At 46.2% G+C, this 72,089-nt stretch overlaps 3 protein-coding genes across 3 annotated transcripts; 2 read left to right on the forward strand and 1 right to left on the reverse strand.

Annotated features, from left to right (window-relative positions):
• The first annotated feature begins 16,726 nt into the window (after positions 1–16,726).
• On the forward strand, positions 16,727–19,640 carry LOC125939678 (TNF receptor-associated factor 6-like). Its single transcript, XM_049669148.1, has 4 exons — positions 16,727–16,869; positions 18,038–18,196; positions 19,485–19,520; positions 19,605–19,640. Exons 1-4 carry the CDS (start codon positions 16,813–16,815, stop codon positions 19,638–19,640), a joined length of 288 nt encoding a protein of 95 aa, XP_049525105.1. The 5' UTR covers positions 16,727–16,812.
• A 532-nt stretch (positions 19,641–20,172) lies between these two features.
• Positions 20,173–23,719, forward strand: LOC119456125 (uncharacterized). The gene is made up of 3 exons (XM_049668644.1): positions 20,173–20,391; positions 22,210–22,488; positions 23,442–23,719. Exons 1-3 carry the CDS (start codon positions 20,359–20,361, stop codon positions 23,667–23,669), a joined length of 540 nt encoding a protein of 179 aa, XP_049524601.1. The 5' UTR covers positions 20,173–20,358; the 3' UTR covers positions 23,670–23,719.
• A 14,133-nt stretch (positions 23,720–37,852) lies between these two features.
• Positions 37,853–40,318, reverse strand: LOC125946147 (uncharacterized). Its single transcript, XM_049668645.1, has one exon. It carries the CDS (start codon positions 40,272–40,274, stop codon positions 38,283–38,285), a length of 1,992 nt encoding a protein of 663 aa, XP_049524602.1. The 5' UTR covers positions 40,275–40,318; the 3' UTR covers positions 37,853–38,282.
• Between the last annotated feature and the right edge of the window lie 31,771 nt (positions 40,319–72,089).

The following is a 72,089-nucleotide window of genomic DNA, read 5'->3' on the forward strand; positions in this document are numbered from 1 at the left end:
TACCACAGCAGGCGCATGCGTCTTCGTCCTTGGTGTACCTCGCTCTATAACTACACGTTCTAAGGCATCCTGATCTCGCTTCGAAAAGTAAGGAGCTTCCCTTTGAGTTATCATAAATTGCTTCTTTCCTGAATTCGTTTTTTCCTTTGAAGTAGTTAGTCATAGCAGGTTTCTTTTCCATTGCCGCCACCCATGACATTGTCTCAGCCTCTCTCACTTTGCGTTTGACGTTCATTTCTTGCCGTGTTGCTGACCCTACCGGTCGCATACTTGCTGGTAAGCTTCCTAGTTCTTTTTCTCCACTGGGAGTCAATGTTTTGCCTGTACAAATACCTGAACACCCCCCTCTTGCACCCCATCTACTTTCTTCCGTATTCCTCAGTCGTTCTTTAAACTCAATCTTACTCTGAGCCTCCTTTACTTCAAAATTTGTCCAGCCCATATCACCCTGCACAGCTTCATTAGTAGTCTTCCCGTGAGCGCCCAACGCGAGGCGTCCCACAGACCTGCGCGTGGCTGCACGGAGGCAAGTGCCATCTGGATGTGGTGTTGCAAGGAACCCGAGCTGGCCGCACTGCTTTATGAATGGTAGAAACGCTGGAAAAGGAGTTTGAGTTTTCGCGTAACAGAATCATGTTTTAACGCGATAGCGTTAAAGGCCTTGTGTAGCAGAAAATTCGGCGTCAGAGTCCCGAACCACCCCGACCACGTAGGCCCTCCGCGTGGCGCAGAGGTGCTGGGGAACTAATCGAATTCATCAAAGCAAAATCTGTCAGAAAAATCGTAAAGTACGGCGTAGCCACAACCTACAGACGCGATAGCGTCGGATTGTAATTTGAATATACGAGAAAACATAATTCTCTTACGCGGAAACTCAAACACAAGCGCCTTTTCCAGCATTTCGACCACTCATACATCGGCGCGCCGCACTTTGCTCCTTGCTAAAATACCATCCAGATAGCGCTCACCTCCTTGACAGCCTAAAGCCCCTGAATTACGGCCGCCGCATGCAGAGGCGAAGTTGGAGAAAAATGAAAGCTGCAGTTGGCGGGAAGCCTGATAAGCAGCCAGGGATCTTTGAATGCTATCGCGTTCCACTCTTAAAGGCGAAGCTTAAGCGTCCTCCAATATTTTTTTCGTATATTCAAATTAAAATCCGATGCTATCATCTCTGTAGGTTGTGTGTAAGTCGTACTTTAGGAATTTGCTGACGCATTTTACTTTCAGAAACTAAATTAGTTAAATAACGCCTCTGCGCCACGTGGAGGGCTTGCGTGGTCGGGGATGAGTGGTTCGGAATGATTTTCGCGGCCGCGGACGCCGGCGCCGACGCCGACACCGGATTTTCTGCGGCACGGGGCATTTAACGCTATCGCGTTAGAGATAACAGACAATGCCGCTGACCAGCGACTTTGTCTGTACTTTCTTAGATCCCGTTCCTTTGCGCTGTTTCTGGTCAACTACTGTTTCATCTGTCGCGTCGCGCCCCGCGTCAGCGACAGCCCGTCTCGTTGGTGGTTGTGCGCAACGAGCACCGATTTTGATTGGGGAATCGTTGGAACAGTTCGCGAGCACATATAGTTTGGCCCACAATACGTTTCGCACAATTCGTAGTAAACCTGTTTGAGGGCGCTGCTTTCAGATGCGAGTGCACACGTGTGTATTCACGTGGTACTCGAAATATTTCAGCTTTTTACCTGCCGGAAAAAACAGGCATGGAATTGACATCTTGTTGAAAATATACTTGCTAAATTTTACAGTGAATCTGTTAGCCTCTAGTTGGTCGGGGTTTTTCTCAGCGTCGTCCCCCCCCCCCCCCCCCCCCCCCCAAAAAAAAAAATCCTTTAGTGATAAGAAAAAAAAAAAAAAACTGAAAACAAGAACTTCAGGGATTGAAGCGAAAAGTGCATACAATAGACAGTTTTAGAATAGCATTTGTCGGCTTACGTACGCTAAACGTAAGCACCTTTGCAAGACGTTACGGTGTGCGTCCTTTCAATACTTTTAGTTTACCGTACGGGAACGCAAACGTAAGGCGGGCGTTATAAAATAGGGCGCCGTCTGATGCCTCGTGCCAAATGTATCCAAGCCAAGACATTTCATTAGCAACTATCCTGTTGTTGCTATGCGAACGCGTCTCGTTAGGCCTAATGGCTCCGGAATCGCCGAACGATCTCGGAAATTGGACGCGCTATGCGCTCATCACTCACGTTTCAGGTGAGGTTAGAGGAAGCGAAAGCTCATTTCAATAGTTACTGGCGATCAACGCGAGTGAGAGTGTAGCCATCACGATAATTTACGCTGAAGTGGGAGCCATGGGTGCCGCCATGTTGTACAACGCTATTTCTTAGCGTCCGTGAACATTACGAACGTTAAACTCGCCAAATGCCGTACGTTATCATAGCGCACGTAAACTACAGAAACCCAATAACGTTCAGAGCATGCGCAGTGATGGCTACTTCTTTACGTACGTAATGCGTTTACGTGTGGTTACAAACACTAAACTTCTTCTTTCTGGGGTTTTACGTGCCAAAACCAATTCTGATACAAACACTAAACTAAAACTGTCTATTCTTTGGTATCACGCATACAACATACATCACAGCATTAGTTTCAATAAGAGCAAGCACAAAAGAAGCATCCAAATCACACCATTGATGATAAGGCGCTCCGGATTACAATGCGAAGCACGTAGCGGTCCCCGCATATACGCTTGCCGGTAAAGATTACTAGAAAGTTGTATTGCGGAAAATGCTTGCGTTAGTGTTAGCGTGTTACGCACGCTAAATCTTTGCGGTACGCTGTTCGATAGAGTTTTAGTAAAGCGTAAGTCAACGATGGCGCCGCTAAGCGCAATAGGGTGCCTCGATGCCAGCGCCGCCGTTTATTATTTCTTGTAATTGACTACAATCATTGACATTTCGACAGCTAGGAGTGCAATTCAGGGCTTAGATAATTATAGTCATCAAGAAAAACATCACTGGTGAATGCTTAGCGTGACTCTGCCCAATATGCACTTGGTCGCATAAAATTATCCATCTTTACTAAAAGTTCAGTATGTGATAGTTCTGCATATTATGCTTACATTATCCTAATGGCCGCAGCTAGATATGTTCCGGCAGTGAATATACGAGCGTCGGGCGCTCTAGAATAATAAGGAGAACATGCATAGTTGACGTGCTTGTGCTATAGATTCATGCGTAATGTTAACGGTTCATGAGTATCTTGCGTATGACGCTGCTTGCAGGTGCTGGTACAATACCGTTGTGCAAGGTTAACACATTGCTTCTTTTCCCTCCATTAATCTCTATACACGGCGTACCTCGGAACGACATTAAGAGATATTCCCACCTGAACCCGTGCTCCGCTGTAGTTGACCTTTACCTATGCTCAAAGATCAACTTAGTGACGTGATCTACGCTCGATTAGGTCCGTAAACTGACAACGTCAGAATGTCACAAGGTGCACCTCAATGCGTGTGTTTGGGGGAGACTTCGAGAATGAAAAACACATGAGAGCAAATTATTTTGAGGGGCAAGACATATAAGTTCGTCCATTCGAGAACCTTTCGTAACGTATTCAGTAATACCCACGAAGTATTACACAAAATGCATGATTTGTATTCGGATAATTTTTCAAACTCAGTATTAGTACACCTCTGCTTTCTGTCTTTAGTTTCATTTGCATGCACTCATATATGAAAGGGGCACGTACATGAAGCAGGTCTCGATGAACCTTTTCCTTTCCCAGAACGGTCCCACTGAGGGTGGTGTGAAGGTCGGGCACTGAAGAAGGTGCGGCTGTCTTTATGGAGCCGGGTTTCGGCACCGCTTTCTCGGCAACGTCTTCATACCGGGTGAGTGGAAGCATTGATACTTCCGTTAGTGATGCTGGCGAAACCAGGTCTTCGTCTATCTGCTGTGAAGCGAGCCCCGTGGCCTTAGGCAAAGAAGAAGGCGCCGTCGACTCCGTGGTGGCCGGTAGAACGGTCACCGGTAAGAGGGCTATTACTGAAAGAAGAAAAGTTAGTTACAGGGCGTGGTGCTCATTGCGACCACTAAATGAATATATGACTTCTGGCAGGAGGTCGCAAGTTCAACACCTAGCATTGGTGGCCGCAATAACGGGGGGCGGTCCGATGCAAAGATCCTCAGTTGTTCACCTTCGGGTGAACGGTAAAGAATCCCGAGTGGACATAAGTAGTCCCAGGCCCTCGTAAACATTGCCAATAATTGAAATAAGAAGGAATTGCAGCTGGAGGTAGTTGGTGCATGATGCTTCTTTGACAAGCTTTGGCGCAATAGGAGGATACACAAAATAACAGATCGCAAAAAAAAGAAAGAAAAAACGAAACGACAGGGATAAGCAGAACCTTTCTATTATTTCATCTGAAGCTTTCCTAGTAAGTCTAATTTTAGACACAGGCCCTACGCTAATAATAAGACATCATAGACAGACATTAAATGAAGTGAAATTCGTTAATCTATACGCGTTCCATTAACACGCCGCGTAGCTTAGTGGCTTTGGCGTTCTTATCAGAAAGCGAAACGCAACGATACAGAAATATTTAATGCATTTGGATTGCGTGACTTGAGCCTTCTGGAATGTACTTTGTATATATCATGTTTTGCATTTGTGCAAGTTACTGCGCGTAATCTCATTTGAAGAGAATGAATAGAAACTCGTAAGTATAAATGAAGATTCCTACAAACCTCTAATCCCTTCTAAATAGGAGAAAAAGAAATTGTTTACTATTACACCTATTAGACAACCCTAGCTAGTCGCTGCATTACACGACGCGCGAGAGCGGAACGAAGACTTGACTACAGCCATGGTATCCGAGATCTGCAGCAGTGTACCGCATCCACTAGGGATCTCTGAGGACATGCTACAGCGCTTCATGTTCGCGTGACAACCGTTTGTGGCTTGAGGCAGCGCTGCGTTGGATAGCATATGGAGTCGCAAAACTGCTTCCGCATGACGTTGAGCACAGATGAATATCTGAAAAAATTGAAAGAGGCGAACGTGTGGCCAACTCCTGCTGAGCGACTTGCAGTAAAACGTGCCTTGGATCGCACTAGAAAGAAAAGAAAATTGGGCATAAGCAACAGACACACAGACACGACCAAACAGACGTTTAGGAAAGTGGAATTTGTACGTGTGTATGTGTCTGTTGCTTACGCAAAAATTTCGCACCCCTTCTACCATGGGCATCAAAGCATCAAATCACTCAAGGTATTTTACGTCATTAGTTGTTTTTTTTTGTGTGTGTGTATACCCGCCATCAGACCTAATTCGAACAAAGAAGACGCGTTGTGGCGGCTTAAAGGGGCACTAAAGAGAAAAATTATTTGAGCTGCATTAGTGAACTACCAAAAAAAAAATCAACTCTTACCGGGAGAAGAGGCTTTATAAGTCAGAAAAGTCGCAACAACAAAATACGCCATGGCGCCGCCGTCTTCACGTTTCCCACCACGTAGCCGTGACGTCATGGATTTCGATTGCATCTGCTTTGGCCTAGTTAACTTTTGATCGGCAAATATTTAGCACAATTTATTCTAAAAGAGCCAAATACTGAGCTTAGAAAGTTTCAATAGCGTTTACGTACGGAGCCACAACAGCCCAAATACAAGAAAGTACTTTGAAATCTGTGACGTCACACTGACGTATACCGGCAGTGTGGTTCTGGCACGGAATAAAATAAAAATTAATGTTTGATATTCATTTTTTTCTTGGAAAATTAACCTATCACCACGAAATGAACGGAAATATAGTTTTGAAACAGCACTCTATCAGCCTAACTCGAATACGCTTTAAGCATGTTCTTGCTTCTCCTTGGTGCCTGGTGTGTCCCCTTTGCTAAGCTTAATTCATCTCCCTTCCAAAGCCTCAATCTATAAGTCTATCAGTATAAAAGTTTAGACTGATTGAGTGCTGTTTATTTATTTAGTGTCCCTTTAAACACGACATGTGAGGAGAGAACATCAGATGCTGTGGAAGGGAGGTGAATTAAGCTTAGCAAAGGGGACACACCACACACCGCAGGAGAAGCAAGAATTTGCTTAAAGCATATTCGGGTTAGTTATGACAGCTATACTGTACGTCATAAATAAAATGGCTGCTGCAAAACATTATTTCGCCATCTTGTTAAGTTGCTCGCCGCACCCCACGAATGCACACCACTCATGCTATTCTCATCCAACCATCACAGCGCATTCAATGCGATGTGCCTTCCAGAATCGATGAATTCGATGCGCGAAATTGCGGCACGGTGTCGGTGCTATTGGCGCCCCCTTAAGAAGCTTTCTAGGGGGCATTTCAGGGCACCTTTAACTGCATGAGCGCATGTCATGTACCAGTTCGATATAAAACAACTCTTGTGGGTTAAGTTTTGCGTACACCTTAAGCAACGCCAAATGCTCAAGGAGTCCTCCACCGAGAATGTCCCTCGCCTGTGTTTCTATATAAGCCGTAAGTTCATCCAGTAAGTGAATTAATAAAAATAAATAAATAAATAAATAAATAAATAAATAAATAAATAAATAAATAAATAAATAAATAAATAAATAAATAAATAAATCTCAAACGTTGTAGCTCCTCCTTGCGTACAGGCTGAGCTTTCGCTATATTGGTGTGCGTTCACACGAATAATACGACTAGGCCTAAGACCACTGCGGGGTGGTAACGGTTCGCAGGCAGGCCTAACGACCGAGAATAATTGAAAGGCTTATCGAGTGATTTTGTGTCCTAATATAAAAGAAACGATAAGGGCGAACATAGACGGCAATTATCTAATCAAATCTTTTGTTCGATTCCGTCTGCTATTTATATAAATGAGTCATCTCACATTACTTAGAAGCCACCGGTATCGCGTTGGTTTAGAAAATGTAGCGCGGCGTTCGCGACGTGCGTACAATCTAATTGCGGTGAAACCACGATGCTATCGATGTGACGACTACATACGCTCACGAAGGGTCAAGCACAGCTCTGGCGTATTTCGAGACGAGAAATAACTCCATAACAGTGACAACTCCTTGGTGAATGCGATCATGTACAGGTAAAAAAAAATTATGCGGATCTAACACACACGTTGTAAGCCTTCGATAAGCAGTTAATTGTTTTAGAACTGCTCATTTTCGGCACCACGTTTAGCAGCATTGCGATTGCGCGCCTGACCGGCAAGACGCCAAGACGCGCCGACTTCAACCACGAGACCCACGTGACCACAGATTACACTGCATCCGGGTTATGCCCAGTTTTCATCACACCATCTCCGGAACTGGTCCAGTTGGTCGCGATGTCACATTTTGACAGCGCCTGCTAAGGCCTAGTTAATTGTATATCACTAAAAATTGACTACATTCTATTGCAAGAGACAAAAAATTGAATTTGGCAAGTTTCCTGAACATTTGCTTAGCCAGCGAGGCTCAAATACGAAAAAAAAGAAAAAAAAAACTTTGCAATCTGTGACGTAAGTCCGACGTACCGGCGCTGGTGTTCCGGCGCGAAAAAAAAAAAAATCAGGAACTTCGTTTTTATAGTTCCAGTAATCACTATATCATCGCAAGATTGACGAAATATAGTTATCAAATAATGCTTTATTGGCTTAAACTTATTTGGTGTTTCCCTTTAGGGTACCTTCAAAACAAAGTGTTGGCGAGGGGCCCTGCTTAAATATAGCGCTTCCATCGACGCATTTGATGAGTTCTCTCGCTGCACTGTGACTAGAAAGAAAATGATTACAACAGAAACCACAAACAAAGAAAATGATTAACCGCAACACGGGCACGAGGTATCTCGGGACGTTCGAGCGATGGCCAGGGTTATGATCCCCACCCCCAGGACATGAGTTCGTGAGCTTGCCGAACGCGTGTGGCGTGCCTGCGGCGTCGGTGACCACCAGACTCATGACGCCACGTAGGGGCTGGCGGGCTGTGCACCACTGGGGCCGTCCCCGAATACGTGCGTCAGTGCTTGAACGCGGCCTGCGTGGAAGCCGTCACAAAGAACGGCCAGCCACGACCGCACTAGCAACTGCTACGGAGTTCGAGCGCGAATACTTCCGAAGAGTGTGAGAACTCGCTCGCACAGCTTCCCTGACCTTGATGTATCAGTTTAAAGACTGACATGCATCTGTGAATGTTTTTTTTTTTTTTTAATGCGATAGCATTACAGGGGGCTGTCACCCACTTTGGAGGTATCACGTTCCTCTGACGAAAAATGCGGACCGATCCCGAAAGCAGTGCAGTCTATAAGGAAAGCAGAGAGCGCGAGAATGAAACAGGGACAAAATCGAAGACAGGATGGGCTCTCACAGACAGCTGAAGTTTATTGAGAACAAACTTTAGCTAAGGCACAACTCCTATGCAGCCTATCCCCCCCCCCCCCCCCAAATATATGTTTGTACTAAACTAAAACAGCCAAACAATATTTTACTAACAAATATATTATATATATATTCGTTAGTAAAAGATTGTATTGGCTGTTTAGTTTAGTACAAACCTACTTCAATTTTCTACATGCTCACAGTTAACTTCTAAGCACTTTTTGTACCGCTGCACCAGTTTCTTTAGTCCCTGTGCATAGAAGTTCACCGCCTGGGAATTGAACCAGTTGATATATATATATATATATATATATATATATATATATATATATATATATATATATATTAGAACCAAACGGCCCTTACTTTTTGAATAACCCTCGTATATCCCTAAGGGTATATGCGTACCAGAAATAACAAACTCGCAACGAGTTCAGCGCACACCTTCGCTCCTACCTCGAAAGCAGAGGTGAGCGTCGTATTTGCAGCTCTACCGTCGGATGTGCAAGCAAGCGCGCAGTCGCGTCCGGACGACGACGGGATCGTGTTCGGGCAATCCGACTCGCCTGAAACGGGGCAGGCGAAAGAGCCAGAGTTGAGGAGAGGCTGCCCGTCAGGCGTTTGGTCGATCCTTGGGGCTCTATCACTACGCAGCGAGATTCACGGAGCAATGCACTGAGGTACGTAGTTGCCAATTGTCCGCGCCCATTGATTTTCCTAATCTTGGTGTAACCGAGTGAATTAACGCGTTACTGCAAGAGAGGGAGCGATAAGTTTACCGGGAAAGAAAACAAAAACAACTTAACAATGATATATACCTTTCACAACCCATCGGGACCACCTCTATTTCGCGACGTGGACATAGCGAAGCACAACTACAGGTGAATAAACGCCTAAGCGACAGCGTTGTCTACTTGCTTGCCCCTTTGTTTCGCGGTGTTCAAATTAGATGTATCACAAAAACCTGTTTTGTGAGCCAGCGCACTGTCACTCCTTTATCCGCAGCTCATGTTGTGCCTTGAAGTTTGCTACGGCATTCCGCTATCGAACAACGGTTTGTGACTTAGATACGTGGCCACGATGGCGACATTGCGATGGATTCAGAATGCATCTTTACGTAGAGGTTTCAGTGCACGCTAACGAATAAAAGGTGGTTAGTATGGATCCGGTGCTCTTCAGTACACGGTGTCGTTCATAGCGCAACTTACTCCACTGGCCACGAGGCGTGTCGGAGCAAGAACTATCCCCACCTCACGCGGCAAGTTGTGTCAACACTGGCAGGGAGGGACCGGTCTGCCGGCGTAGTGCTAGCATCGAAACTACATGCCCGGTTTCGCTTAAGCAACAGAAATGGCGTGAGTTTTTCTTTGTGACTGCAAGCCAATCGCAAAATTATTCGCTTCCACCTACGACAAACGTTGTTCGCCGCTGGACACGTTTTCGGCGTGAAAGAGCGCGTCCTTTTTATGGCGATAGCAATTATACGGACACTCCAGCCGCATTTCTGCCGTCGCCGTCGCCGTGAAGTTCCGTATAAAGTCCACGGGCGATAAAATCGTCGCCGCGCGCCGTATGCTGTATGTGCGAATGAAAGCATGCGAGAGTGAGCCGGCGATCGCGGCTCAATCTCGCTCCCGCAGGGAAGGGAAGCGGGAAGACAGCGCACCGTCTTCCTGTCGCGCGCAACGCTCCGGAGGGAGGGCAGGCTGGGGGGGGGGGGGGGGGGGGGGCGTTCTACGCCGCGCGCGCTTACCCGGGCGGCTGTATCTTGAAAGCCACCTGCAGCGTTGGCAGAGTCCGCCCTGCGCTGTTTTCGCGGCTTACCCCCGTATTCAGACATGCATCTTAACTTGAAGCCCGTGCTTGACTTGATATAAATGACGCCTGTTGTGAACACCATGCACGCGTTGCTAATTTATTTAGTGTGCCTGTGTTTACAACTTTATACGACAGATAGAACTACTATCCTTACTTCGCATAGCTGTCCGCTAATTTGCTATCGCAATCGAAGCTTCGCCTTTCGGGCGAAACTGCGACTTTTTTTTTGTGCGCTGGAGTAGCGATATTTGAAGCGATAGGAACGCACACAAAGGGTTTCTTCAGAGGTCGCCACGCCGTTTATGCTTTGACGTTAACAGAGTTTGCGATCACTACTTGGCTCGGTGTTTCAGTAGCTCGCTCTATGGTGACCGTGCTTCGACGCTTTAGCTAGCTCTCAATTTTCACTTACTTAAGCGTGCTCAAAATGATTAGCCGCTTCTCGAGCTAATGCACAGAGTTAATGATGCCCATTATATTCATGCAACTGAAATGTCGATGCATTTCGCTGGACCACTTCTACTGCGGCCTCACTTTGAAGAAAGCGAAGTGGAAAACTAAGATTTAGGGGCGCGTTAAGGTAGACACAAATCCGAATTTTTATAATACGGGCAGCCTCCCGGTGGTCTTCTGGCCAATTGCTATTATGCATTGCAGGGCTAGCGCAAGTCGGTAGCAGGCATCAAGTTAACCAAAGGTAATTGAAAAATATGAATGGAATTAACTCGTCTCGAGTTGCAAATCCGAGCGAATCGGTCCGGTTAGCCAGACATCAGCCGCTCCATGTGAACTGCATGTCCCAGGCGCATACCTTCACCGGATGCTGAAGTAACATGAGCCTGCCTTGGTGTCCAGCGCTAGAGCAGACAGGCAGTGAAGGCTATGAATCATAGGCGGGGGAATAGAGCGAGGCATCAGTCTCAGATCCCAGGAGCAACGATCTCGAGAAGACATGTGGTTTACGTTAACCTTGATTTATCAATCAATATTGTCGCCCTAACGTGTCGACCAGGACATCTTAACCAAGCCTCTTTAGGCAGGCATGAGAATGATGCAAACGTCCGGCGATGCCATTAGGAATGTTAACTTACGAGCACCAAAAACTCAGTCGCCGATGATTTGAGAACTGTAGACTACACAAGGCCCACGTCGCGGAACGGAAAGCAAAAGCGTCGGCTCAGGTGTCTCAAAAATATTTATTAATGCGAAAGCGTTATATGCCCCACTACGCGAAACTCCGTCGGCGTGATCGTAAGATAGTACCAAACATGGACGACACCCCAGAGGGCAAAAACACATAAAAAGATTATCGCATTGTACGTCATATTCATCAGGGAGGTTCCTGTAAACAAAGTAAATCAGTGGCTTTGAAAAGCAAATTTGGTACCTTTCGGTTTGGGTGAGAATCGAACTCAGGCCTCCGGGGCTATCCGGGTTGGGAGACAAGCACGCTTCCCCGATTCGACGGCGGCTCTATGGTTCTGGCTTACTAAAGGTTTGCCTAGTGCGGGCGTCATTGGACACGTGGTGCTGCGCGACTATGCGGACGAGGTGGCGCCACGTCATCAGTGTATAAAATGAGCGGGTTCCTGACGTTCCGAAGTTTATAAACGGTATAATGCTTTCGAATTCCCACTCGTAAGCAGTCTTAAGTGTCTCTGCCAAATTTTTCGGTTATTGATCATGCCAATAGTATGCCATACCCCAAACAATTTCGAAGGCGCTAACTGCGCTGTCTTATAAGATGCCCATTCGACCCATTCCCGTTAAAATTCGCGGGTAATTCTGTTCTACATATTTAGGCTGCCGAGTAACAGTGACGCTTCTATTTCCGTTATCCTTTTTATTGCTTGTCACTCATCGTGTGAGACTTGGCACGCCGCACGAGCATGGCCCTCGAGATCTTCCCGCTTACTGATCTATAGGAGTGCGTGTTGGGGGGAGCAACAGTGAGTTCGTGTCGTATGCAGAGTGGTATCTCGCATTATCATCGCTGCACATATAGACACACGCACACGGAAAAAAAGAAAGAAAAAGAAGAGAAATGCGTGCGGGACATTATCGATGTGGAGGGCGGTTAACTCGCTTTTATCGTTTTGTTTTCGAGCGCCGTGCAATCCGGCCGTGTGGACGATAAACATTTATCACTCTCCCGAGAGACTGACAACCCATCGTTTGCGCAGCCGTAGTAATTTTGAATGCCACTGGTTGAAAAGCTCGTCCCGCACCCCTGACGACAGTCACTGGGTCCAAATACTGTGTTGAATTCGACGACGGGAACCTTGTTTCACACTGTCCGACGCAATGTGACGGATACCTAATCTGCTGGCATTGTGCTTCGTGGACACGGGAAGGTCGGTTTCACATTTTCATCTTATTTGCCAGCCATTTATGAAACTTTGCATCTAGTTATTGTGTGTGGAGTATGAAATAACAGTCGAATTAATCAAAGATGGAGGAGATATCATGCTTGAACAGCTTGCGATCTTTATACACAATGCCTCACGACTTCAAGTGTACGCGAGAGCTGGAAGAACGCCAACATTATACTAACCCATAAGAAGGGAGACGTTAAAGGATTGAAGAACTATAGACCTATTAGCTTGCTTTCAGTATTTTATAAAATATTCACCAAGATAATTTCCAATAGAATCAGGGCAACACTTGACTTCAGCCAACCAAGAGAACAGGCTGGCTTTAGGAAGAGATATTCTACGATGGATCATATCCACGCCAACCAAGAGAACAGGCTGGCTTTAGGAAGGGATATTCTACGATGGATCATATCCACGTCATCAATCAGGTAATCGAGAAATCTGCGGAGTACAATCAGCCTTTCTATATGACTTTCATAGATTATGAAAAGGCATTTGATTCAGTAGAGATACCAGCATTCATAGAGGCATTGCGTAATCAAGGAGTGCAGGAGGCATACCTGAATATATTGGCAAATCTCTACAAGGATTCCGCAGCTACTGTCGTTCTCCACACACAAAAAAAGTTGAAAGTTAGCTATCAAGAAAGGGGTCAGGCAAGGAGACGTAATCTCTCCAATGCTATCCACTGCATGCTTAGAAGTATTCAAGCTCTTAGACTGGGAATGCTTAGGAGTGAGGATCAACGGCGAATATGTCAGCAACCTTCAGTTTGCAGATGACATTGTCCTATTCAGCAACAGTGGAGACGATTTACAACAAATGACTGAGGACCTTAACCGAGGAAGTGTAAGAGTGGGGTTTAATATTAATGTGCAGAAGACAAAGATAATGTTCAATAGCCTGGCAAGGTAACAAGAATTCAGGATCTCCAGACAGCCTCTAGAGTCTGGGAAGGAATACGTTTATCTAGGTCAGTTACTCACAAGGGACCCTGATCACGAGAAAGAAATTTACAGAAGAATAAAATTGTATTGGAGTACATACGACAGGCATTGCCATGTCCTGACTGGGAGCTTACCACTGTCGTTGAAAAGAAAAGTGTACAATCATTGCATTCTACCGGTGCTAACATATGGGGCAGAAACTTGGAGGTTAACAAAGAAGCTCGAGAACAAGTTAAGGACCGCACAAAGAGCGATGGAACGAAAACTGTTAGGCCTAACGTTAAGAGACAGGAGGAGAGCGGTGTGGATCAGAGAGCAAACGGGGTCAGCCGATATTCTAGTTGACATTAAGAGGAAAAAATGGAGCTGGGCAGGCCATGTAATGCGTAAGATGGATAACCGGTGGACCATTAGAGTTACAAAATGGACACCAAGAGAAGGAAAGCGCAGTCGAGGACGGCAAAAAAACTAGGTGGGTTGGTGAAGTTAGGAAATTTGCTGGCGCAAGTTGGAATCAGCTAGCGCAAGACAGGGGTAATTGGAGGTCGCAGGGAGTGGCCTTCGTCCTGCATTGGACATAACTATAGGCTTGTGATGATGATGATGATTTTTTTGTTTTTTTTGTTTGTTTGTTTGTGTGTGTGTGTGTGTGTGTGTGTGTGTGTGTGTGTGTGTGTGTGTGTGTGTGTGTGTGTGTGTGTGTGTGTGTGTGTGTGTGTGTGTGTGTGTGTGTGTGTGTGTGTTTTAGGACTGGTTGTCTAGCCAAAGGCTGTCTCGGCTAGACAGGCGCCGCAGTAAAGGGTACTACATTAATTTTACACCGAATCTGTAAAGGTGAGTCCCCCTACGGTTTTTATTAGGGGGCGTTCACCTCGACGTAAATGCAACGCAAAGTGTGTCGGAACCCCGAATTCGCTTTGAAACGTAATAATATACGATTATAAAATAAATGTTATCTTGCGTGTATCTCATTGGAATAAAAATCAGCTGATATGAGCATTTTTTCTTTTTTTTTCTTTTTATTTACCAATACTCCGTAACTTTTGTTTCTCGTGTCGAGTTATACCGGTACCACTTTGGAAGGCAGCGACAGGTGCTTCTGCGGCTGCAGCGGTGTAAGGTGAAAGTCGATACCGTCGTGCTGGTATACATATGTGCAGTATTTTCTCTTTTTTGTTCACTACCTGGGATTCTTTACATGCACGGTACTGCCCTTTTTCCCACCACCACAATACGATCGCCGTGGTCGAGAACCGAATTCTTGGTCTCGTGCTTATCAACAGGATGCTATGGCCTCTAAGCCAGTGTGGCCGGTTCTGTTGGCTCAAAATTGCATGCTTATCTTAGAGCGCGAGAGGCACACATGTGTTTCGTTGCTATTTTATTAGCAAGAATACAAATAGTACTGCGTATGTTCGATGAGTTACGGGTGTTTCACACCAACTGTTTACATAGCGGTTCGCCTTTTGTCCTGATAGTGAATAGCCATAGCCGCAATCGACTGATAAATAAATAAATAAATAAATAAATAAATAAATAAATAAATAAATAAATAAATAAATAAATAAATAAATAAATAAATCACAGGCTTAATATTCATCAATGGTTTCGCAGTCGAAGTTTTATAAAACAGAACTACATCACTCCATTAGAGTGGGACGTGTGACAAGTGATGTGTTCTGTGACTGGTATTTATATAGGGTGCCCCAGATAACGTGAGATGAGCTGTACAACGAAAAAAAAAAAGAAAAGAAAAGAAAGAAGAAGAAGGTTAGAGAAACATTGTGTAAGGTAAGGTGTTAAGATGTAAGGCTTACGGTGTTCGGTTATCAAAAGGCTGATGACCGCACTCCATAGGTCTTCAATTGCATCTTGCAACGTGTTTTAACAGCGGAACTGTTTAAGCCGGGCGTAATGTGTCTGCTGAATCCAAAAATGTGGGCCTATCCTGGCGGTAGTGCAGAATAGGTCCAAGAGCAATGGCACATAACTCTGTGAACTAGCGAAGCTTAGCCTGGTCAAGTATAGCTAAGTATGGTTGGGACTACTTAAGCTTGTCATTCATCGATACCCAATCGATAGCCAATCAATAGCTAATCCGGAAAATTCTGGAAAATGCTGGGGATGACTTGGTAGTGCTTAGCCTAGCCCAAATACGTGGCCAATACCTAGCGATAGCCAAACGATAGCCAATGAATAGCTAATCGATAATCGATCAAAAATCACTAAATTGCGCAAAATGATGGGGACGACTTGGTAGTGCTTAGTCTAGTCCAAATACGTGGCCAATACCTGGCGATAGCCAATCAATAGCTAATCAATAATCGATCAATAATCAATAAATTTGGGAAAATGCTGGGGATGACTTGGTAGCGCTTAGCCTAGCCCATAAGCCAGGACTAGCTAGGTGCCCATCAGCTCCGCTGTCTCTTTAGCATTGCGCCTCCAGTGCAAGCTAGGCAAATATTTTGTTATATATTTGATTTGTTTTTTCGTTGAACAGCTTGGCTAGCGTTACCTGGGACACGCGGTAGAACAAAAGAATGGATAGTAAGCAGTGCTAGAGTAATGAGCACAAGGTACACTGATGGATCAGATAATAAATGGAGGGAGTCATAAAGATAAATATAATGTAAACAAAATCATATAGAAAACAATGCTGAGTGTGACAGATTATTGAAACACAATGCGAGAAGAAAGGACATAGATAACAGTTATAATTGGTAGCAGAGCAATGTACGCAAGTTACACCAAGTTTTTCCGACCCCCATCCACCACCCACCCCTCAGTGCAGCGTATCATAACAGAAACTCATTCTGTCAACATCTCTCCATTTTCTCCCGTTTTAGTTCTCTCTCGCGTTCTGAGTACACATAAGTAACGCACAAAAAAGGTGGTGGGGGTGGTGGCGTCATCAGCAATGCGAAACTATGCTGTATAACCACCACACATTGAACACTTCAAGTATATCACGACAATCGTTGCGAGATAAGAATGCCGGATGCATGAAAATGGCAATAATCGGGACGAAAGAGCGGTGGGGGCCTCAAATTAGCTCTTAGAACGAATCGCTAATTTCAGCCAGGTTTCAGCTCGACTACAACAACGCACGAAATTAATAGTGAAAAATATGACGTCAGAACTCCTTTAGCTTCAATGCTTTGGAGGACTCTGCAACGGCACTAAACGACTTAAGGCGTTAAGCATGGATATTTCTACTTGAAATCGACAATAAAAGCCGACGTATGTGACGTGTATAGGAAGTTGCCAAGCGGGAGGTTGCCACACCTGAGCTCGCAGCGTTGTTGAACTTTGAAGCTCGGCCAGCTGTTCGACACGAGTGAGCATGGACCGCTGTCCGAATGAAGGCTGCCGGAAGGAACTGTCGGAAACAGAAGTCAAGGTATGCCTCACATATGCCAGAGAGCGTTGTTTTTTTGCTGTTTCATTTTTTTTACCGCGCGATCTTGCAACGAGATATCATTGACTACTATGAAGCCCGATATGTTAGAGGTTTATTCCGTATAAGCAACGTTACGCAATGTCGACATTCCACGAGTCTGACGCCGCGTTGCCGTCCAACTGTTTATCTGTTCTAACTTCTTGCTGAAATATTTGCCCTTCTGCCACGAGATAATTCTCCTTCGTTAACCTTTTACTAAATGGCAAGCGAGAAGGAGTGGAATTGCGAAGACATTGCAGACAAGTTTTTTTTTTTATTGGTGCCACACCGCATGTCGTCTTTTTTTTTTTCTCTCTCTTAAGTGAAGGGTAGTCGTTCATAACATATATGCTGTAAAGAGCAAACCGCTGCAAACATTAAATATAGTCTACTTCGTCTTTTTATTACTATCATTATTACTAGTTCGCACACAACACATTATCCGTATAACAAATCTCCTTATATATATATATATATATATATATATATATATATATATATTGCAGCGAAAGATACTCAACTATCCTCACTACAACGAAAGTACACCTTCAAGCGCAGAATTGCTGTAATAAAGCGAAGTTTTTTTTGCCTTCCTCCATAGACGGCGCGCCTGCTTGATCAATTTCTTGCAGAGTAAAATAGGTCGATCTTGGATGCAGTTTAATAGTAAAATAAATGATGTAAGCAAAACTGAGCCCATCTCAGAGGCAGTGTATAGTCCGCGGCCGTGAGGCTCACGTGGTGGAGGTATCTGCGCACTGCAGTCTTCCCGGGTAGGCACATGATCGCTATGCTACGAAATGCTGTGCAGAAGGTGAACGCTTACATGCGCGTTACCGCGAAGCCAAGTGACACAGAACTTCTGCGACGGCAAAATAACGTGAAGAGTTGTTCGCCTGTATGTTTAGAGATAAAATAAAAGTGAGCGCGTCACGTGTTTTCTTCGCATAGCGTTTAACTGAAACGTTTCAAGAAAGGTTCGCTTAACGTTGATTCTAACGAGCGCGTTGAATGCGTCGCAATTTCTTTATTTACGTTAGCTTATTCGTGACAGTCGGCTCTGGTGTGCCAATGAGACTGAGTCGCCAATCAATGTTTCATTTTATATTTCTCTCTCGATCTCTCTCAGCCGCACCTGGAAAGATGCGCCTATCGAAAAACTCGCTGCAATCTGTGCGACGCAGATGTCGTTTTGAGCAGTTTCGTCGAGCACTGTACCACCGCTTGTCCCAAAAGAAGCGTCGTATGCAAGGTCTGCACAGCGGTGATCTTCGCAGGGGAAATGCAGGTATGGAAGCGATAGCAATGGCTTCCTTTTTTTGCAAGTTTTGCACAGAAGCAGATTTTGATCGTTTGTATAAACGGGTACTCAAGACCGTTTTTCCTTGTTTCCTCTTGTTCATCGCCACAGCATCTGGGCGCCCGTCCTTGTTTGTTAAGCCATTGTACGTGAGGGCAACCCCACTTAAGATGATTTGATATTTAAGAAAACATATTAGCCACACCACCTGTCGTTTTCTTTTTCTCAATTATTAAGTGAAGGGTAGTCGTTCATAACATATATGGTGTAAAGAGCGAACCGCTGCAAACATTAAATATATTCTCATCATCATCATCACATAGGCTGATGATGATGATGATTAGCGGCGTTTTAGAGAAGTTCGTGCCGGTAGGCAGCGTAGTTTACCCCTCTTTTGACGCGATAATTGTTCAACAATAGGCTGCAAATACTGTAAGCTAAAAGAGAAAGGAATATGCAGTGAGATAAGTTCCAAAACTCAAAGGAAACCAATGTCTCTGGATAGGTGTAAACGAGGTCTCTCATGAGTGCCGCATCATTAACAACACTGGGGAACACAAAACAACAGCTATAGAAACACAGAAACACTCCTTTCAAATTACCATTCCCCAACCGTAATCCTGCGATCAGTGAGGACGGAGGGGGCCGGGCTTCCACTGGAAAACGCTGGCTGCCTATCATGCGGCGAACTCTTTCTTATTCATCGTCAAAAATCTGAAGCTTTCGTGTTAAAGAAAGCTACTTGAGCAGAAGTTAAAATTACGATTTTTTGAGATGAAAATAAACAGAGCTGTTGTCGCCGTTTGCTGGCCACGGCTAGCCATTTTCACTTGGTTTGTAATGTAAGATTGAAAAAAAAAAAATTCTTGCACTAGGCGATTTATAAATAAAGCAGAATATATAGCAGCTGTTGTCCCTGAGGAACAATAGCACTTAGTCACTGTGAATGGTGGACAAAAAATTGGGTGGTGTGTTTATATTTCTATCGAGGGGTCCGAAGTTCTTATTGAAAGCATTCGAAATTAAAAAACAAACAAACAAGGGAAGTGAATATTTTTCACGTTATTACACATTACGGTTTTCTCGCTGTTTGTCTTCTTATTGTCATAATTAAATTGGAGAGCAACGTACTCATGTGATCTCACGAACTACACTTACTGCTTCGTGCCTCTAACGGCCGAATTTTTTTTAACACTGTGATCGGATGGATGCTGCATAACCAGTGCTTCGCTCTAGTCCTTGCAAAAGCTGAACGCTTGCTGCAACTTGTTTTCAGGAACATTCCAAGACTTGCCCCGATGCGGGCGATAAAGTGAGTCAATCTTTTTATTTTTGTTTTCTTAGTTCAGATAGCCAAATAAATATGAATCGCTGCCACAAGTACCATTTGTTACAGGCAGCAAACACCAGAGACACAGAGATGCTACAGTAGTAGCTGATTATGAGCGTTTAAATCGTGATTAAACGTGAGGATGGTCAGTTATACTGTGTGCATTTTTGTCCTCCCAGTGGCTTTTCCATTTCTGGTCATGAAGGGCCAGTATGCCAGGAACCTCCAAACTTTACCTATTGCTGCTTTGAACCGTGTTTCTGGGAATGTAAACAAAGGGTGGATACCAGAAAACTTCTGAAAATTGCATTCATGGAAATACGTCTGCGCTACATAGGATAGGATAAACATAGGATAAACGTCTGCGCAACATTCTGCCCAGAAAATTCCGGTCCACACCAGTTAACATCACTCCAATCTTACATAGCCTTTCAATATTGTATAGCAGGGAGCATTCGCTAAGCGAATTAAGAATTAAGAGTACGTCAATTAAGAGTACGCGTAGCGTATTTGCAAGCACTTATTTGTGTCGGTAAGTACTTGTAACACGTCATCACTGAACAAGGCTAGAATTACCTTATCCGCACAATAATTACACGGTGTCAGAATATAATGCATCGAAAAAAAGAGAAAACAATTCTGCAGTCTTTCGCACATACGAAAAGGCAGACTTGAAATCAGCTTGTGTCTGTCGCTTAAGGCGCTTTCATTGTTTCAGAAATCTGTCCTCCCAAATGGTAAAGGTGCCTCCAAGAAAAAGACGAAGGGTGGCAACACGGACGCCGAAATCAAAGAACTGCGGAAACTACTGAACGCTGCGATGAAGGAAATAGCCGACCTGAAGCTTTTTCAGGTGCACGGAAATTTCAATGCTTTGGAAGGCATAATTGATTTAAACCATTTTATGCATTTTTCGGTAACTAATGTACAAATGTATCATGCACTTCATAAGACAATTACAAGGCTGCCAGTGGTTGCGACACATTGAGCATTTTGGTCCACAGGAAACAATAGCGTCATTGTGTGATGAAGTGTCCTTAATTACAAGTGTTATTGTTCCCGGTGTGCCATTCTCGCGTGCGATTCAAGTCACGTTGTGATGTCGATGAAGTCACAGCGATATGCATGCATCGATCATTCTTCAAGTACACGCTGTGCACGTGAAAAAATATTAGATGGCAGTCCTGATAGTCCGCATTGCTAGGACATTCGAGCTCCGTGCTCGAAAGTTGCTCAAAATTGGTATTCTTTTCGCCCTCGTGTTCCGAAACGAAGAAACTCTTAAACTAGTTAATAGATTAAAACAGGCTGATTGTAGTGCAAAGATAAGAAACATCCTGCTACAAGATATCTCGGGTCGACAAAAAATCCGATCCTTCGGGCTTTTTTTCTTCCTAAGTGCCATCTGCCATTGGCTAGCCGCCGCAAGCCCGACAAAAATATTGACCGGCATTTATTCTTACCAACAGTTATAGCGTAAGAACTGTTCTTGTGAAGGCGGGCTCTGTTTGTTTTGTTTACGTTAATATCTTAGATATGCTTCGCAAGCCATGACGCGCCGCTGTAGCTTATGCTAAGAATCTCATAATGTTATAAGGCGACCGGAGAATGTATTTTGATGTATTCAGCTACTACAATTGGGCGTCAATCATGGTTTCTTGCCGAATACGTGCACTGTTCTCTAGGCCTCATGCTCATGTCTGTGGTGACGGGACAGAAAGAAAAACGTCTTCAATGGGCGCAGCAACACAACCTGTGCTTTGCGTGAAAATTCATGTCGCCTCCTTCCAAACCCATTCGTAGCGTCTGTGATTGCAGGACAAAATAAAACGCAAACATGCCAACGCACAGGGTAATGAGGAGTACCAGAACATCTCAGAAAACAAAATGCCGGGAAAGGTACGATGTTGTATTATCATTCTTTCTTGTGCACTGCAGTAGAAGAACCTCGTAAAATACAGGTGACTGGAACAGGGGTGTTCTTGTAATCTGTCGAATGTTTTTTTAAAGACTATGCGAAGTTTTAAAAATCGTCTATTGCTAGATTTCTCGAAGAGGCGGACATTTGTCGAACGAGAAATGAAAATGCATAATCACTAATTAACAAGGTTTTGCTTATGTTTCTGACCAGCTTACGGTGCTTATTTCAATTTATGAATTGTAGTCGATGCGTTCGCAATGCGTAAACACACGGAACGAATTCTCTGAATGACACCAGTTTCCAGATATTCATTCCAAAAGCTTTCCGGCGTAATACACTGGCATTCCAGTTTATTTTTTGCGCGCTTATGCACACACAACAGTTTGGCAAAAGCGTATGTGATACAATACTGAATTTTTACCGCAGGTTTGACGGCGCATATCGCGAAACTGATGAAATCTTGAGAATTTCTTCAAAGTTCATATGCCGCTTACACTCACCGCAACAATTCGTAAATTGCAATATGTGCCGTAAAATAATTGGCTGAAAACCTAAATAGTGAGATTTTCATAACTGGTCAATTACTCATTTTATTTTATTGTGCAAACCATGTTCGTGCGTTTCCAAGGTTTATCATTTTGTTATGTGCAACAGGCAATTTCTTAAACGCTCTGTATAGTCTAAAGAAGAAGGAAACTCCTGCTATATCTTTCGATATCTTGACGGTGCATCCTCGGTACTCTCCTTTAGAGCGTTCAGGAGAGAAAGACGGCCGCCCTACTGCGTCGAACGGGGGCGTCGTTCGTCTGGTGCCTGGAGTCGTACCGCAGACTTCGCCGGCATGCGATCTCGCGACGTGACGACTGTCTCAGTGAGCCAATCTTCTTCGGCATGGCCGGTTGCAAATTCCGGCTGCAGGCTAACCTGTACGGCATCGGGAGTGGTGCCGGCACGCACTTGGCTTTTTTCGTCCAGTTCAAGGTCGTCGACGTGGCCAGAATGGACAGCTGCTGTGTCAAGAAAACTAGGGTGAGCCACCCTCTCTATTGCGGGGCGACTATGAAGGGAAAGAAAACGACATGAAAGACAATAAATAACAGTCAATTATTTTCACGTCTGGCGCAAGGGAGGCCTAACGAGAAACAGAAAATTTTCAACATGGAAATGTGGGAATGACGAATGTGTCGTCGGCAAATATAGGAAATATACAAAGATATGCGCACATGCAAGTTGTCGACATGTTTGTTGTAAACATTTCAAAATATCAATCAATTAGTCAACCAATCGATTGAATATTCGTTGATACTTGTGGCTTTAGATGAGCAACAAAATGGCTTGGCAGTGCTCATTGCAAATCTTCATTCGAGTAAGTGAACAAACCAGTCTATGAATTGACAGAATGAGCATATGAACGACACGACAATGTAACAATCAAGGGTAAATAATGCAAGTACGCGGGTGATCAAAGCTGGGGGCTCTCAATATGTCAGCGATCCGGTTTACATTTGTCGAAGTTGCTGTGTGCTGAGGCAAGTGATTAAGCTCTGTGTCATAGCACTAACTCCTGCCCCGACTAACCACATTGTTTCAGAGGGACGCCTCACGGAGTTGCTCTAGGTAGCAGGGGTGGATACAGGACAGCCTCGAGCGGAGGTGGGGAACGAGGCTTACTACATGTGCACGCTCAGTTTCATCAGCACTGAAGTGCCAGCATGCCTTGGGGAGGGGAAATGGTGGATCCGCCACTGTCTATAGTAGCCAGTGTTTATGCTCTGAATGTCCTTTACATCGAGACAAATCGTTATCTTAGGACTGCGCAAGGTAAAGCTGCCAGACAACAACTCTGGCTATCATCATTATTACCCTTTCAACCTTTTGATACTCGTATAGTGTTTACATTATATTTGTGTGCATTTGTATGCATGTATTTTTCTGTGTAACGCGTAAACTAGCCCATAAGCGTAACTGTTACGATCGCGCAGTGCTTGATCCGGGTGGCGTCCCAGCGGGAGGGCGTGGATCACGTCGACCATACGTTCGACTTCTGTGTCTCGGGTCAGGACCGTCGACGCTCCACGAGCCGTCCGCTGCACATGTGGAACACGCTTTTCGGCCGCGAAAAGTTCATTCTCTTCGAAGAGCTCGAAGACCAGCGTGTTGGATACGTTGTTGATGACATGCTGATCCTGGAATTTCACGTTATAGACTGATTAAATAAAACAAAGACAAGAACAAGCATGAAGCAAAGAAAGTAGTGATTTTTGAAGGTGGGTTAAGTTTACCAAGTTCCCGAACATTATTTATCGGTTTATTTCCTAACGAAGCCCGAGTGGACATCGCCTGCATTCACGTCACCTCAACAAAAGTAAAATTTGCTGCAACTAGACGATGGCGCCATCTGTCACGACTACGGGGAAACTAGCGGTGATGTTGCGATGGTGATAAGAGTGAAAATTGCTTAACGTTGAGATAGTAAATGAAACTTGTCTTTGCAAAATAAAAATGGCTGACACTGATAACCGTTAGGTAACTGAAAATTTAAACATGAAACTAGTTTTTAGAAAATAGACGCCTCTTCCTGAACCAACCCGCATTTTCGCCCGAAAGCGCACTTACCACACTGTCACAGTGCTCAGAATTACGTTTCAACTAGTACGCATTATTCCGTCTCCCGAGTTTCCCCGGCTGCAAGCTAGATTTGAACATGCACGTCGTCTACTCGCAGGCCGCCGATATCCTACGCCCTAAAGTTGGTCTTCCCGCGAACTTTGTGCCTTTAAAAATGCAGTTATGACCTAAAACTTGGTTGATTTTTCTAGGTCGCTGAAAATGGAATACATGCCTTGTTTATTTCATACCGCGTTCCGTCTTTACCACTGTTAATGTGTCGCACGACCCTTTCTGCGAAAAAAAAGAACAAAAAAAAGCAGTCGACTACCTTGTACTGGGCACGCAGCCGCAGTGGGGAAGGTGAAACGTCTCTTGCGCGCTGCTAAAGGTGTATATAGCACTAAGTTACAGAAAAGGCGCTAAAATACACGAGTGACATTTATTGATGCATTACGAAGCTTACATGCTTGACTTCTGATGCGGCTAGTATAGGTTCCTATGGTCTAATATTGCAATCGTGCTCGCTCCCTATTCGTAGTGGGCTCGCTGTGGTCAAAGATGGCGGGATCGGATTGGCATCCCCCTGTCTTGTTGGCCGAGTCTCTTCACGCCATTTCTGGAGCCTACGTGCCGAACGTGGAGGCGCCATAGCCGAGCAACCGTCAAATTTCTGCAACAGATTGCACACTTTTAAACCTCGTAACTCCTAATAAGCGCAGATATGAATTCGATGTATCATGCCTCTCGTACAATGACAGAGTGGGCTCTCTCAGACGCGACCACTCCCATTCGAATCGAAAAAAGTACTGCCGAGCGACGATTGCTTGCTTTATGCGTGGTGCGACAAGGGCACCATATGTGTACGCGACACATGTATGATCCAGAAATAGCTTCTTTTCTCTACATAACGATACCAAAGTAACGTGCGTAAGTAGTACGGTTGCAAGGATATAAGCAATATTAATATTACATGTCGTTACATTTCGTTACATACATGTAACGTTATATGCGGTTTTAACAAGTGACCGCTCATGCTGAACCTTGTATGAAGGAACGCTTGTGCTGCTCAGGCTTGTCTGTTTCTTCCTGCGTTTTTTTTTTAATTTTACTCCATATCATGAACCAATGTCGTCGTTAAGGAGGGAAGTATATCTCCAAAAGGGAAATTGTCGAGAACGCGTAACTGGATCCTGCATATTTGCCAGGTTCTTGTTAAGCAACGTTCAATATTTTTTCAAGAGCCCCGTAGTCTCACCTGCTGCCGGCTTCACCAGCGAACGCGGCTCGCCTTTCATACTGATGCTGATAGTACGTGGTGGTCTGGAGCTGGTAGCGAAAAAGTCGAAAAAGAACAAACCATAGGATGGTCGCGTCCCGTTTTTTTTTCTTTCTGTTTTTTTCTGTTAAACCTTGCCAGCAAAATGATCGAACTCGGCAACATCAAAGGAACCTTCTGGAACTGCGTGCCTATATACAGCAAAATGGAGGAATACTGCAGGTTATCGCAGATAATTCTCTTTGTTTTTTAACAGCATTTTTAACGACTCTTCCTGCGGAGTGCATATTATGTTCGTAGCGCCATTCCGGCGAATAAACTGAACGGCATGCCCTTATCGCGGATTCGGTTTGTGCAGTACCTAACAAAAACCTCGAACTTACCATGCAGTTGGGACATACACATACATTAGTAAAATGCTAAGACTATACTAATAGAAAAGTTTATGCAAGGTCTACCAGCGTGTAGGTGCTTTTCCTCAGGCTCATCGGTGAAGTGTGCGAGGCACGGTGTTTATATATATCGTTGAACAAGAAAGCATGTTGTGAGTGACAAACGGTAATGTTTACTTATCACTATTATTATTATTGCGATAGCAATTATATGGACACTTCAACCGGATTTCTGCCGGTCGCCGTCACCGTGAGGTTCCCTATAGATAAAATCTTCGCCGCGCGCCGTATGCCCGAGCGGAAGCGTGCGGGGACGCGCGCTATCACGGAGAGCGAACGCACTCAATCTCCCACGCGCAAGCAAGGAAGCGGGAAGCCAGTGCCGGAGGGAGCGGGGGGGGGGGGGGGGGCACTTCTACTCTGCCAACAAACGCGCTCGTCGCTCGCCCGCACCGTCTCTTATCTCCACACGGCTCTGACCTTTATGCGCCGTGCATTCGCCGCTCAGTTTCCGTTGAAGCGATAGACTGCACGTACCTTCGCCCTCTGCGGCATATGCGCTTGCTGCCAGAGTTTTGACAGTCGTTGTCTGCAGTCATTCAGTGAGTTTTATTCATGTTTGTTTGTGCGCGCTCACACCACGCTTGTTCATTCAGTTAGTAATAGTCGGGCCACATTTTCCAACGCACGCTACACATGCAATGCTGCCCGGATCGGCAGTGCAGCGCTACAGGTGTGTACCTTTGCACGCGCTGCCCATGGGAAGCGCTTCTCATCAACACCACCGTTTCACACGCGCCTTCTCGTGGTCATCGAGTCTCTCTTCATGTCGGTCTACTTACGCCGCAGCACACCTGCTTACTTAATCAGCTCATGCTTACTACAATTCATATGGCTACCAAAGCCGCTCACCTTACTTCGTATGACATTGCTGTGTTGCTATCGCATTCATTGCTTCGCCCTTAGGGCGAAACTGTGACATTTTATTGATACTTCAATATACACTTAAGAATAGGGGAATAAGAAGCTCGTATTGTTTAGCAGCCAGTCCACTCAGAACAAAATTGCACCGCCCATGCACCCGGTACATATGGTAAACCAGCGAAGCTGAAATGTGCGGCCCCGGTAAGAGCCACATGTGATTTCTTTCTTTATTTCTTTCTTGTCCCTGGGTCATACCCGCAAATCCAATGCGGGTGTGTCATCACCTGTCAGTCATGTTAGTCATACATTCGTCCCCTTCCATGCCAATTTTGGTATATGCCAAGTGAACAAGAAGCGAGTTTTCGATAGGCTTATTCTACCGGAGGGTTTCTTTGGTCGGATCACGCGCGTTTCAGCCTAGGCATATACAGGTGCGCTGTAAAATCTGAAAGAATTGAAATATGGAAAAAGAGGCGGTAGTGCGGAAAAGCATAGAAACAAAGCAGTGTGACTTGAAAAAGAATGAAAAGAAACTGAGAATTTGCATGAAAATCTCATACAAAATTTTATTGTGATACTATCGTAAAAAATCTTTCTTTTGTTGCATAGGAAATCGCACATGGCAAAGCAGGCAGCCCTGTGGCTGAAGCCCAAGGCCGAGGTCCTGAGGGAGACCAGTGGATCGGCCAAGAATAACGAATAAAACATGCCTTATTTTTATTTACTTACATATTTATTTTCAGTGACATTTCTGGCCCAAGTAGTGCCGGATGCTAAGAAATCACGCAAAGAATGAGCTCATATATATTACAGAGTGTCAAACAGGCAAAACACTGGATTATTAAGAAATAAATTGTGGGATCTAAGTCCCAGTATTGCTTTTTAACGTGCGCCTAAATGTAAGGGCATGAGCATCTTGGCTAAAATACACCGATGATACACTGTAAGCCGTCAGAAATATAAGAGTGTAGAGTAGTCGGTCTTACTTGTTTTATTGCAGAATTATACAGTTGGAAAGTCGATGAGGGGGGGTATATCACTAGATGAACAACTTTGATAAGTCTTCCTTAAAAAAATTAAAACTCGCACATCTACATAAAAGTACCATTGTAAAAGTCACGATAACTTGAGCATTTATTTTAAATGAAAAAAACTAAAGTCCTTCACACAAGCTTCCCGGTGGTCTATGGAGGCCATTCATGATTTTCATAATATTTGAGAGTTGAGTCAGTTGATTCCAAACTAAGATTCCTGAGACAATTATACAATGACAAACACAGGCGACCTAAATAATCCTGATTTATTTTACTTCGCTAGTAATTTATTTTTCGCGATCTATGAATTTTGGAGGCGAATTATAATGTTCCTTTTTCTTTACTTTTTCTATCTTTCAACACTACTTGGTTTCCTCAAAAGTAAAATAATTTCTGAACTCACACACTTCATGGGAATGTTGAATGTGCACTCTTAGGGAGACTATATCACGTGACTTAGCCAGACTATCTATATAGTAAACTAGATACAAAGTTCAGTGTTTGATTCGTTGTTCTTCTCTCCCCCCCCTTTTTTTTCTGGTAATTTTTTTTTCTAAGGGGCACTAGGGCTACCACAATGCTGGTAAATTAACCACGTCTCATTCGTATTGAAACAAATAAATATTCGTCTTCATACACGCACCTGAGCGCTTGAATGCAAAAAGGCTCCCTGGCGCACTCGGTCTTGTGGCGCCATCTGCGTTTATTAGAAAAAGACGCGACAGATAGAGTTATATGGCCTTCAAGATCAGGAAGCGCAAAAGCGGCAATCACCGAGGCACTATATGGCTTTCGCGCCACCACGGTGCGCTTCACTCCGTCTCGGAGTACGGAGCCAACATGCAAGCGCTATCTCGGAGTTGGCATAGCTGCTTGCATGTCCCCCGAAAGAGTCGCGCCAGGAATCTAGCTCGAAGCGGCGGCAATAAAGATTGACTTTTGCGGATGGCGTCGGAGGACGCGCCGACGTTAGCCGCAAGTGACGTCGGAAATGACGTAAACCTTAATTTTATGTTCCCACAAAAGCTGGATAACTACATTTAGCTATGAGCAATGAGACGGCGCGCAAGAATAGCTGTTTGTAAAATAAACTTCCCCTCTGTCTTCGTCTTAATACGCCCCGGTTTAAAATTTTCGTAGGCACTCCGTTACTCAGGAGTCGCGCGAGCGGTCCAATTTTACAGCGACATACGTGCGGCAGACGTAATCAAAGTACATTGAGTGGTTGATGTCAGGCCCGCTTGAATGATGAAATTCGTGTGTTGAATGTACAGTGGTGCTTATATTGCACAACTGGGCATGAAATAGTTTTAATTAACGCTGATGTATATTGATCACTTCTCCTGGCACGGTTTATTTCCTGCCTTGCTCACCTTTACGATTTTTTAACACGAAAGTGTTTTATGCCGGGGTCCACCAAGACTTCACTGACGTATTTCCGTCACGGAAATACGTCATAGAACATAATACAAAGAAAGAAACCAGAAGAAAAAGTTCCACAAACACGCAAAATTTGGAAATCGAACCCACGACCTCTCGGTCCGCGACGATAGATCGCCGAGCGTTTAACCCATTGCGCCACAAACGCATTTGCAGAGAGCTACACAGACGCGCCTTATATATCTAACACTCCTCCGTGTACCCGCGCTCTTGCTCGGGGCGGTGCCGCCGCCTACGAGCAGAAAAGAGAAGTACTGCATTATGACACTAACGCGCACCGACAGTGAACGCTTCGGTGGTCTCAGCACTACGACGCCTCGATGCCAGCATTCGAAGGGACGCTGGCATCAAGAAGCACTACCAACGCCACCTAGGTGGCGTTGGTAGTGGCGTTCACCGTACTCAGCACACAGGAGCGTGGCCTCCGCAATTAGCTCTGAAAATGTTTCTGAAGTTGATCGCGGAGGCTGCAATTACGACGCGCTGTACGCGCTGATTTGACTCGGTGACGATTCAGTTACGTGCTTTGTCTTGCGCGTTGTATTAGTGTGTCAGTTACGTGCTTCGTCTTTCGCGTTGTGCTAGCGTGTGCAGCGTAGTGCAGCTTCCATATGCACGACGGTTGCTCATGGTCATCGACGTTGATAGTCGTGATGGAGAAGACGTGCCACCAGGCGTCAGCGTGGGTGCATCAACGCCTAAGGGCGCTTTAGCCACAAAACACCAATAGACATTATATATAAATGTGCAATAAACATTACACTACTTCTGTGAAGTTGTAGACATAGTATGGTGTCACATTTACGCGTAAATGGGTAGTTTCAATTTCTTAACAATGTCTGCGGATAGTCAGTTGTATTGCGGATTCCATTTCTATATTTCTGCAGCTACAAAGAAACAAGCAAACAATGTCAAAAAGAAGTTAGTTCTGAGGGGAAAATGATCGTGAAGGCTGCTATACTTTTGTGTTTATGTATACTGATCTCATTGAGATACTTAATTTAGTTTGTTGAGTGCTGTGATGTGCTTTGTGTACGTTGTGCACATATGAACTGCACTGTTCATATATAATTTCATTTTTCATCACATTCATCGTGAGTAGCATGCTAAGCACGCCGCCGGGCAAACTTCAGGATTTCATAAATACCTCCCTCTCTCTCACTCTCACTCTCAGCGTCAACTAGCGCAACATTCTATTCTACGGCAGTTAAGTTTCAGCCAAGTCACCTGAACCGAAGCTTCCAATAACTTCCAACGACCTTAGTGCTAGATGATGGCAATGATGCGCAGATTACAGTTACAGGTAATGTTCTGTGTCCAAATTTTTTCTGCTCTCATGACAGTCTGGGTGGTATAGTCAGCCATGCTGAATCTTTAAATAGACTGTTCCGTTTTTCCTCGTAAGTGGCAACATAGAGGCAGTTATCTTTTAGGTTGCGAACACTGCAATCACAATTTTGAGCCTCATACTTTCTAATCATCCAAGTGTGACAACCTTCACCTACATTTCCTAAATCGTTATTGAATGAGCAGTGCTATATTCTATGAAAGAATAATCAAAACCAGATATTTCTGAACAATTGTGTCCTATATGAAAGTAGAAATATAAGTGGAATGCTTAATTTTGTACATGCATCAGTTGCACTCACGCGAAAAGAAAGGGTGAATCTTCGGTTCACTGCTCGAAAAGCGTTGTAAAATATTTGCTCTAATATTGGATTGCCACTTGAAGAAAAGGGTAGGGTAGAACCCTGCGGCTGTTCTGCTGACGCCTGCATTTAAGTATTTCGCGCTCATACGTCCTTGCAGAAAATAGACGCTAACGTGTAACTCTCAGAGTCAAGAGGGTGCGAGTTGCATCACCGAAGGGATAGAGTGTGCCACTGAGCTGTTTTACTGGTGACACTGAATACATCATCTGTTCGAAGTATCTGTTGCATTTTCCACACTATGTTCCCATCGATGCTTACCATGTTTATCTTGTTTCGTGCCTGTTTAATCATCAAGTTTTGTACTCGTTAATTTGGTTGCATCCCCTTTTTATGGACATTTAATGCAATATTTATCGATTTGTATAGTACTTGCTTAATCTATTTGCCTGTTTTTCTTTTCTTTTGGTACCCATGCGATTACCGATACCTGTGTTTCTTATGACCACGCTGTTTTTGTGTTTGATCTATTTCTGTACCTGCTGCAGTAGCTAAATTTTGGGCGTTTCTGACGATCTGTTTACTAGGCCACCCCTCATGTAAAACCACAACAATAAGTGTACTTGACGTGCTGTAAAAATTATAATAAAAAAGCTGCTGATTGTGCTGTACATCAGTGGCTTGACCGGTGCAATTAAATTTTCTTCAACCCTGCACTTTACTTGTTTTTAATCGCAAACGAGCAAAGAAATGTTTACTTCAAGCCGGGTCCATCGCCATCACAGCGAGTAGTGTTAGAGATATTAAACTGTCCGTCGTAAAGCACATTCCAAAGTTGCAAAGACCTGTAATTGAAAATAGGACGGGATTACACGATAAACTACACCGAACGTTGTCGGATTGGAAGCTTTTTAGCGTACATCTCGTATGCGTCCGTTCCTGGGTTGAGCGTTGGCGTCCCTCGGCGTAACCGCGCGAACGCGCTCGTGCCACCTCTCTTGCGTTCGTCGTCTTCTACCACGGCTGGCTCCGATGCCGCCCACCATGCCAGCGTTCCCATACTACCCCTCCCTCTGCGAAGGCGCAGACGGCACTGGCGCACTGCCAGTCGATGCAGTGATTTCGGTCTCAAATTCATTGCCTCATTAATATCGCGAAATGAATACACGTCTACAGCTGCGCACAAATTTCACATTAGGGAGTATCGTAACCGTCGGACATCTTTTCAAGCACTTCAGCAAGCACATCATTATATTCTCTATACAAAAAAAAAAAAAAAGGAACAAAGGCTTCGGTGACAACGACGGCAGCGTCCGAGAATACTGAATGTCGAGTAGGTTCAGTACAGATTGTGGGAGCATTGGTGCTTGGGCGCACTTGAGGCAGGACACATATCTAAGCGAATCGGTGGAGTGTATAGTACAGTGCGCAGAAATGACCTCTATTCAGTTCGAAAATTGGGTTCCTTTACACGAGACATCCAACTCCTTTTGTAGACACGCAGTGCAAGCGAAAATTGATTCCCAAGAGGCCTGAATGTTCCGACTGGAGTAGCGAAGAGGTTAAAAAAAAAAAAAAAAAAACATGGCCTGACCTCATCATGGGCAAAATAACTATGGTTTGATTTTACAGCGATATGGAAAACGGTGCATGAACATAACCAGTTTGACGCACAAGGAGGCGGTAGCGTCACATCGCAAGCGGAGGAAGCGATCCCGTCGTCGGCAAATTCAAGAGCAGAATTAACCAGATTCCCCTTGCTCAGTCACACCGGTCCAGCAGGAGTTGTCGAAAATACGATTTCGAGTGAACCTCCAAAGGCGATGCGTAACGTCGACAGCGCAAGCCTGGTCAGGGATGCATGGCCACGTTTCCCACCGCGTGCTCCCGAATACCAGCGAGTACAGCAAGTGTGCTTCGAGATCATCCCATCGAAATTGGCCCTCATGGTGATGCTGCGGCAAATAATTGACGCTCTGCGGCAGCTGCTGTCTTGTTCAAATACACCTGCGGCGCAAACAGCTGTGGAAGTCATGCATGCCATAGACGGTCTCCTGGATACGCTCCAGAATAGCCTCGAGCCTTCTCCGCCAAGGCGGATATGTCGTGCAGCGGTCCACGTGTGGGTTGCACAGAAATAGTAGAAAAACTGTGCAGCAGCTGTCATCATCACCTTGTTCCTACCACCATCATCTTCCCATCCTGTCCATATTGTTCTCACAAACTCCTTCTTCCACGTGGAGTAGAAGACTAAAGCGACATTACTAAGGCCTATATTTCCACCTTTATCTCACTAAAATTTCTCTCTCTGGAAAACGATGGCCCGTTCGGATGCAGTGCATTTCTTGGTTCGGATTAAGGTATCTGCCACCAACCACAAGGTGGCAATCGTCAGTTCCACTTTGCAACATGAATGCGCTTTGAACCTTGGTCCTTATATATATTGTTACAGTGCGTCAAAGGCAGTGGAGCAGCAGCAAGCAGCAGCAAAAACATTAGGAGAGCAGCAAGGAAGAGAAGGACGACGTACAGTACCGGTACTCACTTGCCCTACGGCTCCCTGAAATAAAGGGCCTTCTACACACCCCATAGTAATTATATACAGGGTGCCCAGCTTACGTAGCCAATGCTTTAAAACTGACCGAGTGTGCTAGGAGGCTCAAACCAACTCAGTGGTGTTGAGGATCGCGTGTCCTAGTCTGTGGTATTTTTTTCGTTTTGCAAAGTCAATTAATTAGCATAAACTAATTGCCTAACTTTTTAAATATTGGCTTCACCAAGAAAGTGCCAATGCGAAAGTTGTACATCACATTTAAAAATGGCTGACAGAAGTGTTTGCAATGAAGTACCATTGATGGAGCGTCTTGTAATTGCCTTTAAAGAAAGCCCGCGAAATCCAAAAACAACCGCGTGATAGCGCCACTATTTCAGCGCCCCCAAGCGACCGATCAAGAAAACGATATCCGCGTATCTGTACAGCGGTTCTGGGACGGGCTTGGCGTTTCCGGTGGCTGCAAGGTACGCGCCAGCAACTGTCGCTAGTAAGATATGATAGCGAACGAATAGAAGAACATGAAAACAGCATTTTCCTTCCCGATTAAACAGTTCCGCGGTCAATATCTACTCAAGCCCGAGCTTTCTTTATTTCTTTTTTTTTCTTCTTGCTTTGCGCGTTCGGGCTTCATTCCACAAGGGGAGCGAATGATATGTTTATGCACGTCACGTCAAAGCGCGACACACCTTCAGTCATCGCCGCTCGCTCTGTGCGCCCGATCGCGGCAGGGCACGCGAGTGAGTCGCGAAAAAAGGCATGCAAACAATGTCCTTTACTGATTGGTTGTTTGGGGGCGCTGAAATAGTGGCGCTATCACGCGGTTGTTTTTGCATTTCGCGGGCTTTTTTTAAAGGCAATTACAAGACGCTCCATCAATGGTACTTAATCGCAAACACTTCAATCAGCCATTTTTAAATGTGATCTACAAGTTTTGTATTGTCACTTTCTTGGTGAAGCCAATACTTAAAAAGTTAGGCTATTAGTTTATGCTAATTAATCGACTTTGCAAAATGCAAAAAAAAAAATACCACAGACTAGGAGACGTGATCCTCAACGCCACTGAGCTTGTTTGAGCCTCCTAGCACACTCCGTCGTTTGTTAAAACATTGGCTACTTTTAGCTGGGACACCCTGTATATAAAATCACCACCCAAGCACTCCGTACCGATGGTTAACCAGCGAAGCTGAAACGTGCGGCTCCGTTGTTTATCACTGGGTTAATCCCGACGGTACAATAAAGTCTTTCTCAATTATTGGTTACGTCTTTGTGGCTATTAATGAGGTTACGCACCCGTTCGGCTGCGACGGAAAAAGGGAAAGGTTGGCGCTATCTTCTGCAGCCCTTGAGGGAGCACGGCTCAGCGCCAACGGGGAGGGGTAAGTGGGAGCGTTGCCGGAGCCTCTGAAATAAATAGGCACTTGATGCCGCAGCTAAACGTCGCCTCCCTTTCCTCCCCCTCCCCCCCCCCCCTCCCCGCCACGGCCTTTCGCGCGTCGGAAGAAGGCGCGTTTGTTCTACATATATGGTGATTGTAAAGAAGAAAAGAGACGCCTACTTCTGCAGCCCTTAAGGGAGCACGGCGCAGAACGCGTGTTTTTTCTTCGCCGTGCGTTCACTCCCCGTGAAAGCGCGCGTCCCTCGCACCATTTCACTCGCACATACAGCGTTCAGGGCGCGGCGACGATTTCATCTTCACTGACGTCATACGGAACCTCACGGCAACGGCGACGACGACGGCGACGCCGACGGCAGAAATCTGCTTTGGAGTGTTCATATAATTGCTATCGCAATAAAAACGACATCACTGACGGTATGCCTGTAGTCCGCCGTTGTCGCATTGCCTGCTTGCGATTCTTGAAAACTAAATTGCTTCGAAATTAAATCTGTCCGTCACGTAAGACAATGAATGGCTCATAGCCCGGTAAACGCGGCCTCCCATTACGACGACAGGTAATCGTACACTGGAATGATGAGCGGCAGCGGAGCCAGCTGTGAAAGTAGACGACGACGCTGAACGCGAGAGCAGTGGCACGAGCGCGTTCGCGCGGTTGCGCCAAGGGGCGCCAACGTGCCAGTTGTGGAAGAAGATGACGACGCTCGAGCCATTGCTGATGATGATAGTTTCTGCGTACAGGCGACGGACGGACGAATCGGCTAGTCCCGATTCGTCGAAAGACACAGTTCCCCGCACCAGCCGTAACGTGTGCAGTGGAAATCTGTAGAATGTGACACAGGGATGCATAAAACGTTATTTTTTTTTTTGGTTCATCAGTGTCTTTGGCATCCCGCCTTTCGAACGAGTCGATTAAATCAGCTTGTTCTTGCACGTAGGCTGGTATCATTTTAGGTGAGGTGGCCGCTAGTTAAGACCATGCTCAATTCACTCTAACGACGTACAGCGCGAAGGACAAGGACTGAGAGAGACGACAAACACTGCGCAGTGTTTGTCGTCTCTCTCAGTCCTCGTCCTTCGCGCTGTACGTCATTTATACAATGAATATACCAACTAGTCCAAGCAACCACCCTTGTTCAATTCACTCCTTTAGTGTGATTGTTTTCGCGCTTCACAGGCTTCACAGGTTAGAATGCACGTTATGCCTGACCAGAAATAGTCTGGCCCTAGGCGCGCACACCGACTGACTTGTCTATAAGTTTTAAATAAACTTCATTCGTTCCTTACCTTACTTTTTTTTTCGCGATGTTCTCTGCGACAACAAAAGCTGCATGCCGACAGAAGGGGTGCGTCGGCATAACGTTAATCAGTGACGCTTTATCGAAGAAGTCTCGGTAAACTATACTGCAAAAAGTGATTTGCTCTAGGCCATAATTTACTTTTGAAGTGAATGAACAATCTCCTACTGCGTTGCCACGCTGTCCTTGATGCCGAACGACAACACATGACGCCATGTGTTTTCATTTTGATGCTTGTCCCTGTCTCTGTAGCGTTATTGAAGATCCCAGTATGATCGACGAAGTAGCCCGAATTACCGTCTTGGTCGAAAACTACTGTTTTAGGAAGGCTAAGAACGAGCATCTAAGAAAATAAACTGATGAAAAAAAAAAAAAACATTGCTTGGAGTTAATGTGCTGAAACCGCTCTAAAATTCCCAAGAAGAATCTTGTGTTACATGTCGTTATTTTGACTACAAACTTTCCCACACTAACTTAAAGCCCGTCTTGAAAAACAAAAAAAAGATGCACTTCAAGAAAGCTAAATAAATACGTATTTTTGTACGCTGGGTGGGAATCATCCACTGGGATATTTTGCAGCAGGATGTTACAGATGTTTCTTTCTTTGCCAGTATCTCCAGCTAATAATGACGAAAGGCATAGCTTACAAGGGCGCCATTTGCCCCCCCCCCCCCTCCCGTTTGCAGAAAGCTCGAATGAAGGTGCGCTGTTAAGATGATGTGCATCCACTGAGGCATAGCTTTGAAACGCATATGGCAACGGCTAACGCCGTTGTCATATACCACAAAATATGCAGTGGTCAAGCCTCCCGACCCGGTGGAAATTATTTGGTTCAATACCTTTGAAGAAAATGTGTATGATATAGCGTTCACCAATATATTCTTGATGTGTTGTAGAAGTATGTGCATTACATTTATCATTCTAAACAGCGGCGATTGAAAAGAAAAGGCATGGCAGCGCATTGGGCCATAACCCAATACGCGGAAAGAGCAGAAATGAGTAAATGAAGGTGCTCTTGGCACCATAGCTTATTTGTTTACTTCTGTAGCGTTTACTTCCGCTTTTTTATTCCGGTTCTCATGCATGCTAATGCAAGCTTGTCTGGTACGCTGAACTTCCGCAAAAATGTTATCTAATAATTCTGCCCATCAGTTAACCCGTCAGTTACGAAAAATGGGAGACTGGCGTTGAAGGAGGCTTGTCTTAGTTAATAGCTTTGTGAAGAATACATAATTCACAAAACACACACAGAGACGAAAACAACAAACAAAATTTTAAAAATCCGAGTGTGGTCTAGCATTCGTGCAGAGCCATGATTAATAGGCAGGGAACTGTACGTAACTAGTATACATATATCAAATGTTCTAACTTGTTTCATGCTAACATTTCGCTTTATGACCACTTCAGAGCAGATCCACGTTTCAACGACATTTCGAGCCATCAACATTGTCAGACTGTTGTCCTCTTTGCGACATTTTTATGGCTTCGTATATGCGCAAGTTGCAGGTAGGCAGGTAATTTCACAAGCAAAGCAGTGGTGGTGAAACCTTGACTTAGCCACGAATACCTTCAAAGCGTTTTAAGTTTTTTTTATAGCCTTTGTGGTGTGCCAGAAGTATCATACCTCTTTCATTCTTTGTTCTTGCTGTTTAATTCTCCCATTTTCAGCTTTTAGCCAAGGTCTCTTTTCATTATCGCGAATCCGAGAAGCTCAGAGAAATTTACGATAGGGTAACATACATGACCATCGCTCGAGCTCATATTTATAAGGTGAACGGGAACATATAAAAGGAACAGTTCACGTAAGGGCTAAACATTTCAAGTAGATTTATCAATCGTCTGTGTTTCACACATACACATTTGTTACGGGCGTATACACTAGTAAACTGCAGCTGGCGCACTCCGACGAATTCGGTGCATGGGCGTTTCTCTCCGCTCTACAAGGCTCCCTAGGTGCACATTTGTGTAGAAAAATACCGAGAAGAAAATCGTTTGCTTTTCTTGTCGTGAGTTGAAGCAAGAAATGAACACACAAATAAAACTTGCAGGCTTCCTTAATGCGCTATAACACGATTACAATGAAAAAAAAAGCGTGTAATTTCTTCTATAATCAAACAAGTGACGCTTAAAATTGCGATTTGCATGTACATGGAGGCGGTGCATTGTGCGTTACTAACACTGACATTTTAGCAGCACTTCGACCCGCAAGCTAGTTTCACGGCCGGTAACCTTACGTAGATTAGTAAATTACGATCAATTTGGTGGCATGTTCGGTGGCACAGGAAATGGTGGCATGTTGGGTGGCACAGGAAATGGTGGCATGTTGGGTGGCACAGGAAATTGTTGCATGTTGGGTTCTTGCGGCTTCTTGCGACAGGGCTTTTTGCACTTCTTCGCTTTCGTGGTGCACGGACGCTTTTTGACGCACTTCTTCGGCGTCTTAGTGCAAGGTGGCTTTCGAGTGCTGCTGCACGGGCACCGCATCACCGGTTCCTGAACGGCCTGCAGGTCCCGTGCAAACCGCTTTCGAGGGCCCGAAGTGATTCGCGTTCCAGTTCCTGCCTTGAAACGCCGCGCCTTGTGCTCGGCCGCCAAGGATCCTAGAGGGTGGTTCGTGGCTGTGCGTGACTCGTATCTGGCGGCTTCTGGGCGCAGCAACGAAGCTAAGCTCAGCTGAGGCACTGGCTGTGGCTGCTGATACGACGGCCCTAGGGCGGGCTTCTGCGGCGGAAGTGTTTCCTGCGGCTGAGGCTGGTTTTCGTAGTACGCCGTGGGGAAGTAGTCCTCGTACACGTAGGTTGTGGCGTACTCGTAAACGACGTCGTTGGGAGGCGGGTAGCGGAGGCTTCCGAATATCTTAAGCGGTGGCTTTTGCTGAAGCTGTGGTCGCAGACGCTCGAGGTTTTCCGCTCGGGGCTTGAGTAGCAACTCCTGTGTGCCAGCAAGCTTAAAGCCCTCTTTGTCCCCAAGGTCAGTATCGCTGCAAATGCACCGTTCAACGGGGCCACTGCTTTTTCGGCCTATGTTCCTGGGTCCCACGGCTGCAGGAACGTTCCCGCTGAGAATATTTAATGACGAGTCAGGTGTTCCAGAGGCTTTAGCCCTGTATAGCTGTGTACTCTCGTCACACTTGAGACCTAAACTGAGTGACTGTAAACAACGAGATGGATCATTCAGATCAAAGCTCTCCACCTGCTTCTGGAGGTATATGCCTATATCTGCCTTAGGTTGAACAACGTCATCTGAGCGTTGCTCAGGTGGTATCAGCAGCGGCACTGTAAATTTCAGCACTGGAGCTGGCGGGCCGAAGTGCATGGTCAAGGGGGAGAGGTGTTGCTTAGAACCTTCCTTGGAACGATAGTCATCAAAACTCTGTTTGGGAAAGAAAGGTACATAACTTGCCGATTTCCACACGGCGTCCACTGGCGTCGAACGGGAGTGGGTAGCATCCGTAGCGGTGAACAGCAGGTCGTTCAGCGTGGTATTATCTTCCTGTGAATACTGCAAGGGTTGTGCGAACTCCGAGGGTGTCGCAGCATAGTTGTGGATGACGTCCTTCTCGCCCTGTGCTTGTAGAGGCGCCGATTCCATTCCGAGTGCGCGGGCGGGTGCTGTTTCCACGACTATGCTTTCAGTTACGTTGGCGTCAACCACTTCAGTCGGAGACACCCGGTCTAATGAATATCCCGCGAAAGGTGCCTTTGACTTAATGAAAGGCACATTATCAGTGACTATATCCGCATACGCTAGTGTGGATGCACTGCCTAATGCCGGAGCAGGAGGCTTTGCCGATGCTGAGGACCCGGATGCTGGAAGTTTAGGTGGGACGGCAGCAACTGTTTCCATGGCGTTCACTTCCGGTTTCGTGGAAACTGCGGGTGACGATGCCTTCCTCCTGTGCCAGCAACCTTTCCCGGCGCTATTGAAGACATTTATCTGGACCATGAGAGATTGATCGCGTTTGAGCCGGCTTCTTAACAGCGAGTCCAAGTCCGGAAAGACAGCAGCGTTCTGACTCGCGTTCGCGATGTCACCAAAAACCTGTTGAGACTGCTGTTGCTGAGCTTGTCTTGCGTGCGTGTCCCTTTGGTTTTGATGCCGTCCGTTTGGAAGGTTGAGCAGCCGGAGCTTCTGCAACGCTTCAAGCAGTCCTTGTTGCTGGCCTTGGTCCACCTGGCCACCGGGGAACGACAGGGCACAGCCCGGCAGCAAGAGCGCTATCAGAAGCAGCGCTCTCAGGTGCATGATGTTACGGGAGAGGCCCGCCTTAGTGCGGGCCCATGTCCACAGAGCCGGGATCCTGGCCCCGCCACAGGCTTGCCACTGGCTATGAGCTTGCCACTGATTCGGGCTCCGACCATGGCTCGATTGTCGAAATGGGAACCGTTCGCTGCAAAAACAATTTTAAAAGTAAACCACAGTTTGTTCTTCTGTATCTGATTTCATTGACATGGCACAAATGCGTATTTAATCGTCTTTTTTCTTTTCTTCAATGATGAATTTATCACTTCATAGCTTTTAGCTAAAGCTTGGATGCTCGATGAACCATGGCGAGCCCCTGCTCACGCCATAAACCTTTCAAACCTACCATGTGCTTTTTTTTTAATTGTAAGAACACAGAATACTTTGAAAATTAGGATTTATGGCGCACATGCCTGTGAATGTCAGTGCGGCAAAGAAGTTTAAAGAGAAAGAGGAAAACAATTCCACAGGGACGGCATCAGCTAGTTGTACCTAGCTAATTGTTTACTTAATTAATGAAATATTGCAAGTGTTGCTATGTGATCCAGAAATCCTGGGAGAATTGAGCGACTTTCAGCAACTACTTATGATTTTCAACAAACAGCTGATGAAGATTATTTTAGAGGCAGTAAAACAGCTGTTGTTGTCGTCGTCGTTGTGGCGTCAAAATATGGCTCATACCTACGAGAGGGATTGGTCACACAGAAGGGAGATGAAAATTACCGACTGCAAAGACAAATGCAAGAAACAAACGCTTAAAAACGGAGACAGTTGTTTACATAATGAGAGCAGAATTTCATTGGGCCCACTTAAAAAAAAGAACAAAAATAACATTTGCAGTTTTGCCCGAAGGCGAAGCAGTGAGATCGGTAGCAAGGTCTTGCGTTGCGGTCGAGTTCCTCGCCTGGTGTTATGGTGTTCTAACAATCCAAGGAGGCTTACAAACATCAAGCAAGCAAACCACTCAAGGTCCGAAAAGATTCCAGCTGCACAGCTTTCTGATTTTGCCGTATTTACACAGATAGCTAAACTCTGCAGCATTTAACATGTCCAAGTGCGCGCATGAACAGTCCTCGTTCCCACACATGCACACCCCCACAGACACACGCGCGCAATAACAGCAAGTCAAATTACTGTATGCGAGAACACCAACGACGATGATGGTGAGGACAAGGGCAAGAACAACGACAATAGCGACAATGACAACGATGTCAGAAACGGCAGCAAAAGCAGAACCTAAAAATGTCGCTACATTCAACAGGCAGGCCGCAGTATACGGACTGGCGTGTGGCAGGCGTATGAAGAGAATATCTATACATCTACGCCCAACTCAAGAGAAATATTATACACGTGTTCATCCCTCTCACTACGAGACGATGGCGTAACAGGGTCGGCCGCGAGTTCATTGCACCTTAAAACCCTCGTCTCTAGTGCTAAGCCGTGTGGACTGATCATCTCGCCCAGACGCATCCTGGTGAGCTACCGATCCAAGCTATCTCTGTTAAGAGAATGGGCCACCGGTTGGCTGTAGTGGGAATGTGCGGCGCTCCCGGAAAAGGAAAGCGAGAAAAGATTGCTGCGGCTGAAAGAGATCGCTACTACACGCGATAAGTAAGACAAAACGCAGCGCCGACCGGTATTGGCGGCATGGCCATACAGGCTTCGAAGCTAAGAAAAACACTCCTCCTGGGGCAACGGTATTGCTTAAGATTATTAGGCGTCGGCCGAAATGGAAGTGGTCGAGGCGGAGATCACTCTTTCTGTCCGCAATGCGGTTCTGCAAGGTTGAAAAGAAGGAGCAGTCGCGGATTGCGACGTGCGTGGTTACATCGGTTTTTCCGCAACTTCTCTGTTTGGCGTGAGTGCATTGAAGGTTTTAAACCTGACGATAGTTCGCGACTTGGTCGTGAAACGAAAGCTGCCACGAAATCCGTTCAGTGCAGCCAAGCGTAACGCCCATGCGCTACTGCAATAAACAGGGTCAAAATTGAATTACGCGTGAATTTCTCCCCGGTGCGAAACGCTATTGTTGGAGTTTAGGAATTTGGTTTTGTAACTCTGTCCTATACCATTGAGGGAGCGATATTTCAGTGAATTTAACGTTGTACGCATGTGAGCCCACTTTCCCTAGAGTGCTTTCTTTAAGCCTTCGCGTTACTGCTGCAGGCCGCTAAAAAGCATTGAATTATTTGCATAGGTACTTTGCTGAGAACAAAGAGTGTTTCCAGTCGATCATATCGGCCTGAAAACACTTATAGAACATTTTCAATGGCGCATACTGTCTTACCTACCTTAGAAAGTTTGCATAGTCAGGTGGAGACCAGGATCACCATCATCATCATCATTACAATCACTTTCTTCTTGTTGTTCGTCATTAACACCATCAACAATAACGACAGCGACAACGATGACGATCGTATCAACAAGGACTTGAATTACCTTGTTTTTACCCTCTTAATTTAACCACCCGATTCATGACCAATCCCCCACTGTAGGTATGCACCACACCCACTCATGTCAACAACAACAACTAACCGAATTGGATTCTGTTTATTGATGACTCTGATGAGTACAGACGACCACAAACGTTTACGGACCATGCGATCTGAGAAAGAGCTGAATACTTCCGCAGCTTCGCAACGGAGCCTGAAATTTGCATTTCCAGCCTCTACTAGCATATGCGAGCATTATCGTCATGTATGGTTATGGTTTTGACCCGCCGTGGTTGCTCAGTGGCTATGGTGTTGGGCTGCTGAGCCCGAGATCGCGGGATCAAATCCCGGCCACGGCGGCCGCATTTCGATGGGGGCGAAATGCGAAAACACCCGTGTACTTAGATTTAGGTGCACGTTAAAGAACCCCAGGTGGTCCAAATTTCCGGAGTCCCCCACTACGGCGTGCCTCATAATCAGAACTGGTTTTGGCACGTAAAACCCCATAATTTAATTTTAATTTGTGTGGTTTTGCTGGTTGCTGTTAGAGGATGCTCGGCAGTTTATTTATTTATAATTTATTTATTTAGAAATACTGCTGTCTCAGATTTGAGACATAGCAGGAGGGTTCGAGTACATTATAACAATATACAATCAACATTTCACATGTAAACGAACTTCGTTTACAAAATGCCCATGTGGCAATTCTCGGAGATAAGTGTATAGGTTATTGCACAATTCAGTGGTAAATGGCAAGAAACAAAATTTGAAGCTATCTAAGTAAGATCGAAAGGGAACAATGTTCAAAGGATTGGCTCTTTGTGTTATACGCGCCAAGGAGCTAACAAATGTCACAGCTTCGTCGACAAAGACAGAAGCATGTACAATTTTGTGCAGATTTATAATCCTTTCACACGTGCGTATATGTGCCAACGGGCTCAAGCGATAGCAGGCCAGCATGCCGAGAAGGGGAAGAATTGCGAACGTATCGATTACAAATAAATCTTAAAGCTTTTTTCTGCTGCTCTTCTGCTTCTGCTCTCATAACGTTTTATGAGATCCCGTAGTCCGTAAACTATGTAGTCGACTGTACATTTCTGAAAGAAAGCATTCAGGGAGATTCCCAATTTTATCTTTTAGCTACCCTATATATAACCTGCGGCCGAGCTCACCTTTCTGCTGTGTCTTTGTGCACATTTTAAACAGCTGACAAATTTCCTGTGGCCAAAGTGCAGGGTAGTGTATCGGTTTAATTCACTACGACACTGCGATCAAAAACCTACGAAATATGCTTCAACGTTTAGCCTCTTGCCGACGAACTGCTAGCTGGATATTACCCGCCGTGGTTGCTCAGTGGCTATGGTGTTGGGCTGCTGAGCACGAGGTCGCGGGATCGAATCCCGGCCACGGCGGCCGCAATGGGGGTGAAATGCGAAAACACCCGTGTACTTAGATTTAGGTGCACGTTAAAGAACCCCAGGTGGTCCAAATTTCCGGAGTCCCCCACTACGGCGTGCCTCATAATCAGATCGTGGTTTTGGAACGTAAAACCCCATAATTTAATTAATTTTGCTAGCTGGATAGTGGCTCAGCCAGAAATCCACTTTAGTTTCCGATTCTTATAGTACTATAGCTTTGATTCTCGAGAAAGGCGTTAGGCTCCTCTGTCTGCATCGTTCCAATCTTGAGCTGTAGTAAATAAGAGCCCCAATTGAATGAAATCTAAATCGAGCCGAGCGACCTTTGTTTCCATCAATGTAGCACAATAGTCTAAGCGACTTCGTTACAGTCGCTTGTATTTACAGATGTACTTCTCATCAAGAGAACATGTGATAGTTAACTGACGCAGCGCAGGCTGTTGAATGCTGTCAGTCACCATATATGTTGTATATTCAGTAAACACGCGCAAAAGGTGCATTTTCAAAAACGACTTGTGAAACATGTAGGCCCTCGCACCTCCGCACTGCGACTCTGTGCGATGCTGTACCACGCCTGATGAGACAATCCTGAGTATCTTGAAACGGCAAAACACCAGATTGCTGTTATTTTTACCCGACAAAAAAAATCTCCAAGGGAGGAATGTGCATCGGCGTGACGCACATATCCTCATTAAGTCGCTGTCAAGCTGAAGCATCCTCCAAGAAGCGATTAAAATATGTACATACCTATTTACAGTTTTGCCAATCGAAACAAAATGTTTTCTTTGTGTGCGTATGTGCCCGCCCACCAAAGCGCAATTTTGTTCCTGTTTTATTTCGCATTCTCAACAACGGTCTCACATACACACAGACAGTACCTGCCGGCAATTATTTAACATGTGTGGGCATGGGTAATGAACTGAGCGGTGTTGCAAAGTGAATCACTGCGGCTTCACCTCGAAGGTTTTACATCGGCGTTCCGAGACGGCGGCGTTGCAGAGTGCCGTCGGCCTCGTCAAAGCGACCTCTCCATTGAACCGCATTTTCGAGAGGTGCTGCTACGACGTTCGTGGCCTTTCCTCCGTTCGCCTCTGCTTTGGTATGCGCTCCAGTGCTTTCAACACTGCACCTCCATAATATTTCAGTGAAGTACAATGGGCTTTAGATTGGTTCCGCTACTGAAAGCTTGCTTTGCTCAGCCCGAAACTCGCCCCTTCTGTATCGCCGAAAGCACCAATTAGGCCGCTCGCTTATTGGCCATGTCCTATGTCATTTTATTGCGATAAAAATTATATGGACACTTCAACCGGATTTCTGCCATCGGCGTCGCCGTCGCCGTCGCCGTGAGGTTCCGTATAGATAAAATCTTCGCCGCGCACCATATTCCCGAGCGGAAGCGTGCGGGGAACGCGCGCTATCACGCAAAGCAAACGCGACCGGCGCGTGAAAGGCCATTGGGGTATGGGAGGGAGGGAGGCGGGCCGACGCTGCGCTCCGGCACCAAAGGCCTATCTTGCAACCGGGCGCAAGGGGAACTTTCCACTCAATCTCCTACGCGCAAGCAAGGCAGCGGGAAGCCAGCGCCGGAGGGAGCGGGGGAGAGGGGGGGTTCACTTCTACTCTGCCAACAACCGCGCTCGTCGCTCGCCCGCACGGTCTCTTATCTCCACACGGCACTGACCTTTGTATGCGCTGTGCATTCGCCGCTCAGTTTCCGTTGAAGCGATAGACCGCACGTACCTTCGCCCGCTGCGGCGTATGCGCTTGCTGCCAGCGTTTTGACAGTCGTTGTCGGTCAATCTGTCTGTAAATCACCAGATCTACTCATGTTTGCTTGTGCGCGCTCACACCACGCTTGTTCATTCAGTTAGTAATAGTCGGGCCACATTGTCCAACGCACGCTACACATGCAATGCTGCCCGGATCGGCAGTGCAGCGCTACAGGTGTGTCCCTTCTCACGCGCTGCCCACGATAAGCGCTTCTCATCAACACCACCTAGGGAGCCTACATGCAAGCGCTGTTTCGCATGTAGGCTCCCTAACACCGCCGTTTCACACGCGCCTTCTCGTGGTCATCGAGTCTCTCTTCATGTCGGTCTACTTACGCCGCAACACACCTGCTTACTTAATCAGCTCATGTTTACTACAATTCATATTGCTACCAAAGCCGCTCACCTTGCTTCGTATGACATTGCTGGGTTGCTATCACATTCATTGCTTCGCCCTTAGGGTGAAACTGTGACATTTTTATTGCGATAGCAATTATATGGACACTCAAAAGCAGATTTCTGCCGTCGGCGTCGCCGTCGCCGTCGCCGTGAGGTTCCGTATGACGTCAATGGAGATGAAATCGTCGCCGCGCGCCGCCGAACGCTGTATGTGCAAGTGAAAGGGCACGAGGGACGCGCGCTTTCACGGGGAGTGAACGCACGGCGGAGAACAAACGCGCGTTCTGCGCTGTGCTCCCTTAAGGGCTGCAGAAGTAGGCGTCTCTTTCCTCCTCTACAATCACCATATATGTAGAGTAAACGTACCTTCTTCCGACGCGGGAAAGGCTGTGGGGGAGGGGGGGGAGGGGCAGGGAAGGGAGGCGACGTTTAGCTGCAGCACCAAGTGCCTATTTATATCAGAGGCTCCGGCAACAGTCACCAACGCCGCACGCATTTTGAGCGAACGCGGGCAAAACGCCGGCGGTGTCGACAACAGTTCTGCGTGTTGCCGGTGCTGCTGCATGTCCAAGTTTATACAGCTGATAAAGCTGCTATCATTACTCCGTATAGCTCTCTTCAAATTTGCTATCGCAATTGATGCTTCGCCTTTCAGGTGAAACTGCGACAACTTTTTTATTTCTCCGGACGTCTTATTTTCCTGCTGGGTGACGCATTTCGGGAGAAAGCTTCGCGCTCTATGCATTCTGCGCCTTCACACACATATGCACGCTCAAGTGCGCGTATGAAGGCTCGCAACGTATTGTAGAGAGAAATTAGCGCTCAAAAAGGCGGACACGCAGGAACGGAAACGAACAAAATGCTTGCGTTCGTCCGCATTTCCTGTGTGCCCGCCTATTTTAGTGCTCATTTCTATGGAGAGTTATGCAAAACCAGCTAGCCCAATGATCCGTTCTTCTTAAGGTACGCTGTGCTCGACGTTTCAAGGGCATCCCCATGCTATTAGAGCTGCTGCTGGTTATTTGTGTGTTGCAGGCAGGACCTGTTACGTCGCCTTTGAAGGCGAGGAGGTTGGATGCTGGGAGGAGGTCTCGCGTGCAGTCCGTGTGAGTTTCCAGTTTTTTTCCGTTCATGCATAGTGTGTAATGTGTTGCAGATACGATTGCCGTGGCGTGGTCTTGTTTGTTTGCAACGTATAAGCGTTGTGACGCACACTTTAAAGTTCGGGAATGTTCTGGCGCCTACTTAGGAGAGTGATGTAATATATCTTACTTCTCTCTCTGTTCCTAAGATAGGCCAGCGTGCTATCACATTGACTTTTTAAGGTGCTAATGCAGAAAACCAGGAAGGCAGGCTTCTTTACGGCCGACTCTTTCAATATCACCAAAATGCACTACTCAGCTCATAATAAAGAACGTAAAAAAGCAAGCAGAAAAAAAACTGGAAGCACTACACACATGAATACAAGTCACCAAGCATCGGAACCACGGTTCAGTACTTGGAACAGTCACCCATCACGTAACAATAGCGATAGTCTACATGTATTTCAGTGTGTACGTTTCTGCATCATCCACAGTTGCAATTACACTGAACTGCGGAAACGAAAGCACGGGCGCGAAATCAAGACAGCGCTGCAAAGCCCTGACAAATAGGCAGTCGATAAGATTAGTTCTCCGCCGTGATGGAGTAGAGGCTTTGGCATTGCGCTGATAAACCCGAGGTTGCGCGATCGAATCCCGGTCGCCGCGGCCGCATATCGGTGGGGGCGAAATGCAAACACACCTGTGTACAGTGCATTGGGTGTAAACCTGTAGTGCAACAGTTGCTCGCCTGTATGCCGCCTGCAGAATGTTTCCTTGGGAGACACCAGGTACTGAGCGACAGCCGCCGACCAGCCGTAGATCGTTCGCGCTGTGACTCAGGGCAATAACGTCTTTTTCGACCAAGTGAGACCATGATCGTAGCCGCAGTAGTCGAGGTTAGCTCGCCAGACGCTGCCCAAATTTATGCAGCTCTTAGAGGGCCTCAACTTGTATGACAGTCTGCATCTTCATACGAATGCCAGTCCTTATTAATGTTACAGAAGGATTGAAAAGCGGGTGAGTTAGAACATATCCATTCTTGCGCATCCCACGCACAAACGAAACGCGAGAAAGAATGGAGGACAAACGCTGGTCTAACAATAAAAACATTGAGTTGTTAGACCAGCGCTTGTCCTGTATTCTTTCTCGTGTTTCGTTTGTATGTTCGCTGCCCAAGAAGGCTTGCTCATATTTGCCGGTTGAATGCAGCAACATTTCGAAGTTCTAGACTATTTTTTGCTACTGCTGTTCTTCTTTTTGTTAGTGCAATTTTCGTTATTCTCTTACGTTGTATATGGCGTTATAACCATTGTCATTGTTCTTGGATACAATTAGTTGACTTGATATTATAATGCGACGTCTTATTGCAACCCCAAATATTAAAATGAGTCCCAAGTGGCGCTTGTGGCACGTGGAATTACATGCATATATGGAAAATATTTTCAAAGTAAATTAATTTGGTGAAGCACCGTCGCGTGTATTTTCCGCAGACCGTCAATTTGTTACGGTACAAAAGTGAGTGGCAGACGTAAGAGGGAGTGGAAATTGTATACATACTAGAAACGGACCTATTTTAAAAGGACTGATATTATTGAGGTGAACGTATGATTTCCAAGAAGACCGCAAATTTGAAGGCATTAATATGATTTCAAAGACTTCGACAACTTTGTGAAAAATAAAATTATTGTTTTACCAAATAACATGGTATTGCCTTTGTGTGCCAGATATTTTAGTCATTTGCACGGCCTGAGGGTGAAATTCACTGTTCCTCCCAGTTAACAACCTTGTTTTGTACAAGGGTAAGTGAATGACCACAATGTAGATGATGTAAAGCAGAATATAAAGAAAATTCTGCCTCGTGTTTTCCTGAGTTTCAACGGTCAAGTATACCTTTCATGGAGTTAGCATTATTTCGTTCTCGAGACACATTATACCTTAGCGCCAGATGAAACCGAAGGACAAGCACATCTAAAAAGATATACGATTGAGAACGTCTCTAAGGGCTAAATCTTGATATTTGTAAACTTACACGCCAGCTGTACCACTTCGCTTTTGAGATATTCCAGACTGTTCCTTATTTCAATATGTATAACAACCAGTTATCTTATGAAAAGCAAGGGCAGCAGTGAAAGTATTAAACATAACCTGACATATAAGCAAATGCCACACTAAATGTAGCATGTCAGCATAGGGAATCACTCTCTTGACATTAGATTAATGCATTACATTTCAAGTCAGAGTGACCGCTGAACTTATTTTTAACCAGATGGGAACGAAAATCACTTCATGTTATCCGATGCTGTCAGTAGATTTATCTATTATCAGATGGCTTAAAATGAAGTCGATGATCAAAACTTCCCACGTGAAATCACTGAGCAGGTTTCCCGTAATCTAGGACGTGTTGGCCGGACAGGGGCAGACCCAGGCAGGAATCGCCTCCGATAAATCACATGCGCGGAAGTGCTTTCCACCACTTACCCCCGATGCCTGTATTTTTGTTTATTTTCCATAGAAAAGGGCGCATCAGCATTGTGGTGTAGGCATGGGACACGAAGCGCCGCCACAGATGCGCGAGGCTTAATGGTTACCGAAAAGCAAAGGGGATGTGTACTCAAATCCGGCCCGTTAGACTTCCGCGTCCGCGTAATCGTGCCTTGTGAAGGCGGTAAAGGCAATCAGTGCTGTGCCACACAAGGACATAAATGCTTCCTTAATCAAAGCACGAAACGTTAAGACTACGTTGTTTCAATCACCGATCTTTCTTTATCACTGGTTGCGCAGTCCCCGATTCCAAGGCACCCTGAGATATAAGCGCTAATGATAACAAGGAAGCCTATGGGAATCCACTAGGCCGACGCGTTCTCATCGCTTGCAAGCAATCGACCGCTCGCTAGGCAGGCCTGATTGGGCTGATTGTTAGCGACAGCCGGCGCTTGCAACTGTACGCTGCATCCGAGTCGCGGGATAGGGTGTCTTATAGCGAAGCCCCAAAGCCGCCGTTGTCTGTGCCTTCTGCGTTTTCCCAGGGCAAGAAGCGAGATTTTCCGAGGAAGCGCTAATTGCGCTCCTCTGAGTCTGCGGATGCTTACGAAAAGGATTATCAAGGAGCATCGTTAAGAGCGACTTTCGTCGACAAAGCACCTCTCTGCGTAAGTACTTCCGCCTGGGTTCTCTATCGTCTTTGTCTGCAGCTGAAGGCCATTTCGCGGTGGTTCAGCACTGCAATAGGTAGATTATACTTCTTGTATTATTGCAAAACTTGCCAAGGCACGTTCGCATATACGGATGCCAATAAATATAGGAAGGGAAACTAAAAGCACATGGAAGCAATCGGCATAGTGAACAAGTTAATTTTACTCGAGGACGAGCGCATTTCCGCTGCAAAAGGCCGTTTATGACGCAGACGTGGACAAAGAAGGATTGCTGTACGCAGTGAAATATTATAATCATGATCGTTGGATGGCGACGCTGAAACTCAAAGGCCAAGAGCAGTGGCAACTGAAGGAAAGACAACCTAGTCGAGAAACTCGAGAAACAAAAGCGACCTCTATACGGATGTAGAACACCGCTGCGTTGGTTTCCTTAGGAGCGCACATTTTTGGACAAGTCGGTACAAGTATGAAGCAAGTAAAACCGAGCATACATATTAAGAAAAAGTCAACTCTAAATGGTTAGGGTACCCGTTTTGTAAAGTCTACGCTTGTCGTTATACTCTAATTGGCACTGGGTTACTTCACGTTTGTTTATTTGTTGGCCTTTTAAAAAAATAGAGAACTATACCTTTTGTTCACAAAGGATCGGCTTTGCACGCGGGCTGACTAGAGGCGACGAAGCAGCGATCCGCAAAATTGGGAGGACGCTTAAGCTTCGCTTTTTAGAGTAGAACGCGATAGCATTCAAAGATCCCTGACTGCTACTCATGGTTCCAGACGACTGCAGCTTATGCAACCGTAATGGTTGCTGGCAAACACTGGCGGCGAACGCTATGCACGTAGGCGAGCTTTTTGGTGGAAATGCGGCCTCTTGCGTGGGCCGATCCTGGAGATCGTGCACAACCGCGCCAAAAAAATTACATCATTTTCAGGTTTCCATATTTGTTTCGCACTTTTAACATTTCAGTCTGAGAAGATTTAACATAAAAGGCATGCGCTGTGGGTGTTTTGTTTCATGACATTTGTTTGTAGACTGTCATTCTCAAAATTCCGAGGAATAGCTTTGCCAAGAATGCAAGATAAGGTATGAACAACATTAATGATAGAATGGTGTGGCATACCTAAACGTGCTTGGGGATGATGTTCTCGGCCGGGCGGGCGCCAATGCCGACGCCGGATTTTCTGCGACACGGGGTCCTAAACGCTATCGCGTGAAAAAAAAAAAGTTGTCGCAGTTTCACCTGAAAGGCGAAGCATCAATTGCGATAGCAAATTTGTAGAGAGCTATATGGAGCAATGATATTAGCTTTATCAGCTGTATAAACTTGGACATGCAGCAGCACCGGCAACACGCAGAACTGTTGTCGACGCCATCGGCGTTTTGCCCGCGTTCGCTCAAAATGCGTACAGCGTTGGTGACTGTTGCCGGAGCCTCTGATATAAATAGGCACTTGGTGCCGCAGCTAAACGTCGCCTCCCTTCCCTCCCCCTCCCCCCCCTCCCCCACGGCCTCTCGCGCGTCGGAACAAGGCGCGTTTGCTCTACATATATGGTGATTGTAAAGGAGGAAAGAGATGCCTACTTCTGCAGCCCTTAAGCGAGCACGGCGCAGAACGCGCGTTTCTTCTCCGCCGTGCGTTCACTCCGCGTGAAAGCGCGCGCCCCTCGCGCCCTTTCACTCGCACATACAGCGTTCGGCGCGCGGGGACGATTTCATCTCCATTGACGTCATACGGAACCTCACGGCGACGACGACGGCGACGCCGACGGCAGAAATCTGCTTTTGAGTGTCCATATAATTGCTGTCGCAATAAAAAACGAAGAAAGGTGGCATCTTTGTTGCTGCACGAAGAGCCTAGTTGGACGGCTTGCCGCGCTTCCCACTACGACGAGAAGCATAGAGGTGCGTGCAGATAGCGAGAATGGGAACGCGCGCTGCCAGGCGACAAGTATACAGCATGACACCTTCATGGTGCTGATCATAGGATGGAAAGGCAGTGCTTGGTTTTCGTTTCCGGGTGGACGGTATCACGCGCGTGCTAATGAAACGACAAATTTTGGTGCCGACCTTTGCGCGAAGGTAGGACGATTGATCAATGTGAGAAACGACGTGCCCGCGCAGCCCTGCGGCGCGAAGAAAGAAACGGCCACTGCGCATTTTACCGTAAGCGCTAACAAAACGCTTTAGTATGGTCGACCACAATGCGGGAAAAGCAGTTAGATGAAGATAGAACGGAAGTAAGGGGTAATGAGGTCACGGTGATCTACCTCGAGTGCAACTTTAACCTATTGACGAGACTACAAATTGCTCGTGAGATCAAATATGCTTTTGATTTCTGGGACCTTCACTAAACATATCTGATCAACGGACTTGAATCTATTCAGAATCGTGCTACAATGTTCATTGATTCCTTATACTTTGTATGACATCAGCATTTCATCCTTAATAGCAAATTCCACGGGTCGTCACCCTCTCTTTTCACCACCGCATATAGCCAGCCTCTCGTTGTTGGACAAGCTTTTTCTATAGCCAGCTTCAGCAAACACCTTACATTGTCCATCCATCATGTATACGCTGTAAAATAATTCAACCCCTAAAAGTGAGAAAGGGTGTAAATTTCTCTAAACTCACACCCTTAGAGTGTGATTTATATAAGTAACACCCTAAGGGTGTGAGTTATAAACAAATTTACACCCTTTTTATTTTTAAGGGTGTAAATTATTTTAGAGTGTATCTCGGCGCACTGGCCATTCCTTTCAGGCTACTCGTTAACGTGTCCACACTTCAACTTTTCGCGCTTAATTTCTTTTTTCGTGAACAGCAATAGCCTCGAAATGCCTCCCGCATGACGTCCGGGCAATCACATTTTCGCCTGAATTTCTGGAAGTAGCTGCTGGCCACACCATGAGCTCATGTACATGAATAGTAATTTTTCATGCAACACGCTCCATATGCAATATGCTTAAACGGTGTTTTTAAGCTTTTAAAGTAATATGGTGTGATGAGGCCATTTGTCGGGTGTTACGTTATTCGTTTTGTTCTTCTATGCAACGTTTATGCTGCCATGTCTTGCAACATAAATGCCATGTCTTGCAATTTCGGTAGAACACTTGGCTATACATATGTGTGCTTGACGGTAAATTAAATTAACGGATATGGCTCGCCTTCAACTGAAGTCAGGTGTGCCGCCTGCCTCTGTCCTTGGTCCACTATTTGTGTCTGTTACCCATTTGTCTAGTTGTATTTCTTTGTCTGTGTATTTATCTGCCATTGACTGCGTAACTTATCGTGAGGTTTCCGATGTGTCCTTCAATCTGAGTTGAATAATATATCTCCTTTGGTGCGATAAATGGTTAAAGGATTCGAACAATAACATGTGCAAGGTCAAGCGTTATCTCACCGGAGCGTTTCTGCACCTTTATACTTACTAAACAATGTTTACCTAGAATTCGCGTGGTCATATTGGTACGTTAGTGTGATGGTTGTTTCGACAGTCAGTTGAAAGCAACATATCGATATAATGACTGCTAACGGTAACCACATGCTAGGGTATTTAAGAAAGAACTTGAATAATGCTCCAGAGTGGCTAAAAATACTTCTCTAAAAAGACCACCCCGGCAGAGGCTGCCCACCACCTTCGCTCAACGGGAGTTCGTTTACACCGAACATTAGGCCATAGGACCGTTACTTTACCAACCGATGGGGTCGTTGACCAGCACTGTATGCATCCATTAGCAGTGCAAACAATCTGTGCGCCATTAAACAGCGCTGGTCGATGCGAAAACGCACCACTGCTGTAATCGAAACTAATGGCTATCCTCCCCTGGGCATGGAATCCTATTGCAGAATTACAGTACCATCCATATCAACGAGCTAAACTTAGACAAGAACGCCACCAAAATAAAAATACGTGAGGTTGAAGGCTTTAGTGTTTTTTTTTTCTTTCTTGTCGCAGGTAATTTTTCTGGCACTGTAAGCACGTTTTTTATACTAACGATGCAGTAATGTATGGCCCAACTTTTCTTGTGATAGCAATTATATGGACACTGAAAGCGGATTTCTGCCGTCGCCGTCGCCGTGAGGTTCCGATGACGTCCAATGGCGATGAAATGCTGTATGTGCGAGTGAAAGCACGCGAGGGACGCGCGCTTTCACGGGGAGCGAACGCACGGCGGAGAGCAAACGCGCGTTCTGCGCCGTGCTCCCTGAAGGGCTGCAGAATTAAGCGTCTCTTTCCTCCTTTACAATCACCATATGCGAGTATATAGAGCAAACGCGACTTCTTCCGTCGCGCGAAAGGCCGTGGGGGGACGGGAGGGAGGGAGGGAGGGAGGGGAGGCGACGTTTATCTTCGGCACCAAATGCGTATTTATATAAAAAGCCCGACTATTACTAACTGTGGTGTGAGCGCGCACAAACAAACATGAATAGATCACACTGAATGACTGCAGACAACGACTCTCAAAACGCTGGCAGCAAGCGCTTATACGCCGCAACGGGGAAGGTACGTGCGGTCTATCGCTTCAACGGAAACTGAGCGGCGAATGTAAAGAAAGGTCAGAGCCGTGTGGAGATAAGAGACGGTGCGAGCGAGGGACGAGCGCGGTTGTTGGCAGAGTAGAAATGCACCCCCCCCCCCCCCCCCTACGCTCCCTCCGGCGCTCGCTTCCTTGCTTGCGCGTGGAAGATTGAGTGCGTTCGCTCTCCGTGACAGCGTGCGTCCCCGCACGCTTCCGCTCGGGCATACGGCGCGCGGCGAAGATTTTATCTATACGGAACCTCACGGCGACGGCGACGGCGACGGCGACGCCGACGGCAGAAATCCGGTGGAAGTGTCCATATAATTGCTATCGCAATAAAAAGTTACGAGGCGAGAAGGTGGCAAAGACTTCCGACGCTGCTGGACAAGTGTCCCGTTCTGATCTTGTCGAAAACCTCCGAGGCGCCCCATGGGGCACCGGCAACAGTCACCAACGCCGCGCGCATTCGATGCGAACGTGAGCAAAATGCCGATGGCCTCGACAACAGTTCTGCGCGTTGCTGGTGCTGCTGCATGTCCAAGTTCATACAGCTGATAAAACTACTATCCTTACTCCGCATAGCTCTCTACTAATTTCCTATCGCAATTGATGCTTCGCCTTTCGGGTGAAACTGCGACATTTTTTACATGCTTCCTAGCACGCAAGAAAGCTGCAAGAAATTACGAGAGTACGAATTCTGTGAGTTATTGCATCTGATGACAAGAAATATACAAGCACTACAACTGTCATTATAAAATACATGACTGAGATAGTGTCTCGAGTTAGAACTAAAGTGTATCAAAAGTGAAATGAGCGAGAAAAACATAAAAAAAGAAAGGAAAAAACGTTTCCGTAGAATACGCCAGGTAAGATAAGGGTTCAGCATTAATGAGGCTACACGGGTCCTCTCTCCCTTCTTTACGTTATCTTTAGTATCACGCGCCTTTTCTAGAACAAATGGATAACAACTAGCCCAGTTCGCTCCTCTATCACGGCGTTCTTGGAAACAGTGTTGTGTAAGGACCACTACTGCAGCCGCCTTCAGCGAAGAGCGCTTCCTTATCTACATATTGATCGCTGTGGACCATGCCTACAATATTTCTCATTAGTTCAATCTTAGATTCATAATCAAATAACTACTGCGGAATTCTGCGATCTGACGAAAGTTTTACTCAAGTGAAGTTTTTAATAGGTACAAAATGGCAGAAAGCTACAAAATGAATCCTCTAAAGGTTCCCCTTAACAGAAAGTTTCACAATTGATAGTTTTATCTTTGTCCGCGCTTCGAACCCGTACAACGCCGCCTTTTCGGGGCAGTCTCCTTCCCACCTAAGCTGACCGAAGAGGCTAAGGCATGATAGGGGGGAAGAGCAAAATAATTGACAACCCTAATCAAAGAAACATTCAATAACCAAAATACGTTTCGTGGTAATTCGCAAGTGGAATGAGGTTTTATGAAAGGGCAAATTGCCGTTAATTAGAAAGTAGCCTAAAGACCCAATGGAGGTTTCATATTTAGTAGAATTCTTAAGGTGTCAAAAAAATGTCGTCTGACGTTATAACAAGGGCTTGTACTCAAACTAAAAAAAGAAAAAAAAGAAAAAAAAACTTATGCTAGGACTATGCATAAGAGTAGATGACTGCTAATCGTGATGTCGGACGTATCATTAGCGAAGGTTGCCAGCTAATAGCAAACTGTATTTACGAACGTAAAGCTTTGAGTAATAGGCTGCATGTTACCAGCACATACTGTCACCTTGAAGTAGAAAAATTTATAAAAGCCTTCAGATGGAATTAACGCTCATGGAATTGCTGTGTCGTGTTCCAGCGCTAAATCTTAATATGCACAGATCTGAAGCCGAAGTGACAAATGTTTTTGTTTGTAAGAGCAGTGCGCCATTTGCCGGCCACCTTAGATAATAATATATCCGACATCACCATTGGCTGGCAGCTGCTCCTACAAACACATTTAGCACAATCACTTTTTTTTTGTGATTTCAGACTGTGGCCCAATGCTCTCTTTGCTACCAGAAAGTGAATCAATGTATTGTTCTTTACTGAGTTGTCATCGCTTCCCTTTCGTGCGAAGAAGGGCGTTGAAACTTCCTTTGCAGTATGTTTACCTACCCAAGAATGTTCCTGTGCTATTATCGTTTGGGGATCCGCATAGGGACCCACCCAGATGAATGAATGGATAGCCCGCCATATAACACCTCATTTGTAAATCCCGTTGAGTAAGTAATTCCTTTATTTATCTAATTTTTAAAGTTTCTTTGTTCCTTTCATTAAAACAGTCGATTGCTCAGTCGCGTGTTTTAATGAGCAAGCGTTGTAGGCGGACTTCACTTGGGCGTATCAAGTGTCTAGCCGAAGATGTGGGCCACTCCCGAAGGCAGTGCATTCTAACACAGCATTTCAGTGCATTACCTTTGACGAGGGAATAATGCGAGTTAGTGCAGACGTTATAAATAGCTACTTTAGCCCGAGATAAGTATGAGTATGTATGCGTACCCTATGCGCACGTCAGGCTTAGAGTAATGCGCTGCTGTGGTCGAGAACACATGTTCCATTTCACCATTGGTCACGCATTTTTTTATTGCGATAGCAATTATATGGAAACTCCGCGCCCATTTCTGTCGTCACCGTCGTCTTCGCCGTGAGCTTCCGTATAAAGTCCAATGACGATAAAATCGTCGCCGCGCGCCGTACGCTGTATGTGCGAGTGAAAGCGCGCGAGGGTGGCGGTGGTGGCGGTGGTGGACACATTTATTTTAGGAAAATACAAGAGTTGACCCCCAAAGGGGGGACACCTAAGTGGACTCCCTAGTCCGGGATTCCATTGGAGATGGTCGCCGCTCGGGCACGCGCCACCAGGGCGCGCTGGGCGCACAAGGTAGAAAAGCGGTGGGCAAGGAGAGTTTTCAGTTATTTGTACATGAGGAATGTTGATACATAATGGAGGAAGCTGACCAGAAAACTGTCAATCAAGTATTTGGACTGCAGGAGGGGTGCAAACCAGGAAACAGCGGTTAAGAAAAAGGTTAAGGAAACAGAGAGGGGTCTGTGGAGAACAGGGATGCAGACGAAATCAGCACTGGGAACATACCGAACTTTCAAGCAAGAAATTGCCAAAGAAAATATCTACGATAATTCTAGGGGAAACTCTTTGTTGTTTGAAGCCAGGACGGGAGTATTGCTGACTAAGATGAACCGAGTCAAGTACCAAGGTATAGACACGTTGTGCTGTGTGTGTGGAGAAGAAGAGGAAACAGCTGAACACCTCATACTTTTCTGTAAAGGGCAGTGCAAAGCAACGGGGGTGATTTTTTCAAAGCATTGGGGTTTAGGGACAGTGAAGGCAAAATAGACTTTAAGCGGGTAGAAATAACCAAACAGAGGTTATCTGATTGGTGGATAAAATCAAGGCAGGGGTGAAATTTCACCCACCACAAAGTACAAAATTAATAGTCATGGCTAGGTGGCGTATGCCACCGCCCGGTTTAAAGGGTTCAGCCTCATCCATCCATCCATCCATCCATCCATCCGTCCGTCCGTCCGTCCGTCCGTCCGTCCGTCCGTCCGTCCGTCCGTCCGTCCGTCCGTCCGTCCGTCCGTCCGACCGTCCGTCCGTCCGTCCGTCCGTCCGTCCGTCCGTCCGTCCGTCCGTCCGTCCGTCCGTCCGTCCGTCCGTCCGTCCGTCCATCCATCCATCCATCCATCCATCCATCCATCCATCCATCCATCCATCCATCCATCCATCCATCCATCCATCCACGGATGGATGGATGGATGGATGGATGGATGGATGGGTGGGTGGGTCTAGTCCATCGACCATCCAATCGATGGACTGGACAAATTTTGAAGCAAGGGAGGCTCAGAGTAAAATTGATTTTGAAGAACGACTGAGCAAAATGGAAGAAAGTAGATGGGGTGCAAGAGTATTCAGGTATCTGTACAGGCAAAACATTGACTCACAGTGGAGGAAAATAACTAGGAAGCTTACCAGCAAATACGCGACCGGTATGGCCATCAACATGGCCACAAAGAACGTCAAACGCAAAGTGAGAGAGGCTGAGACAAGGTTATGAGTGGTGGCAATGGAAAAGAAACTCGCCATGACTAACTACTTCAAAGGAAAGAGGGAAATCAGGAAAGAAACAATTTGTAATAACACAAAGGGAAGCTCCTTACTTTTCGAAGCGAGATCAGAATGCCTTAGAACGCGCAGTTATAAAGCGAAGTACACCAAGGACGGAGCCGCATGTGCTTGCTGTGGTAAAGCTAGAGAAACGGTGGGACATGTTTTATTGGAATGTGAAGAAATCTACCCAGCTGGAAGTCTAGGCTCCTCTGACCTCCTTGAAGTCCTTGGGTTCAGGGATAACACGGGTAAAGTAAACATGTCAGCTGTAGAAATTAGTAAGAGGCGGTTGGAGGTTTGGTGGCAGAAAAGTAGGGAGACCACAAACGGAGACGTACAGAAACACAGTTCCCAGTAATGGTTCAAAAAGGTTGATGCCTGGAATTCTTTGTATTTGTGTGTTTCTCAAGAATAAAGGTAGGAGATTAGCCAAAATACTAACAAGAGCTTGGTGGCGCAAGCCACCACCCCGTTGAAAGGGGACGCTCATAGCATCCATCCATCCATTCAGAGCAGCTGAGCAGGGTCTCCTCCCAGGCCTCTCGTGTGGGAACGGGAAAAGGGGGGGAGAGAGGGAGGCGCGCTTTCACGGAGAGCGAACGCATGGCGGAGAGCAAACGCGACGTCTTCTGTCGTGCGAAAAACCGTGAAGGGATGGCAGGGAGGGAGGGGAGGCGACGTTTTGCTTCGGCACCAAATGCGTATCTTGCCAGCGGGTGCAAGGGAAACTGGCGGCTCAATCTCCAACGCGAAAGGAGGAAAGCGGGAAGGCAGCGCGGGAGGGAGGGGGCACGGCTTCTACTCTGCCAGCAACTGCGTACTTGTATTTTGCGCGGCTGAGGGCTGTCGCGCGCACCGTATCTTGAAAGTGATCTCCACACGGCTGTTACCTTTGCATGCGCTGTTCTTTCGCCGCTCAGTTTCTGTTGAAACGATAGACCGCACGAACCTTCGGTCGCTGCACTCGCGCTTGCTCACACCAGCGTTCTGACAGTAGTTGTCTGCGGTCACCGAGTGTGATCTATTTATGCTTGCTTGTGGGCGCTGACACCATGCTTGTTAATTCAGTTAGTAAGCGAATGTGTCCAAGTTTCTGTAGGCGATAAAACTACTATCCTTACTCCGTATAGCTCTCTACTAGTAAATTTGCTATCGCAATTGATGCTTCGCCTTTCGGGCGAAACTTCAACTTTTTTTTAGTGGCACGAGCACCGAGTGACACTTTTGTTTATTACGCAGCAACTTCCGGTTAGGTACCGACTTTCGGTTCTTCGCAGAGGTTGTATGAAATTAAAGATAAATCATAGAAAAATAAAAACAGGTAGATGTTGATGGTTCTACTTATGGTTGGTGATAGATATGACATCAGAGCAAATGTTTAGTACAGTAAAGAGCTAATTTAGTGTCAGGAATAATTAGACAATCAAGGGAAGTCTAATTACCCTACACCAAAGCACACAATCGTACACAATATATACCCACCACATCAGTACAGGTTACGTGTGCCACACATAAATTAGAAATCTCCACAACAAAATTACGCTGTCACATCCCACCATTAAATTTTCACTTGAAAAAGTCTGGTCCGGCACTCTCCCCTCTGTGTCCTTCCTGCCAGGAACCTGAAAACGTTGATAACTTTCTACTAACATGCCACCGATTTAGAAATCACAGGTAAAAATGAGTTAGTTCCGAAAATTAGGTATTTCTTCAAATACTCATAATATCCTCTCCTTCGGGGCTTATTCATTGGGCTTTAGCCAGAAGAACATCTGCATGACCATTTGCGACTATCTCTGTGACACAAAAAGAATACCATGTTAATTCTCGATATGAATAATGGGACAACTCATAAATCGCTGACAGTGTTTCGAAATTCTTCTAATGCCCCCAAGAATGCCACAAAATTTGCTGTTTATATATAATTACAGTTAATTTTATTGTATCTGCCAAGTAAATATATTTCCTAATTATCATAAAAGTTCTACCTCACCCTGACTTACTTTTTCAGTTAAAGTGTTTTTCTCTCCCCCTGCCATTTAACCTACCGCTGGCTTCTTTGCCAACTCCCCCGTAGTGGGTAAGCGCCACAAGTGAAGTATTAAGCAAACAAGCAAGCCCCTCCAGAATAAAGCTGCTGGCGCAATGGCTGCAGCTCCTATTAAAAAGGAGGCTTTACCGACCCTGGTTGTTCTTGAACTGGACTACACGGAAGGCGGCTCTAGTCCATGGTTCATTAGCAAGGGCCGCTCTGTATTGAGCTCCTTGACTTCACAAGCGGAAGACGGCGAACTCTTCTCGGAGATCGCCCGGGACGGCAGCATGGGGACTCTGACCAACTTCCTAGACACAGCGCAGCCATCCGTGAGCAGCGTAGCCCTCGTATGCTACATTCTGCTGGGCCTGGTTCTGCTGCAGCTGTTCCTAGTGTTTCCAGTGGCCGCTTTCGGGCTCCGGCGCCACGCTGCCAAAGTGGGCCTCGTTCCGTGGCTCTGCTGTGAGGCCGTTCTCATCGGTAGCTGCAGCGTACAACTCATCTGCCTTCTTTCCATGATCCGCACCTGGTATGCCATGAACGATGGCTTGGAAGCGAAGACGCCTGAGGCTTACGAGTGGACCTTCGAAATGCTCCGAAACTACACCCACGTAACCATCACTCAGCTAAAGAAGAGGGCGACGCCTGAACAGAGCAAGAAGCTAGACAGTAGCCTCACTGCTACTATAAACAGCATCGCGTGGATCCAAGGAAATGCGTCAGCCTGGGAGAAAAGCCATGGTGGACACACGGCCCTCAAGAACATGCTGACCGGTCCTTTGGCGATTATGCAAATGGGTCTGCTGGCTCTTGCTCTGGCTAGTGGGGTCGCTGCAGCTCTACTCCCCTGTGCTTCGTGGAATAAGCGCTCGAAGGCACTCAAGGAAGGCAAGCACAGCCCGACGTTCGTGGCTTTCGTTGTATTTGCTGGCGCCGTTCTCCTGTGTGTGCACTTGATCGTGACCCTGCCCATTATCGCACGTTGGTTGCCAGTATGCGTGTTGGGAGAGGCGTACTTGTGCTCTCCGTACCGCGACGGTGACTTGTCGGTGCTCGACGACGGCGTCTCCAGAGTGTGGCCCACAACAAACAGGCCGGAGCCCTTCTGCCGGCTTGTGCCCAGCGCTTTGGCGACCAAGTGCACTGCTCAAAATACAACAGGTATTCAACAGCTGCCGAATTGTTCACCAGAGACCACGAAACCTCCAATGACGCCCGAAAACGTCCAAGCCTTGTTGCAAGCACTACTGCAGCCACCCTCAGCACCGATCTCGGATCCTGCAATTAAGACGCCTGCTAAGAAAATTGAAGGTGACTGCTTTTACCCGTACAAGACAATCGACACGGACATGACATCGGTATGCCCTCTTCTTAGTGACGAGCTGTTGGGTCACTGGATGGCCCTTGTACTTTCCGCTGTGTTTGGCATTCTTGGGTCTGTTGCGGCTGTCGCTATAGCCATCATCTTTTTGGCCATTGGGAAAAAGAAAAAGAAGCCCAAGAGAAAGATTGTCCGCAAGCGGCGCAAGAAAGAGAGAAAACAGAAATCCACTCAGACTGTTCCGACTCCTCCACCTCCTCCGCCTGCCCTTCCGCCAGCTCCCGAGCCCAGCCAGGTGAACATCACGGTCGACGTACCCGTTCCCGTGCCCGTGATGGTACCGCGGAGGCGCCCGCACCACCACTGCAGGAAGGAGCAGCCTATCATTATCGTGTCGACGCCAGGTTGTTCCCAGCCACAGCCGGTGGCAGCGATAATGGCGGCTCCACGACTCGTAACTGCGCCACAGGCGGCTCCTGCTGCGATAATGCCACCGATGTCCATGCCTATGGGAGTAGTGTCCCAAGTCACTGCTCATGCACCCACTTCTCCGGCGATATCGGTAATCAAGACGGGAGGCTCGCGCGAATGCCACCGATGTGATCGGTCCCGTTCTTGCGAGTCGGCAGCGGCCTACACGAATATGGGATTTCACGGTAGCCACGGGACTCTGACGTACGCGCCAGCCCCAGGATTCATGTCAGCGACGTCTCGGCCTGTGTACTCACCGCTACTGCCGCCGGTGAGGCGGTCTACGTCACTGTGCACGTTGCGCCGCACAAGGACAGTGTCGCCGGCGAGCGTGATGGTTGTACCACCGAACCACGTAGTTCGCAATGCCGTGAGCGCGACGCCGCCTCTGGCCACGAGACGTGGGTTTGTGTACTCGGCACCTTACCGCTTTTGATGAACACGCGCTACATTTGCCGAGGCATTATTTTCGCGAAAGTTACAGAACACGCGCCGATAGATGGGGTTTGTGTACGGTAGAAAAGGACAAAATATAATAATAAAGTCCTCTCGATAGTTTTTGACACTAAGACAATCAGCTGCAATTTTCGGATGCTAGCAATAAATTGAGGGACACTTCCGTAAAAAACGCAAAATGGCTAATTTCAAGAACTCTAATATGCTCGCCAAGTATATTTATATATTTTTATTCTGCTCCAGCATTCGCCAAATCGGGTAAAACTGTCCTTGAAGTTGTTAGCGCGCGCATTGAGGTTGAGGCTGTGGTGGGTTCTAGTTGAAAACACTGGCAAACACGAGGTAAGCAACAGCATACAGGCGACAAGATGATGGAATAATGAAGTTAGCTGGTTGTTGAGTGCAATGGCGCAAATCAGTTTGGAGCATCAGCCAGGAATCGGGTAGTGTGTGGATTAAAATAAGGTAAGTAAGCCGGAAAATATTTATTATGAGGATATTTTGAAACGAAGACTTTACTGTTAAACATATGACATAAATAATAAATGTTACAGTGGACATGAACTGAGCACATGAAAATGTAGAAAATTTAGCATGCAAATTTTTCTGAGAACCCTGGAACATTTCTAAGCGCCCGGCTCTTCCTGCATCTACATCTGACATTCATCACCTTTTATGACTTTGCCCCGGTACTCATAATTAAGCGCAACATTCGGAGGGGGGCTAAACTTAAGCGTAATGTTCCAGAGGACTATAACCGTTTGAAAAGGGCAACAAATGCACGAGCTCATTGCTGCTGTACCTGCATAAAACAATGCTGTATGCGTTTATTTGGTGTGTATTTTGTTCATTTTCTACTACGAAATATTACGGCAAGACCCGCAACGGCACACTAACCAGACCTCAAGCTGTCACACTACGCATGCTTCAGACGGGATCATATCCCAACCTGAATTTATTTCACGGCATCAATCCAGACTGCTTTCGCCCAGACTGCCCTAACTGCGGACAACGTAGTACTTTAGACCACATGTTCTGGGGATGCCCCTCGTTACAGAGGGGCCCACATCGATGCACTGCAGAGGAGTGGAGCCCTGTTCTTCGGAGCTCCGACCAGTCACGCCAATTTTGGGCATTCCAGAGAGCCCACGATGCGGCGCTGGAGCTCGGTCTTCCCGTCCCGACGTGAGTGCGGCCCTCGGCTTCGTCGCCTCCCTGAGAGGGGGCAACGGAGCTTCTCAGGGCCTTCATTAAAGTTCTTTGTCTGTCTGTCTGTTGATTAACTCGAAAAATTGAAGGAGGCATCACAATCATTTCTGTGAATGAAACCAAGAGTGCACATAGGAAAGCACCACTGGGAAAGTTAAGTTCACGCCAAGCTTTTGAATGAAGTTTTCCAAACATATTTTCTTTTGAAATGTAAAACGGAGACATGCTAACAAGTGTTGAATACACTCAATCTCATTACATTCCAAGTAACACAAAGAGCAGGGAGCCAGACCAGGCCTTTCTTGGTAAATAACGATATGTTAAGGGGAGGGACTCGGCGTCGCAGTCTGGTAAGATAGACTTGAAGCCTCGCAGCGGGCACCCATCTACTGTTCCAAATAAACATTAAGCTGCAGAAATTGAGAAGAGGGCAAAGAAGATTCTTAGATGTTATCGGAAGAGAGAGAAAGAATGAAATCTTTATTATGTGAATCGACAGAAGCAAAATTGCTGGACTGTGCTGACACCACTAGTGCATCGGTAGGTTCATTTACAACTAAACTTTTGGGGCTTGGGACCCACAGTGAACAAATGTGGTGTAGGTGTCTTGGTATGTAAAATAGGGACGTTTGATAGGTTAGGCATGATAGCGAAGAACAGACATACAGTCCGTTAAATTATGCTTGATGACAAAGATAACGGCCATTTGTGTAGACCCAAAATGATTGCTAATCATTCCACCTAAAAGATAGGAGCAAAGCCGGGTACGCGAATGGAAAAAGACCAATTTAGAGGTGGTTATAGAACGCCAACGTCTGCCTTCTGTTCACAGAAAAAGCATGACTGGCAACCACTATCTTTATTTCAAGGTGTGGAAAGTGATCTTCCGAACATTCACTTAGGTGCTAATAGAGCAAATGTGTTCAGTCATTTGCAAAGACGTCATCAAATTCAATCTTACGAAGTTGAATAGACCTACTTAATAAAAGTACCTCACAAAGCTGGACCTGCAAAATGTCTGAGAGAATTTGCAGAAAATTGACTTGAGTGCAACGTAAACGAGACGACTGATAGTTTAAAAAGAATGTGGTTAGCTCATGAATGAGAACATATTCCAACCCTCTGTCTTGCATACATAGAGCTTTAACCAGTATTTACTGAAAGGACGTGGAACTTAATGAAAAGACAAGGCAGGCGCGCTTCCTGATAAAATATATTCTTTGTGACGAATTTAAGAAGACCATTAAATAATTAACGACTCTCGTTCTAGAAGGGCAATGGGCAGAGTTTTCAAAGCAGGCCCCCGAGGGAACAAAAGTAAGCCATACTTTATCGTCGCTACAGACATCAGAATCTAATACCCTATAAATCATTAGAATAAAAAAATTCTAATATTGAAATCAATCATTAGAAGGTAATCTCTCCGCAATATGCAGTGGCTGACAAACTGCTACTGAATCAACGCTGCATTTCCACAGCACGTCGCCCCTTGGTTGGAATATGAGGGATGAACGCACGCAATTTCGGTTTTTCGGTGGATACATAATGCCGAACTACTTAGGAGGTTCCGGTTGGTGTTTACTTGTCAGTAGTGTAGCGAAAATTTGCACTTGAGTGGTTTGCGGGAACAACAGAACAGCGCTTTTGTCGACATTAAGAGAGAGTTTAATGCCATCAAGCCACATGTAGTCCAATATGCTGGCAGAGTTTGGTACAGTGATTGCATGTCTACTGACCTAGCAAAAAAAAATTGATGTCATCAGCTTACATATACGTCTGTACATCCTGTTGCGAAGGGACCTATACATAGTAAAATATAGCGGTAGATCCAACGCACCTGTTGAAATCAACGTTATGATGTGGGCAATTTTACTTTATTTTGAAGTACGTCGCAAGAAACTGTTCATGTTCTTTTTCCAACAGCAGCTTTCGCATATTTGGATTTCATATAACACGCCTGTAGCGGTTAGTTTTCTGCGCTGCGTTTTGTAGCATAGAGTAAATGAGCCGGTCCGGCAAGACGAGAATACGCGGACACCGCCACCATGCGACCCACGTGACCCACGCGTCCATACATTACGCTCATAACCAGGATTGATCCCCTTTACTCGGCGGTAAATAGACAGAGCAGACAGGCCAGAGCACGTTGAGCAAGGTAAAGAAAGCTTAACTTTATTAAACAAATTATGCGCTTGAAGGCACATCTTTTCGAGGTGCCGGGGGAATACTTAGGTACAGTGCTCAGTGATTCAAACTCGGACCGCATGGGTGCCGGAGCTTGTTGCGCCAACGGTGAGCGATGAGTGATCAGGGGGGGGGGGGGGGGGGGGGGGCGCAAATGCAGTCACCATGCATCACAAACACTCTAGCCTTAATTGTATACCCCAACGAATTAGCTCGGCTTCTTTAGCGCTTACCGATTGCGGCAACCATCGGCTCCGAGTATCGCGTTTGAATCGCTGATCGCTGTAACCTGCCATTTGTTGTTACATTGCGTAATTCGGCATACAACAGCACCGCTCACCGGCAGATCTGTAGTGGCAGTACGGCTGGCTACATATAAATGTGCTGTCCTATGTGGAGTGCGTACGGCAGGCCTCGCCAAATCCTGACTGGGAGGTTACCACTGTCGTTGAAAAGAAAAGTGTACAATCATTGCATTCTACCGGTGCTAACATATGGGACAGAAACTTGGAGGTTAACAAAGAAGCTCGAGCACAATTCAGGACCGCGCAAAGAGCAATGGAACGAAACATGTTAGGCCTAACGTTAAGAGACAGGAAGAGAGCGGTGTGGATCAGGGAGCAAACGGGGATAGCCGATATTCTAATAGACATTAACAGAAAAAAAATGGAGCTGGGCAGGTAATATAATGCGTAGGATGGAGAACCTGGTCAACCATTAGGGTTGCAGAATGGATACCAATAGAAGGGAAGCGCAGTCGAGGACGGCAGAAAACTAGGTGGAGTGATGAAGTCAGCTATAGCACAAAACAGTGGTAATTGAAGATTGCAGGGAGAGCCCTTCGCCCTGCAGTGGACATAAATGCAGGCTGATGCTAATGATGATGATGATGTGGAGATGTTCGGCAAAAATTTCCGCAACGACGCGAGAGGCCCGCGGTTCGTTTGAAAGAGTGCTTCGTTCTAAACAATTTTCTTCTCCTACTTCTTTCCACTCCATGAGATCCTGTTCCCATTTTATCGCCCTCTCCGCGCCTCTCATCCAATGAAAGGCTTGCGCGTGCGGCTATAGGACGAATGAACACGAAATTCCGTGAGAGAGCCAGCGAAGGCTACCACTTTGGTAAAGTTACAGAACTAAACCTTGAGGGATATTTCTTGTTTGCACTCTAGCGAAGACAACTCCCATTGCGAACGATAAAATTTCCCTCTATACAAAAATGCATGAACCCACGCGATAATGTACTTTCGTAGGCCTCTATTCTCAAGTGCTTTTAATAAAATTACATGTTTGACGCTGCCATAGCCCTCAGTGATGTCAAAGGTGACTAAATTGGCAAATTGCTTCCCCGCATCAGGCAAGATGGATTCGGCTTTCAAGGTCAACATGGGAACACCAAATGAAGCGCTCACGCATGTATCCAGTTTGACTCTGCCTCAAAACCATGTTGGATAACATCCATTTATTTATCTGGCCATGTAAGTTAGTTTCTGTAAATTTTACAAGGTTAGATATTAGAGATATCGTTTGTGTTGTTTAAATCGAAGCCAATGTCTTGTTCTTTGAGAAGAGGACCTAAATTTGCGACCTTCCGATGAGTAGGAATTCATAAATTCCTGATAGAATGCTTTAAAATGGTGAGCACATTTCGAGGTGGTATCTTGTATAACCCCGGAGTGCAGTTATTAATAACGGAGTGCCATAGTTTCAGAGTTTGCGCTGGGGCATGCTAGGTGCCTCCATCAAAAGGCCATCGTACAATGGGACCACGTGCCACAAAATATTTAAAGAAGAAGAGGAGCCTAAGACAACAACCCACAATTTTTATAATCTCCTTACTTTCAAGACTATGGACGCATGCAACATTTTTATTTGCGCTTTTAATTGAGATGTAGAACAATGAAAAGGTAGCCGTGTTTACACCCAGCTGCCTCAAAACCTAAAATACGCTGCTCAGGTAACAGAAAAAGAGAAGGACGGCAAGAACACTTAATGCCCGATTCGTGGCCAATCCCCACTGTGGGTACGCGCCACAATCATTCACGTGGCTACAAAAACAAAAACACAAGCTTAGTGTTTTTATTTCTCGTTATTCTATTAAAGCCCGATTCATAACCACTATGAGGGACCGTCCTAGAATCTGACGGACAAAGCACGTGTGTGACAGAAATTGAATTGCAATTGTGAAATTCTACCATTGATGAAAAGGGCAGAAGATCGGGAAATAAGCAAAAAAAGATATTTCTACATTTCATTTCCTTTCTTCCTCTGAGTGGCCTGCCCAGATGCATAGCCACCTCAGCATTGATTGCACGAGCTGCCAGCATAACGTGCACACATTCCGAGGGGCGCTGCGGGCGTTTGAGACATCGTCGCCATTGCTCCTCTATTCGGCCTTTGGACGACGACGCTGCAAAGCTCGTCGCAAAATTCGACCTCACGCGCCTAAATTTTCCACCGCCCGGCGCAGCGTCGCCGAGCCGAAGTTAAGGCGAAGCGTCGACAGCAAGCCGGAACAAGCACCATCCCCAAGGGCACCGCGATGAGGCAAGGCCCAAAGACAATGTACTACTTGGACCCGACACAAGTCAAAGCGCAGCAGGCTGTCGCCGGCGGCGGTGGCATAATGTGCATGCCCGTCCAGGGCTCCTCTGGACGCTCGAGGAGTACGGTTTACCGAATGGCACCTTCGTCGCTCCAGGCTAATCGCATCCTGCAACCCGTGGCCGGGGCGACCGTCGCTGGCGGCCTACAGTGCGAAAGTTGCCCGCCGCAATACCGACTGCAGCAGGTCTCTCTGGAAGACGCCAGGTACGGCGGCGCGGTAGCCGCAAGTGAGCCGCAGATCGTACGCGTCGTGCCTCAGGGCAAGAACATCTTTGTCGAAGAAGTGAAGCCTTCGCCGCAGCGGCGACACTCGAGATCGGCTCGCCGTACGCTGCCCAACGTGATGGACATTGTACAGGGCCGCAACTGGGAGTATGACAAGCTGGCGGCGGTGGAAACCAGCGAGTCAGAGGTGGCCGTCGAACCGAATGCTTGCCTCCAGTGTATGGAGGAGCTGATACGCCGGAGGCGGGCGCCGCACCCGGAGCCCGCTGTGGACGCGTCGCCGGTCTACGTGACCAAGGTGCCCACCTCGAGGCGATTGTGCTCGCGTCGCTCCACGTCGTCGTCACCGCAGCGGACGTTTTCCCGTGGCTCGTCGTCGTCCTCGAAACCACGCTGCTCCACGTGCGCGGAGTGCAAGTCGTGCGGGACGGTGCGCAGCGACTCGAAACCCAACACGAGCAGATCCCGGTCAAGGAGGTGGTACGAATGACGGGGACCTGGGTTGTCTATAAGAAAGGAGCCAGAGAGGGACGACATCTAGTTAAATGCATCACTGCGAACAAATTAAGTGAGAAGGAAACAGTGTTTAGTCCGCAGGACATTTTGCAGAAACGCGTCTGCTGGCAAATACAATGTGTAGCTGTGCATGCCTAATTGTTCCGTATTTCCTGAGCGAAATTGCCTTTGTTCCTGCCTTCTGGTAAAGCTTCCCATTGCACTATACTGTGAACAAAACAGGAGATAAACGAGTTGAGAAAAATGAGAAAAAAATAGATGCAGCAAAGAAAAGTCTTGACAAATAAAAAAATATGTAATTATGGGGTTGAATGTACCAGAGTAACACGCGACCTATTAGGGGACGCTTTAGTGGTAGGACGCTACCTGGCCGCTTTTTCTTTCAAGGTGCCGACTCTCGGTTCGACCCCTACACCGGCATGCAATTTGCTGGTTTTCCGTTTCTCCCTAAATCAGCACATGCAAAGCTGCGTCGCAAGTGCTTTGTAGGGCGTTCTTTTATATACGTAAAAGACAACTGGATTGACGCTAGCGGTTTAATCCACCATTAAACTTTTCACCGTCGTGTTATCTCAAGTTCCGGGATTGAAATATCCATCATATAGTTTTTTCTCTGATATTTTCTTAGGCTTTCGCGTTTTGTTCCCCATGAGCTTCCTGTATATTCTCAGCTTCTATCCGGTACATGTATTTTTGGCAACCATCTAGAATTGGCGCTTATCGCGTCAGCTGGCACTTAATTTTGTTTTGCATTTGTTTGTACTCTTGCATACAGTGTGGCAGTACTTACCACAAAAGACACGCCAACCCCCCCCCCCCCTCCCCCCCGTCTTGTCGCCATTTTTTTCCCTTAGTAAAGGTGGCAACCCTAGTAGTGGGAAGTTGCGTAATTTTGACCATCTGAGGTTCTTTAGCGTGCATCTCAATCTAAATAGCAGTGAGCATTTTTCTTCTAAAAAATAATTTGGTGTTCTACGTGCCAAAAATACGATCTGGTTATGATTTATGAGTGAAGCCTTAGTAGGGCACAACGTATTAATTTTGACCACCTCGGGTTGTTTAACGTGCATGCAATGTACAGTACAAAGGCGCTTTTCCATTTCGCCCTATATTGAAATGCGGCCGCCACGGCAGGATTTTGCTCGACCTCGTGCTTAGGAGCGCACCACCATAATCTCTATATCTCCATGGCGGGTGGGTTAATTTTTTCCCTAGTATACTCCGATAAAACAATTCAAGAAGTGCAATGGCAATGTACAAGTGGCATTGAGATATCGATTTTAACTGTTTATATAGCATACTTATTGGGTCACAAACTGGGCATATCAGTTTCTTAAACATTACTCAAGACAGAAATATTACACAGCTCTGGTCAAAAAAGAATAAGAAATAGTTACGCAAGAAATAGAGTTATAAAAGTCACAAGAACAATAATACAACAAATACAACAAATTTGCTCAAGCAGGCTCTCTTGTTGCCTAAAGACACCTTGAACGCGTTTCGCAGAAATTTATAGTTGGGTAGTTTAGTAGCGTGGTTTGCTGGGCCAGTTGGTGCAAGATGACAGTATAGGGTTCCAGCAATTACAGACGTGAGCGCAGGACAACCAACACCACCTAGATAGCAGAGGCCTATGCACTCCGTTCTATGACGTCATGTTACCTGGCCCGAAATTTCCATTGCCAAGGCTGGCGTGACGAAAGCGGTGACGTCAAAATCACTGTTGCGTCCGAATGAGCATCCCCATTAGACTCTATGGCAGTCGGCAGGGCAGCATGACGTCATGCATCTGAGTGCATGGGCGTTGTGCTATCTAGGTGGTGTTGGGACAACACACAGGATAACGCTGGACCTACAACTGAAGTTTATTACTATTACAT

This window comes from Dermacentor silvarum, chromosome 6, assembly GCF_013339745.2.
Source record: "Dermacentor silvarum isolate Dsil-2018 chromosome 6, BIME_Dsil_1.4, whole genome shotgun sequence".
Classification (NCBI taxonomy): Eukaryota; Metazoa; Arthropoda; class Arachnida; order Ixodida; family Ixodidae; genus Dermacentor; species Dermacentor silvarum.

Coding starts and splice junctions, on each gene's coding strand:
- LOC125939678 (XM_049669148.1), top strand. CDS start 16,813: ATGGACCGCTGTCCGAATGAAGGCTGCCGGAAGGAACTGTCGGAAACA. Junction 16,870..18,037: donor TGTCGGAAACAGAAGTCAAG/GTATGCCTCACA, acceptor GATCTCTCTCAG/CCGCACCTGGAAAGATGCGC. Junction 19,521..19,604: donor GCCCCGATGCGGGCGATAAA/GTGAGTCAATCT, acceptor CATTTGTTACAG/GCAGCAAACACCAGAGACAC.
- LOC119456125 (XM_049668644.1), top strand. CDS start 20,359: ATGAAGGAAATAGCCGACCTGAAGCTTTTTCAG. Junction 20,392..22,209: donor CCGACCTGAAGCTTTTTCAG/GTGCACGGAAAT, acceptor ACTCTCCTTTAG/AGCGTTCAGGAGAGAAAGAC. Junction 22,489..23,441: donor GCTGTGTCAAGAAAACTAGG/GTGAGCCACCCT, acceptor ACGATCGCGCAG/TGCTTGATCCGGGTGGCGTC.
- LOC125946147 (XM_049668645.1), bottom strand. CDS start 40,274: ATGCACCTGAGAGCGCTGCTTCTGATAGCGCTCTTGCTGCCGGGCTGT.